General features: G+C 40.6%; 2 protein-coding genes across 2 annotated transcripts in view; one reads left to right on the top strand and one right to left on the bottom strand.

The window, feature by feature from the left end:
- The first annotated feature begins 19,876 nt into the window (after positions 1–19,876).
- TANC1 (tetratricopeptide repeat, ankyrin repeat and coiled-coil containing 1) lies at positions 19,877–58,742 on the top strand. Its single transcript, XM_010001069.1, has 24 exons — positions 19,877–19,976; positions 23,414–23,515; positions 26,837–26,958; positions 27,906–28,095; positions 32,933–33,190; positions 35,779–35,904; positions 37,270–37,551; positions 38,276–38,427; positions 39,669–39,900; positions 41,121–41,287; positions 41,763–42,370; positions 43,030–43,138; positions 43,350–43,472; positions 44,048–44,284; positions 44,778–44,963; positions 46,727–46,805; positions 50,103–50,236; positions 50,762–50,885; positions 51,006–51,181; positions 51,938–52,070; positions 53,319–53,410; positions 55,253–55,399; positions 56,416–56,516; positions 57,392–58,742. Exons 1-24 carry the CDS (start codon positions 19,877–19,879, stop codon positions 58,740–58,742), a joined length of 5,331 nt encoding a protein of 1,776 aa, XP_009999371.1.
- Positions 58,743–60,401: 1,659 nt separating this feature from the next.
- WDSUB1 (WD repeat, sterile alpha motif and U-box domain containing 1) overlaps positions 60,402–71,722 on the bottom strand; it is a 17,540-nt gene continuing 6,219 nt past the window's right edge. Inside the window, 7 exon segments of the mRNA XM_010001083.1 lie at positions 60,402–60,565; positions 61,568–61,708; positions 65,828–66,007; positions 66,870–66,976; positions 67,070–67,110; positions 68,395–68,428; positions 71,045–71,138. Of these exon segments, the coding sequence (XP_009999385.1) occupies positions 60,402–60,565; positions 61,568–61,708; positions 65,828–66,007; positions 66,870–66,976; positions 67,070–67,110; positions 68,395–68,428; positions 71,045–71,138 (761 nt within the window).

Here is a 71,722-nt window from a genome sequence, read left to right on the forward strand (position 1 = left end):
GTGCTGTAGCCCTTTTAAAATCCCACCCAAAATCATTACAGGCCAGTCAGTTTTTTGCAAAGTAGGTATCACTTCTGATTATTGCTTGTCTTTAGCACTAAAATATTTCTTATGCCTAGATTGAATTTTTTTCTGTTTCTTCTCCACTTAAATTTCTAGAACATGGTGATTCCTTATTAGTACGTGTAGTGTGACGAGCAGAAAAAGCTTGCTTAAGTATGAATTGCAAAGGCTAACCTGTACAGGTTGCCTGTTGAGTCTTTTTTTAGCAAACTAAACCACAACTCTTCTAGAGGATATACCAGAACCTGTGTGATGCTTGAGTAGCCCTGAGACCCAGGCTGTTGAAATGTTCGGGTCAAGCAACGTAGACAGCAATATGCTGTCTGTCCCCATTTTTTCTGTGCTAGATCCATCCTGCTTACAGTTTTGTGGGTCATGAAACGATGTCTGGAATTGCAGCATTGTGGAGGAAGCAGGTATAGGGGGGTGCAGAGTGATGGGCTGAAGGAAGATGGCTTTGCCCACTAAGCTGCTTGAGCTGCAGCCTGGATGGTGCAAGGTGGATGCATCCTGCATCGTGTTTCCCTTTGTCTGCTCGGAGTGAGCGGTTGTGTCGTGCTGCAAGCAGCTTGTTGGTGTTCATCTGGAAAGTAGGGCTGTATCTAGGACAGCTGAGAAACTGGAGGCATTTTATTTCTGTGCTGTCATAACCTCAGCATACAGTGATTTAGTAAAATAAGACTTGATTACGATGAGTTGGGTCCAAGGTTTGGTCAGCATGGTTTTTGTCTTCCTTTCATTTTCTGTATGCTAGTAAAGCTGAAATGGCAGTTTCTGACCTAGATTTCATCTAGTTTTAGGCTTTGATTTTCTGCTGACACAGTTTGTGCAGGTTGTCACTGCTGCCAGCTGGAAAGTGATGAGTTTTTTTGCCTAGTGTTTTGACCCTTTCATAATTGATTTTTAAGTAGGAGGTTTGTCAGTTTTTCTGTGTTTAACATGGGAGGATGGAGAGAGATGGGATGAAAATGGCCTTAATGACAAAGGCAAGAAAAATTCTGTGGTTATGTTTCATTTTAATTTGCTGACTCCTGCCTCAGTGCAAACGATGTCTGTGGCACCCATTGGTTCCCAGAGGTTGCTGTCTGGGATGCTCATAATGTTTCCACACAACTTTTTTAATCTGGTGACCTTACTTCATTCTAGAATGCCTCTCTAAATAGTGACCTTCCACTTAGAGGAGGGCCTGCTTTTTTTTCTAACCATTTCATGAGGTTAGGATTATTGCTGAAGACAAGTAGCAGTTTGTGCAGGTTGTCACTGCTGCCAGCTGGAAAGTGATGAGTTTTTTTGCCTAGTGTTTTGACCCTTTCATAATTGATTTTTAAGTAGGAGGTTTGTCAGTTTTTCTGTGTTTAACATGGGAGGATGGAGAGAGATGGGATGAAAATGGCCTTAATGACAAAGGCAAGAAAAATTCTGTGGTTATGTTTCATTTTAATTTGCTGACTCCTGCCTCAGTGCAAACGATGTCTGTGGCACCCATTGGTTCCCAGAGGTTGCTGTCTGGGATGCTCATAATGATGTCCTTACTTCATTCTAGAATGCCTCTCTAAATAGTGACCTTCCACTTAGAGGAGGGCCTGCTTTTTTTTCTAACCATTTCATGAGGTTAGGATTATTGCTGAAGACAAGTAGCAAGCAGTCTTCCTCTTACCCACCCTTCATTATTCTGTTCTCACCACAACCCACCCACCTGTTTGCCCCTGAAGCAAAAACTTATTTTGCAGCATAATCTATGTACACTGATCCCTGTCTTGAAAAGCTGGAGGAGAGGAAACACAATTCACTGAATTTAGAAATAGAAGGTAGTGGAAGGGTAGAGGGTAATTTTCCTCTGTGATAACTCAGTATGAAATTGAAGTGAGAAAACAGCCCTGGTGAGAATGGAGTTGGGCTAAGTGAAATGAAACTGGGAGAGCACAGTGGATCTTTTGATCCTTTGAAGAATTTGGTGGTATCTTGTAAATGACAAGAGCTAGAGGGCTGAGGTTTAGAAGGATGTCTAAATAAAAAGGATAAATTTGATTAATTCAGGAGGGATCAGAAGCAGAGTGTTTGCTTGGGTTGTTTTTGTTTTGTTTTTTTTTCTGTGGGGTTGGTTTGTTTCAGGTTTGGTTTTTTTGTAAGTCATAACTGAAAAAAAGAGAAATTCTGTAGAAGATGGTAGAAGGCTATGGTCTTGGTGTTTTCTTTGGCAGAGTGGGAAGAGAAAAGGAAAAATAAATTTGTCTGCGCCTCATCTGTGGTTAGATACTTTTCATATGTGGAGCAGCTGCAAATCCTTAAGATTTTATGGCTCCACTGTTGAGGACTACTGCTCCTTTTCCCTAATATAGACAGACAAATGACTCAGCTGATGATTCTTATCCATGTCATTCCTGAATCATTCAGGTTAGTTCAAACAGGTGCTTAGGACCTTTGAAGTTAATATTTCTGACTTGTGAGTGCTCTTCATCTGCTTCAGTGCAAGATCAGTTTCTTCAGTGCTTCAGGGCAGCAGCAAGTAGCTGGGGAACAGTAATCTTTAAAACTGATAAACAGTTATTTCTGCAGTATCTGGCACCTCACCAAGAATTTTTGGATAGCAGTCAAGTGAAGAGGCCGCCCGTCTTTTCCCCTGTCTTGGCAGCCCCCAGAGATACTGGCCAAAATGATCAGCAGTGGGGTTCAAGAGTAGCATGGCAGAAAGCTGGTGATTGCAGGATGGAGCAGGTTCATCAGTGACGTGTGAGGAGTCAAATCTAGAACCAGACTGGTGGGAAAAAAGGTACTGCAAAAACACATTCTAATAGCTAACGTGATAATGAGTTTTTTCTCACGCTTCCTCATCTTTCACCTCTTTCATTATATTTTAATAATGCTTCAGGGCATAGTTCCACCATTTAGAAGTGAGCAGAAAATTGGAAACCTCAATGTTCTTTTGCAGTCTCCTATTAAATTCATGCATAACTTTCAGGGGTGTCAGAGGGGCGGGTGTGGAGTATCTCATAGATAAGATTAATAATAATTAGGGAATTGAGGCAGAAACAAATTCAATATAGTTTGTCAGTTTTGTGTCCGTATTGATCCTCCTGCATAAGAAATTATATATGAAGAGTAAAGACCAGAATTGTTTAGAATGTTATAGAAAAATACTTCAATAACAGCGGTTTAACTTCAGTTAGTTTAGATTTGGCTAAATCTAGCCCATTGGAAACAGCATATATGCCATGTACTTTTTTATTGTTTAAAGTCAGAGACAGACATCTTCAGAGTATCTTTTTATAATTTTCATTCATGCATTTTAATAAAAATAAACCAAATATATCTCATTAGAAGTTGTACCTTAAAAGAAAAAGTAGAAAATGCTGTTGTCTTGTTTTCAAATGTTTTTGTTAATTGTTGAATTAGGAGCCTGTTAGATCTGGGAATATGCCTTCTGTTTGTTATAAAATGTTAGATATTAATGACTCAAAATGTAGTAAATTTAAAGGATATTTTACTTCCTATCTTGTTTTGATTTCTGTTACATCAGTAACACCTTGTTGCTTTAAGAATTTTGTTGTTGTTTTCCTCTTTTCTGAAAAATACAGTTCAGTTAAAGGAGTTTGATTTTGCCAGAAAAGGGAAACGTAGAAACTTTCCTGTGTATAAACAATAAACTGCTTTTAAAGGCAATGGAAGAATTTGTGACTAAATGAAGTCTTCTGCAAACCTGAGAACTGAATCTTGAGATATTTACAACATAGACATTTTCAAATACAGCTTACTTGAAGTATAGGTTTAATAAATCCTACACTGAAGGATAAGTCCTCATGTACTTCTGTACAGAATGTACAATGACTAAGCTGTTCCACCCTGTATTTCTTTGCAAACGTGTGCTGGTTTTCAGGATTTAAATATGGAGAAACTGAACAACACAACTTTGGGAAGCAGCATTGGCTCAGGTGTTTATATACTGTATAGGATTAGTTTATTTGGCCTCTCCAGAAGTGATGAGCTCTTGTGGATAGAGCTTTGAAAATAACCCACTCTGACAGGTGAGGGATATAAAATGTGCATGATGCAAACCTTCAAGGAAGGTAGAACCCAAGTCATGAATGTGAAAAAAAGCTGTGAATCATCCTGCTACTGAAGGTAGTGTCTGTCAGGCACAGCTACACGTGGAAAATACTGTCAGGCAAGCAAGTTACTGAGTTCTAAGGGAGACGCACAGGCAGAGTAAGAATGTGGAGAGGTATTTTTTTCTATTTTTCTGCTTCTCAGAAGAGATTCCCTAGGTAGTGGAATACTTAATTTGTAAAATATAAAAAACCTGTGTGTGTGTGTCCGTGCTCCCAACTCTTTCACAGAATTGTTTTGGTTGGAAAGGACCTCTGAGATCAGAGTCCAACCACCAACACAAAACTGAAAAGAAAAGAGAAGAAACAACAAAAAACCACCATAAAAACACACCCCACCAAAAAACACCCACAAAAACCTCCACCACCTTGGCCACTAGAACATGGCCTGAAGTGCCACATCTACACGTTTCTTGAACACCTCCAGGGATGGTGACTCCACCACCTCACTGAGCAGCTGTTCCAGTGCCTGACCACTCCTCCAGTGTAGAAATTCTTCCTACTATCCAGTCGGAACCTCCCCTGGGGCAACTAAACACCCCCAGCTCCCTCAGCCACTCCTCACAGGACTTGTCCTCCAGACCCTTCCCCACCTTGGTCACTCTCTGGACACACTCCAGCCCCTCTGTGTCCTTCTCAAAGTGAGGGGCCCAGAACTGCCCCCAGTGCTGGAGGTGCAGCCTTACCAGTGCCCAGCACAGGGGCAGGATCACCTCCCTGCTTCTGCTGGCCACACCATTCCTGATGCAGGCCAGGATGCTGGTGGCCTTCTTGGCCACCTGGGCACACAGTTGCTTGTGTTCAGCACCCTCTGCTCCTTTTCTGCTGGGCAGTTCTGCAGCCACTCTGCTCCAAGCCTGGAGTGTTGCCTGGGGTTGTTGTGATCAAAATACAGGACCTGGCACTTGGCCCTATTGATCCTCATGCAGCTGGCCTTGGCCTGTGGATCTAGCCTGTCCAGGTCCCTCTGCAGAGCATTCCAACTGTCAAACAGATCAACACTCCCACCCAACTTGGTGTTGCCTGCAAACTCACTGAGGGTGCACTGGATCCCTTTATCCAGATCATTGATAAAAGTATTGAACAAGATTCGCCCAAAACTGAGCCCAGAGGACACCACAGGTGACTGGCTGCCAACTAGATTTGACCTCGTTTAACACAACTCTCTTGGCTGTATTTTATAAACCTGATCATGTTGTGGAGTGCCTCATTTATAAAAAAAGCTGATCATACAGATTCTTAAATCGAGGGACTTTCCGCCTCGTCCCTCATGCTCTAAGCGTGAGGCAATTGTATGAGAAGCCTTGTGTGTCTGAAGATCAGCAGCTGGACTGGTGGGAGGGCAGCACCCATTTTAAAACAGATCCATCAGGAGCTGGGCCGGGGGATGCAGTTCTGCAAGCAGCTAAAGGGATCTTTGATTGAATAAACAAGAGTGTTGAGGTATTTTCCTTCTTATGTGACATTATTAATATCGACCCTTGGATAACAAGTCCATGTCTGGTATCTGTTTTAAAACCAGAAATGATAGTTAAAGTTTTTAAAGGGTGTTCAAATCTTTGTTTCTGTCCCCATCCACTGACAACTGTGTCATGCAAATGAAATAAGTTACCTTGTCTGGATCTTTCAGCACATCTTTTTCCAGCCAGATGTCTGTTTCAGAGATAAATATTCCACCCTTTCCTTTTGGGTCAGCAGTTTTCCTGTAGTTTGTTGTCCATACCTCTGGGAAGTTTTTTCTTAGTGTCTAAGCTAAATTGCATCTGCTGCAAAGCAGACTCATACTGTCGAGAGTTCATCTATAGGATGGGCTGTTCCCTTCTGTGCAGCAATCTTAAAATATGTAACAGGCTAATGGGGATAGGTCTCTCCTCAAGTCTTCTGCTCTTCAAAAATAAACAACCTTTTCAGTCTCTGGAGTTGCTGTGTCTAGATCTCTGGTCTCTGGCATTGTCTCCTCCATTCCCTCCGCCTGGTCCAGATCCTTGGTTCTGGTACCTACAAGGGAACATGAGCTCCAGAGGAGCTACCTGGGAGAGTGGCATGACAATGTGTGTTTTAAAGGCAGTTTTGCTCTTCATACAACTTAATAAGTGGCTTATTTTCTGATCAGATGGGCTGTTTCCAGCTGACCATGGCCAAGTCTCTCAGAAAAGTAGTTCTTCCTTTCTTTTCAAACAGTGCACCTGAGGATGTGTTGTTTTTCCTTGTTACTGCCTTTTGTGAGAGCTGTTGTGTAGGGGAGAAGTGCTTCTTTTTTCCTTGGCAAAGCTAGAAGGCAGAAGTACTGGGAAAGAGGAAACGACTGGGAAACACACATGAAGGTGCTTGGCTGTCTTGCTTGTCTCCCAGGAATTGGCTTCTGGGGAACGTGGAATATATGGTATTTTGAAGGAAGTGACCAGGGCTGCAGTGAAATTTTGGTGCAGGTTGTTCTGTTTAAAACTTCTTTTCAAGTTGTTAGTGCTGTTAATCTTGGAAAATGCCTTGCTGCTGTGGATTGTCTCTGTCCCTAGCTCATCCAGACAAGTGACGAAGAGGGGGGAGTCTTCCCTCATGTTGTGGTTAGTTTTTCCTTCTCATGATCTTGTGGTTGAATTTTAGGAAATATTTTCTTATTTTCAAAAATTTGAGCAGTGTTCAGAGCAGTGTTGTCAGTTGTGTTCTTTGAATCCAGCCTTTTCTACATTGCTGGACAGATGTTTCGAGAGCTGGCACAAAGCCTTTGCCTGCAGACCATGAGTGATACCAAGTCACTGTTATTATAAGCACATAAAGTATAGGTTTAAAAAAACAGCTTCACTTTTCCCAATCTGTATTAAACATTCTACTATAGCACAGGGATACTTATTTACAGACATTTATTTCTGCTTTGTATTAAAAAAATAATCATAATTTGCTTCCTTTTAGTTTCTTTAATTTTTCAGTTAGGTGGTCCAATTTTGGGGGTGTTTTTGTGGGCTTTTTCAGGTTTTTTTTAATACTGAAACTGGAGAGGGCTGCTTAGTTTGCATTGTTTGGGAAGCACCTGAAGACACTGCAGAACTAGTCTTGCTCCTGTGGTTTGCAGAGCCTCTTTTTCTGTGTGTGATCTTGAGCAGATGCTCAGCCTGAGATGCAGACCACAGGAGCTGGTGTGTTTGCTGCCTGCTTGCCCCATGGTGTGTGTTACCACAGTGTAACTCAGCAGCACAACTTGCTTGATGTTACCTGCCACCTGGGAAGCAGCCGTTGGTGTGCACAGCTGTACCTGTGTGGGGCCAACCCAGGGATCAGTGCCTTGGGTCTGATACAGGCTTAGGGAACCTTCCTGTTTCCTCATTAGCGTTAGCTGTATGTGCCTCAGGTTATTTGTGGAAGCCTGAGAACCCTCTTGTACTGATTTGTCTTTTCCTGCTTTATTTAATAGGGAGAAGTGAACTTTCTGAAGAATCCATATTTTTGGGTGTGAGGTTTTTGCTTTTCCTGTCGATTTCATGTGTGTTTTACTGCAATCCATTACATAAGGCAGCATACTCAGGTTACTTTTTGCCTTGTTGCCTGTTCTCTACTGGAAGTTTTCTAAAATGAGATTGTCTTTGGACATTTTCAATAGAAAAAAACAAATCAAATTAGAATTTATAGATGCTCCAGAAAGCTTTTTGAGAAAGAAGTGGTCTTCATCATTCCTTTTATTCCATTTTCCTTGTCTTGTAGCTGAAGATAGTTATCTGAAGCGAGTTAACTGTCTTCCAGGTTTACATCCCAGATATATTTTCTGTATAATTAAGAATCCTCTGAGATCTGCAACTGCTGCTCTCTCGGAGTTGGTTGTTCAGTCTGAGATGTGCATGACAGAGATGCTCAGGGGCAGGGATGTGTGGCCAGGTGTCTGTGGCAGTGCAGTTGTTTGGGGAATCATATCAGGTCTCTCTGGGCTGGCAGTGGTGGTGCTAGGTAACCAACAGGTGTGTGGTGACACCTGTCACATTGTCCCCATCTTCTGGACACTCCTCCAGTTGGAGGCTCCAGCTGGCAGCAGGTTTCAGTGTGTGGCCTGCTCCCCAGCCAGGAGTTAGACCTTCACTGGTTTATTTTCACCAGTGTCTTGCAGTAACTTACACGGGTTTAGCCTTATAACCTTAATTATATGTGGAATGTGGAGAATGCTGTATTATTTTTCTGTGTAAGAAGACAGTGAACTCTTAACTGCTTAGTTTAATTATTAAAACATTCCTTGTGCATCAGGACTTTGCTTAGCCAAAGAAATGTAACCACCAAAATGTTGCTTCAGATTACCTCACTGTTTTATTTGTTCTTAACTTTATTTTGTTTGGTTTTGTGTGAATGGACGTTATTAACAGTGCATTTATTTTTGTTTCTTTCTGTTATCCTTTAGGAACAACATTTAAAATGTTAAAGGCAGTTTTAAAAAAGAGCCGAGAGGGTGGAAAAGGGAACAAGAAAGACTCAGGTATGAATATTAATAAATGATTAACAATGTAGATGAGTTGTGCATTGCAAATCCAGCAGAGAAGTGGGCTCTGTTGCAGCAGTGCTGCCATCTCGGGGCTGGGGGTGACTCCTTGCTGGGGCCCTGCCCTACTCCCCTGCACAGCAGGCCTGGCAGCTCTGGAGCTTCCTGGGTTCTGTGTCCAGGGTTCTGCCTCCAGAGCTGCTACTGCATGTGTTTGAATATACTACAGAAAAAAAACCCAACAGTAAGTATTATGGGCGATAGAATTCATATTGCTCATGTATTTGGAAAAAAATCACTGGAAAAAGTTGGTTACCAAGATTCTGTCATGTTCTGCTTTTTTCTTTAACTACAGAGATTTTTGAAGGTAAAAATAATCTGCAATAAATTTTACTTCTAAAAAATAATAATTATTTTACTATTAATAATAAATTTAGTAGGCCACTTCTTACCTGTTTTGCCTTCCAGGAGGAAGGCTATCTAAGAACTTTAGTTGCCATTTTTGAGGGCAGAGAAGGACCAGCAATGGCCTTGAGAAGCAGTAGTTAGAGAGGTTGAGGTGTTGGTGGCTGTTAGACCTGCCTGTGCAGGGCATGCCAAGGTCTGTGCTGCAATGGGTAGGAAGCTGATGGACCTGAGTGACAGATACTGTTTCTTCACAGTTAAATTTTTAACTTCAGACTATTAATATAGACAAATAAATTTGATTTCCTGGTGGTTTAGATCTTAAATTATCTGTAGGAGTGAATTTATGCTCTTTGGCAAATTTATTACTTCCAGAATAAAATTTTAAAAAATCCTAAACGTAAACCCAAATATTCTTTTCTTGTATTAAGTGCAAAATGTAATATAGACTACTTCTGACATTTGTCAGAACCTTTAAACAATGCACTCATATTTTCTTTGACAATCTATCTATCTATCTATCTATCTATCTGTCTATCTATCTATCTATCTATCTATCTATCTATCTATCTATCTATCTATCTATCCTTGCATTGCCGCTTTTAAGACTTCACTGGGTCCTACAAGGGGAGCACATTTTAAGTGTTCTTTTGCAAAAAGCAATCCTGTGCTCATTCGGCAGGTTCTTCAGGAGATTCTTGTGGTTTTCTGAAGTTTACACTCTACCACAGTTTCTCTCTCAATGACTGAATGATGAGAGCTATCCTGGAAAGAAAAAACATTGACACTGGATCAAAGATGCACAGAAGTGATCACAGAACAAGAAGAAAGGCATCCTGTTAATTTTGTGTGTACTGCTGACTTGAAGTTACCAGCTGGAGTTGTTTAAACATAGTGAGCTAAAGATTCCTGTGGTGAGGCTTTCATTGGTACATTTTTCCTTAAAATACTAGATGGAAATTGGTTTAAGCTCAAAAGGAAAACCAGGCTGTTTGGAATGGAGCTTTGACCAGGCTTTGATTAAAATCTGAAGCTTGAAAAGCCTTTTTCCTTTAGGTCAGAAAACACATTTTTTTAGTTTGAGGATCTCATCACATCTGTCTGGATCAACGAGTGCGAAAGAGGATTTTTCCCTTTGTTTTTACAAATACAGTGCTGCTGTATCTGAACACCAAGGGGAGTGTTAAGAGTGTGGGATGGTTTTTTGTTTCATTTTTTGTTAGGATTTTTGTTGTTTGTTTGTTTTTTTAATCAAAGCTCTAGAGTTTCAAGTCTAATTGGATATTATGGCAACCAAGTATTGGGAGAAACTGGTGAATAATGCCTGGCTGGGGAAAGCAAGAGAAGGGAGTCCAGGAGCTGCTTTTTAGAAGGAAGTACTTGATTTATACAGAAGATTTCAGAGATTTTGATTTATTTTGTATTTGAAGATGTGAAAAGTTTGAAAAGAGACGTGTGTATTCTGTTCTGTGTTACATCTAAGGCTTCCTGTAAAGCTGTGTTAAGTTTAAGAGGTTTCTCTTTTGTTTCAAAGGACCTTCCAATTTTTTCAGCTTTGCAGTATTTCTCAGCTTTTAGAGAAGGTGCAAAGCAAGGCAAGGAACACTGGCCTTTGTAGAGCTTATTTTTTGCTTGCTCCTCTCCCTGGTCCTTAAACTCAAAATGAGAAATGGAAATCTTTTTAATTGTAGAGTTGTCCCATTTCATGGTCCTTTATATTAACAACAGCTTAAAATTTGCTACTCTGAAGAACTCTTCAGAGTGAAGATGTGTGCTAGTGATGGAGGCTGACCTGAGAGGCAGTTACTGTGGAAACATCCATTCTTCTAGTCACACAATAGTACAGTTAGATGCTTCTATCAGCTTTCTGGGTACGTAGATTTGATTTTTTTGCTGATGTTTTGCAAAAGTTGTCAGCTTTTTCAGAGCTTCAGAATGCAGCAGGATGTAGATGAGAGACAACAGCTGAGCGGCGCCGGCTGAACCCTGTTAGGAGGAGCTCTCATTTGTCAATACATGCCCAGTTTGGGAAGAGTACTGAACAGCTTCCGTAGCCATTTCAGAATGGACTGTAGGAGTGTGCTTGCAAAAAATCCTGCTGAGGTGCGTGGGTGAGTCCCAGTAGGCAGAGGAGAGACGCCGAGGTCTGGATCTGCAGCAGAGGAGCAGTGACTGCTGAACGCTCTGCCCTGACCACTGGTTTCACCCCAGCTGCAGCCACGCTGGAAGGAGCTTAGGATAAACTGCAGCTTGTTCTTAAACTGAAGTAACCCCTGTCGTCCCATGGGCTTTCATGTGCATTAAAGGAATGCCTGGAAGTCTGTGTAGTTCAGCGCTGAGTGGGATGGTTCCTGTTGGACTGCACAGAGCTTCCTGTTTGTGCATTAGCTGCATCCTACTGCCTCTCAGTCTGTCGGCCTTGCAGAAGCTGTGCACATGGCAAGGGCAGGTTTTCTCTGGATTGAAGGCACAGCTGTAGTATTAAGAAGTCCATAAAAGGGTTAACAGAAATAAATTAGGACTATTTAAAAAAAAAAATAGCCTGTATGGAATTTATTTGCCCTGACCTAAGGCCTTAAGAGCTGAAGGTGTGCATCACATTTTTGAATCCTGGCTGCTGAGTATGTTAATTACAGTTTTTAATAACTTAAAATTCAGGATTGTATTGAAAAATAGGATTGCAAGAATTAGTGCTAGTGCTTGCGGGGAAGAGACTGAAGTGCTATGCTAAAGACTGGTAGAGGGTCTTTTTTATACGCAACATCTGCCCTGACAAGGTGGAAGCCTGTCACGTGGGAATCTCTCTTTTGGGTGGAAAAATGGCATGTTGGGCTGCTCCAGTAGCAGTGTACTAGTGATACCTTCTTGGGCTCAGGGCCTGCAGTTGCTTCAGTAATAATTCTGTCTTCTACAATTGTTTTAGTAAAATGGGTTTACTTAGATGTGGCTGGGAGGCACTGATAGGTAGGTGGCTGTTGTAGGAGTAGCTGAAATCTAAATGAAGCACAACGTATGTGTTTAAACATACACATTCATAATTACCTACATGATTGTATATCAGGATGTGCAAACTTACCTGAACATAGGTGACAAGAGCAGCATTGACAGGATGTTGTTCATGCATGGAATGCTTTTTCAAAACAAAACCTACTAAATTTACTTCTGAAGGTGTATTTGAAGACAAGGGAGTTGATACTGTATTTGGGTAAAATGATGTTCCAAAGGAACAGAATTTCAAAGAAACCAATCTTTTGACCCAGACATCCAACTTTTCCTACATCCAGCTTTTTTCCAGGTTTTCTGCAGCATGAAGCAACCTATCTTCACAGCCCTTCAGACATAGTTATTTCTGATGTATGGAAATAAGTATCTGTAAGTTGATATTTGTTCTGTCACCCTTCCTTCCGTTAAAGCAGTATACGTACTTGGGAAGGGACAGAACTCAAGGGGAAACACCCACAATCTGCACCTTTTCCTTTAAAGTAACAGGAAACTATTATGTGAATATTTGAAACCAAGCAGAAAAAGGGCAAATAGAAACATTCATTTTTGTGTCCCAGAAAATAACCTGTGGTTTTATACTGTCTCGTGTTCTGAGCTGGAAATGTACTGCAGTTACTCTCTCAATTTCCCTTTGTTTCTCAAGGTTTTTGCTCAGTCTCAGAAAATTTGGTCTTTTCTCTTAGGTTATTATAATAAAATAAATTTTATCTCTTTAAACTCTGAAAGAGTTTCCAAGTGTTTTAGTTTCCTTAGAAGGTGTCTTTCTAGGAAGAAGTGGCAGACCTAGTTGTTTTGATTGGGAGTCTCACTATTCCTTATGACTTCTTCTTAGGGCACACATTTTCTTTCCTTATTTGTTGCCTTTTGCCTTTGTTAATTGACTTTATTTTCTAGCTTCTTTGTCTTTATTTCTATCCTGTGTTTTTCTTCTTTGTTGCTTTCATAGTTGATAGTATGTTTTCCATATTTCTTTTCTTGAGTTTTTAAACTCACCTGTGCAGCCACTGGGAGATTCTCTGTCTCTAGTCTCTTTTGGAAGGAGCTGGCCTTTGGTGTTTTAGTGTACCATGGGAATTTCCTATCCTAGTGTCAGCCTTCAAGAAACCAGAGCCAGAAGACTTATTCCAACTGAAGTTCTGCAGGGTTACCTGCAAATCTTGTTTTTGTCCTTGATGATACTATAAAAATATCATGCTTAGAATATAAACAAAAAAGACTTTAAAATTACGGTTGTTTTAGTAGAAAATCCACTCAGCTGCTCATTCTTAAATGCTTAAATGTGCTTCAGAGAGAGATTTGTGTTAGTATTTCCTGTTGGTTTTATATGCTGCCGGCTGCTTTGCACTGTGTGATGATCTTTGTTTTCTTTAACTGCCCTAAAGGCAGCAACTTCCCTCCATTCTGGGAATCTGCCTTTTAAAAATTTTACTTACTAAGCAAAAGACCATTCAATATAAAATACTTGTAATGTATTTCAACTTGAAAAGAAAAACCTGTATATTAAATTTCTACGGAACATGCTCAGTTATTTCAGATGGCTTTTTAGTAGCATGAGCATTGTTGTTCTGTTGACCTAATATCAGGCCTGAAGGAACACGAATAATGGAAGTATTGTGCTTAGTTTGCAGTGTGCTTCCTGCACCAAATCCCATCAGAAGTTTAGCATCAAATGTAGTGCACAGTATGCATGAAAACTTGGTTATTTCAGTAGAAATTATTGTGGTAAGTAGTTGGGATTTTTAGGTTTTCCAGCTTAAAGGCTTGTTAGACATTCATGTAGTGCTCAAATAACAGGGGAGAAATTATCATGTCAACAAAAAGGTGTTTAGGATTTAATTCTGCAGTGTTTTACAGGTAGCGAATCTGGATAAATGAGATCAGTGTTTATGATTTCTGGATGATGACATAAATGGTGTAGAATTGCTTCTGTATTCTCACGCATCGTGCTGTCGGTGATTGTCCTCACAATCAGGATTTTTTAATTTGGGCTACAAAGAAGTTCCGTATTAATGGCTCTTTGTTGAATCTTGTTTAATTTTCCTGTTGCTCAGACTTAATTTTTTTACAATACCCTTTTGCGACTTAAGTTTCCTCTGTTTTTCCTTCTTCTTGTATTCCAGTATCTTTTATATAAGTATCTTTGACCTAAATATGAGTGTACAAAGATTTTGTATGTTAGCATAGAATGGATGCCTTTATTTCTGCATTATGTTGTTGTAGATAGGCATACTCTTAGTTATTTTGTGTGCCTTGCTCTTCTATACTAAACCAGTTGGATGGAATCTGTGAAATGGAAATGTCTTCCTTTTATATATATAATCAGATAAAATTAAGAAATTGAGATTATACTTAGTCTTCTTTTTGAAAAATGAAATGGTTGTCAGAGGTATGAGCTGTGATCACTTGGATGATGTTCTGCAGTTCTGGTTTCTCTTGCTCCCTTTCCTGGTGCACAGCACTAGCCCAGCACTTTGAATGATAAACACAGATATGCTTAAATCCACAGACATCTTTTTTAAAATATTTTTTTTTGCTAATGGCAACTAGATTACTACTTAAAAATAAAAGTGCAGTTCCTGTACAAGAAGGCTTAACCTTTTATTAAGACCCACTACTGATCATGATTTTAAGATTAAGTTTTTTCAGAGTTACATCCCTGTAGCAATAAAGGTTTGACTCTCAGCTGCAATTATTTAGTTAGATGCTTGTTTCTGGCATTATATCTCATTAAACATTTCTATCTCACTACTATACCTGGACCCAAGCTGAGAACAGCAAGAGCTTCAGATACCCCCTGGCAAATGGTAAGGTTTGAAATCATTAAATAAAACAAGTTTGCGTTTTAAAACTAAATATGCAAATTTGATTGCCTTTTTCTGTCCAAACTTTCTATATTAGGCTTTGAATTTTAAGTGCAGACTGACTTTTTTGGTGCATAAAGTACACATCCACTAGCTGGAACATTGAACTTGTACTGGAATACTTTCAGGCTTCAGTTTGACTTTTTGTTGTTATGCTAAAAATATCTTGCAACAGAAGAAGCATTGTTTCATGCTCAAAATATGGAGCTGTTTTTGGTTATTCTGTGTTGCTTTGCCCACTTTCTGTGGCTGCTGACAGTTACTTAAGAGTTTAAACTCCTTTTTTCTGAGTTGTGAGTATTTAATGTGGTGAATGTCTTTTCCCAGAAGCTTATGCCAGTGATATATCCCGTGTACATACAAACAAACAAACAAACAAACAAAAGATCCTGCCCTTGAAACACATACATAGAAATTACTTCAATGGTCTTAATTGACCTCTATTTATCACTGTTTTCTTTTCAAAATGGTTGGGTTTTTTTAAGCAAGCACTACCAGAGAACAGTAGTATGTTTTGTACTGAAAAAGTAATGCAGAGTTCAGAAATAAATGCTAGAAAGTGATCTAATAATGTCAAGTACGAGCATAGTTGGCAAAGATTGTCCATTTGGACCTTTAATTCTAACCTTCACTTGGTTTGTTTCTCACTTGATGCACTTCACTGCTCCCGTTACTCAGGCTGTAATGAGGTTTTTTCCCATTCCAGGCTAATTTCTCCCATTTTCTGGTCGCTCTAGAGTCTCAAGAGCAAAACAGTTAAACGTTCATCTTCCCTAATTCGTGTGTTTGGCATGACAGGAGCCTGTTATCTATCCCCAGAAGGCTAGCTGATGAACTGCTTTGCTGACCATGAATTTTTCACCCGACTCCTGATCATGGTGGTGCCAGTGGTTACCTTCTCCTAACTGGAAGGACTGGGTTACTTGGCTCCTGCCCTCCTGGGTTGCCTTCTCACTAAGCTGGACTGGCTGTGTATGTGCAAGTACCTGCACATATTTAAGCATTTCAGTTTTGAAACACACAGATCCTTTAAAGAGCAGTTATCAGTGTTTTGCAATTGAAGTGCCATAAGCACAGTCACTGAGCTGTGCTGCTGAATTCTGTCTTCAATTGCCTGTCAATTCTGTTGAAAAACAGGATGGGGATGAAACTTAGAAGAAAACTTTTTTGAAATCTCAAAACCAGTTTTTGGTAATTCTGAAACAGTTTCTTATTACTCTGACATACTGATGCCTCCTTCTGGAATGTGCTTTCCAGCTGCAAGGCTTTCGTTGCCATACAGTCATAATTTCCTTCTCAATTTGTCTGTAAAGTTCATCTTTTCTCAGCATTTGTTAGGATGAAACATTCCCTGCAAAGCAGAAGAAAGTTGTAGTAAGGCTGTCAGTAGTGATGTGTAAGCACACGTGAGTGTTGGTTGTTTCTGTTTGGGGAGTCTTTCCTTACCTGGTGACGCCTGTGCGTGTGGGTTGGTACAGTTGCTACTTGTGCTGTTCCTCAGAACTCAGCAGTTATCACAGAGGTATTCTGGGGTGCTTGGTGTGAAGAGTCATGTAAAGCAGCTAACAAAGTTACCCAGCAGTAGTTACTGTCTTGGCAACCTTCTGCATGCTCCTCCTGTCAAAGTGATTGGATTCTATCTCAACTCAGACCATTATGCTTGCTCTAAAATAGCAAAGGAATTGTACCTCTTAAGCTCACCTTTTCAGCTTTTGCTGGTGAAGATTCTCCAGAGGGTTTTACAGGAGTTTCCATGATCACAGAATCACAGAATTGTCATGGTGGGAAAGGACCTCTAAGATCACAGAGTCCAAACATCAACCTCAAAAAAAAGAACCCCCAAAATAAAACAAAAAAACTAACACCACAGCCAGTGCCTTCCCACCCTTTCCTCTTGCAGCATGTGGGGCCAGCTGCTCCTGGGCCCTTTGGATTTCCTTCTTGAAGAGTGTTACATGGCAAAGTTTGGCTGCTGCTGCTTTTCTTTCCAGTTTGTGCCAGAGTAATCTGGTCCGAGCTGGGCTGTGAAGTTCTTGCTTGTTTGGGAGGTGCTGTTGGTGCATTTACTCCCACGGTGCTTGCAGGGAACTTTTTTCAGTATCCTGTGGTGTTAACACTTAAAAAAAATGAAATCATAAGCAGGTCTGCAGAATTGATGATTGCTTCTGCTATAGCACATTTTATATCAGATGTTTTTTAAGTGGGTTGAGAGTCTTTGTTTCATTGTAGTAGATAATTTAAGGGATAAAAAAAATCCATGGGCTCAGAAATGGAGAGATTCTGATTATTGAGAGAAGCGTGTGGAACATTGTTCTGTAGTTGCTGGCAGTGTCCAGACTTGAGGAGGCTGCATTTCCAGTGTTTTCAGCTTACTGTTTTGAAGGTTGCAGTGCTGTTTCTTCATTTTAAAATAATCTGAGTTACAACATTTGCACCAAACTCCAATTTACTCATGTTTTGGTAAGATTCAACTGAAGCCATTCTATGACTCCTCTGGTTTCTGAGCAACTTACAATATATTAATAATTTTATGTGTTTCATTATGTTTAACACTGACATGTACACTGTAAAGGTTTTCATTTTACTTATCCTCTTTGTTCAGTAGAAGGATTAGTTTAATCTTAAAGTCCAAGTTATCTTTTAGGGTACCAGTCTCTACAAAATTGTTGCTTTAGTCAGCCATCCTTGTCCCTTTTTGTATCTTAAGGGAAAAAAAAAAAGTAGTTTCTTAATCAGATTGTGCCTTCCAGTTGCATCCCTAGGAGCAACAAAAGTAGGATTTGATTTCCATTCTCAGAGCTTCTTGTGTGTGGTTTTTAAAGCTATTAAGTTGTTTCCATGGTAACTTTGACCACTGAATAAGAGCCGTGGTGTTGATTGATGCTTATGAAACTTTTTGTCCAGAAGCTATGTGGTAGTGGAAAATGTACAACTCTGAGGTTTTGAAAACAAGAAGGCAGGATTCCACAGAATCTTTCCTTATGTTTTAGCTTGACATCATTAAAAAATTGCTGAGAGGTCATCTTCCTCCTGTTCCAGAACTGATGATTGTCTTGTTTTACATTGGGTAGATAACAAGAATTGTAATGCATATTTAAAGTGTTGTTCTGGTAGCTAAAATACTTGAAGTTATTAACCTTTTAAGTTAATATCAAATAATTTGGGCCTTCTGTGTGCATCAGTGTGGCATCTGGTTATATTGGGGCATCATAACAAATTGTATTTTAACAGCTATTACTCATGAATTTTTCTAATACTGTTTCCCGAGTACTGGGTTGTTGTGTGGAAAGCATGAAGCATTTCCTTGTAGATCCCACAAGCTTCTTAAATCTGGGTCTTCTTTGTCATATGTGTAGATCCAAGTATCTTAGGGGTATTTTGCTTTAAGATGATTGAAAGGTCTAGGTTTGGCCATCAGCCCAATTTATACAAAATAGAAAATGCAGGATTAGGGTGAATGAAATATACAGGATAGATTCAGAGGCTTAGGTGGTTGTGAGGAAAAAAGTATGGCTAGGAAAAAAGCCCAAATAATCTTTTAAATACATGCAGCTTTGGAAAATAGAATTAGGGAATTAGACATTAACATCCAGGCATGTTTGGTTTTCTTATCTTCTCAGCATACTTCTGAAAAAAAGAGAGCAAGAGTCAAACTGAGACAAGTACTTTTACTTTTCTCAAGGGTTAGGTTTGTTGTTTTCTTTCTGACACAGGGTGGAAGTTCATTGTATGCAGTGAAGGCTGTCTGTAGTGGAATGTGGTAGGAGAACAGCTGTGAGAGACTGAAGGCAGCAGTTGAATGACAACAGAATGAACAAGAAATGGAGACCTTGTAGAGAGAGCCACATTTATCTGAAGTGTGTCCTTACTGTAAGAAAATAAACTTGGCATGAGGAACTCACATTTGAAGAGATATTCCTTCTCCTTTGTTTGTCTTTTCTTCTACTTGTGCCTTGGGTTTCAGTATTTTAACCATGCCATGTGTTGCTCATGGACTTGTCTAAAAAATGTTCTTACATCAATTTTGTTTAGCTATTTTTTATCTTTGGTCCTACCAATTCAGTTTCAAGAGTAGTTAATGTAAATTATTGAGCAATACCCTAATTTGGGAATTAAAAAAAGCTGTGGGTAGTTTTTCAGCACTGTGTCATCTGAAGAGAAAAAACCTGGACCCTTCAACATGTATTTCTGCTGTCTTTGGATAATTTCTCTGAGCACTGTATTTTTCTATTGGTTTGAAACATTTTTGATTCAGCTAAAATTGCATTTCCTTCAACCACCCAGACATTTCTCTGTGCTGAGTGTACTTCACTGTTTTGTTGTACCACTAGTGTGCTGTGAACCAATAGCTTGAGTTTTCCTTACATAAAGAAATCACTGTTGCTGTCAAATTGCACATACTGGACCTCCCTGTTTTAAAACAAGAATAAAGCTTAGCCTGCCTGCCTGTAAGTAAACCCTTTAGTGAGCTACCTTTTAATTGAGAGTACACAACTAAATTCCTCCTTTAACTAGTTCCCTAAACAATATTTTCAGAGTGATCCTAAAATACCTTTTCAGCTGTAAAAATACTTTTATCTTCATAGGAAGCTGGGTTTTGCCTCTAAGAATGAAATCTGAAAAGTACTTACTTTGTTGAAAGTGGGGTCTTTCTTCCTGTCTCTACTACACTAAAATAAAATCTCAATTATATGTTGATCTTTTTCTAGTGGTTACCTGGATTCTGCAGTGGGGGGTGCACATAAGATGAGTCATGCTGAATGCTTGCAGGGAAATGTTTGTTTGTTTTTTTTTTCCTGTGGTAAATGCTTGTATTTCAATAAAACTCTGTGCTTTTTATGTTGGCATATCACAAAATGGATGACAACATTTTATTTTTAGCAGGTGACTCCTGCCCAGAGAATGCCTTTCAGGTCGTAGCAACATCTGGCCACAATGCAGATTTTCCCATTGGCACCCAGCCAGGCTCTGGGGACAATTACAGAATGAACTTGGCTAAAGGAGTCTCAATGTCGCTGCCATCCTCACCTCTGCTGCCACGCCAGTCCTGTTTGGTGCAGTCAAGAGCAAACAAAAAGTCTCCAGGTAAAAACGAAACTGATTAGCAACTAAAATCTTCATAGTGCTTTACCTCAGTATTTAATACACTTCATATAAAGTGACAAAGTAGAATTATGTTCATCTTTTGCAGTAAGAGCAAGATGAGTGAAGGCTTTTTGCATGTTCCCAGGGAGAAGAGGTTGTTGAGTAGGTAGAATATCTTATTTAATATGGCAAATAATTACTCTGTTGGTATTGCAGAATGTCCGAGTGTGCTTAAAACTGGTTATTTATGGTTGGTGTGTCAGGTAGAACACAGTTGCAGAAACCTCTGTTTGTTTATGCGTTACTGGCTGTGTAAGAGTGAATGTTGTTTGTGGCTTTTCCTGTTCATTTTTTTTACTAGTATCTACTTACGTAAGTGTATTAATAGATAAAGTGCCACTGAAGTTGTGACAATTAGTTGATTTTCAGTGGTTGTGTCCTTAGTAATGGCTGCATTCTTATGTGTGAGCCTTGCTAAATAAGGTACTCTATCTGGTCCCCTTTTTATCAGCATTCTGTACATATAAATCATTCCAACACGCTACCATCACTTGGGCTCAGTAGGGTCAAAGCTTGAGTGTCAAGTGAAATGGTCCATATACCCATGACTTGTGGCGACACTCAGCAGTCTTGAGGTTCTTTGTTGTAAAGTTAATAAGATCTAGCAACAGAGAGTGTCAAAAGTAGTGTTTTGTCAGCACTGAGAAATGTCTTGGTTAACAGCCCATTTTACATAAAGAAAAAATGTGGCTCAAAGAGTTGCCACAAGATAGTGGCATACACACAGTTTGTAACAGGTATTCTTGGTGTAAAGTGGCTATCAAGATTTATCTTTTCCTTTCAGAATTAAGCAATAATAATCTCACTTGGTTTTAAATAGCTCTGGCTTGTTTTTGTCAGTTCACAGAAAAATTTCAAAAAGCCACTTAACAGAAGTCCAGAAAAGTATACCAGGGGAGTGTGTTTTCCTTAACTTAGATTCTTCTCTGCTGTTTGCTGCTGTTAAAATAGTCCCAGATGACCCTTTTGTCAGACCTGACAGGACTTCCATGGTGCAGACACAGTTCACACATAAATGGCTCCTTTTTCATCCATGGATTAATTCTTTTGTCCTGTTCTAAATTGGTGCATGAAAATAAACTTACCATGATTTCTCTTAGTTATTGTCACGTTGTGTATCAGATCTGCAAGCACTGTAAGTCACCTCACATTAGTTTGTGAGGAGGAAAATTCAATATGGGGTCTATGTCACAGCTTAAACTGCGTGTGTTAAAAATACATCCTGAAGGTATTTCCATTCTGATCAGTTTTAAACGACTGCTACATTTTCTGGTTCTTTTTGAATCTTTGCTTTTTGTTGCTCAACTTCCATACATCTAATTAGATAAATCTAATTATACTTATGCTTATAAATGACTGACTTGGACTACTGTCTTCTTAAGGAATGTGATTTTGTTTCAAAGGAATGTATTTTTAGCAGCTTTCACCAGGGCTAGTGCCCCTCATTTTTTTTAAGCAGTAGTGTTGAAAGAGCACCCTCTGGTGATAGTTGGTAACCAAGCTGTGTCTTTTAGTTTAAAAAACGTAATGGTCTCATAGTCTCTAGTTAGAGATACTGTAGTGGGGTCTGTGAGGCCCTGGGGAGGTGTGTGAGGCTCATGGGAGGTGTGGGAGGCCCTGGGGAGAAGTGTGAGGTGTGTGAGGCTCATGGGAGGTGTGTGAGGTCTGTGAGGCTGCTGGGGATGTGTGTGAGGTGTGTGAGGCCCTGGGGATGTGTGTGAGGTGTGGGAGGCCCTGGGGATGTGTGTGAGGCGTGTGAGGCCCTGGGGAGGTGTGTGAGGGCCCTGGGGAGGCGTGTGAGGTGTGTGAGGCCCTGGGGAGGTCTTTTAGGCCCCGGTGAGGTGTGTGAGCCCCCCGGGGAGGCGTATGACGCCTCATGTGAGGTCTGTAAGGCCTGTGATTTAGCAGGCCATGTGCTGTCTGGTCAGTCGCAGTGTGGTCTGGCCTTGTGCTACTGGGGCCAAAATGGAGAGTGTTGCAACTTGTCTTTGAAAGGTGTCATGAGCCTTAGAGTACTCATGAAAATGAGCAAGAAATTGGTGTATTTTTTAATGTAGCACCTGAGGCTGCTGCCAGAAAGAAGGATGGGACACTTTCTATGGCTGCAAGATAGCCTAAATATACTGTGTTTTTTAAAATGAACTCTTGGATGTCTTAGAGAACTTGGACGTGCCCTTAAATTTTGAAACAAGGATGAAGGAAGAAGGATGTTATTTGAAGACCCCAGTTGAAGACAAGAAACCCACCTTATCAAGGGCAAGGTGGTGCAGTTAGCATCAGTCCAGCAGTCTCTCTCCAGGGCTTTCTGGTTGCCGTTTACTGTTAGTGAGGGAGATTGCAGACCAGAAAAGTAGGGACAGCTGGAACCTGAAGCGCAGTCCCGAGTTACATACAGGCAATGAGGAGAGGAGGAGGGAAGGCAGGAGGTGTTTGCAGTGTGCAGTTTACACACTACGTACTCAGAACAGCCGGCAAGCCCTGTTCATAGCATAAGCAGATGTTTGTTCATCAGTAGTACCTATGTGTATGTTTTCTGGCAAACCTTCGGAGGGCAGCATCGTTCCCCTTCTGCTAGATGAGCTGTGTGATTCACGTTTCTTCTGGCTGTTTCTAATACGTATTTAGAGGAGAACAGGATCATAAACAGCCTGAAAGCAGAGCATGAAGGTAAAAGTGATAGTAGACTGAATCAGTTTAATTTTTGCAAAGTGTGTGTGAACACACAGTTCTTGGTACTGAAGCTGAACTTAGTCTGTACATGAAGTGGGAATGCTGCTGTTTCATGAAACCAGAAACACTAGTAGCCACTAATGTTTTCTTTTGGTTGTTGTTGTTGTTGTTTTTTGTTTTTTTTTTCACCATTCCTTACGATCAGGGCCTGTGTCAGTATTTGGAGAAAGTGCAGTGTAATATAAAGCTTCTTGGGTTTGAATTATTTAGTGTGTTGATGTTGCAGGCTGTCTGCCTGTACTCTTTTTTCCTAGCTTCAAACATGCAGATAACAAAATTGTCTTCCTGTTATAATGGAAAATAAAAGCTCTAAACCAAGGAGGCCTATTGAAAGTTGCCTGAGCTGGAAGATTAAAAAGTCAGCCACTTTACATACACAGGAAGCCTCTTCAGGTTTGTCAGAGCAAGCACATGGGTTTTGTTTTCCACAGGCTGTGCATTCCTAAAAGCCCAGGGAGAGTGTTTGTTTCTCACAGGAGTGGAAGTGCAGCAGCTTGCTGATCTTTATGGTAGCAGCTGTGCATGTAAGAAATAAATCCTCTGGTGGTTGTTTTTTTTTCTTTATCGTGGAGGACAGACACTGCACATAAGGAACTTTCATTCCATCTGGAAAAAATTAGGATACACTCAGCTCTTTCCCATTGCAGGTCTGGTCAGGAAGCCCAAGTATGTGGAAAGTCCTCGGGTGCCAGGTGAGGCAGCTCTGCCGCTGAGAAAGGGATCAGAGGAAAGAGAACCCAGCCAGAATGGTAAGTCTGCTCAGTGATACTCTGTGGGTAGAACAGCTGTTCATTTCAGGCAGAATGATACAAGCAGCCTGCACAGTGAGGAAATCTGACTCTTTCTTTGTAAGAATGTTTTGCAGATTTGTCATGTTTGTGCTCAAGAGATGGTCTCTGTTACACTTATGTGATCTTGGTAACTCTCAGGTCTTGGAGCTGTGCATGTACTGCAGACAAAGTGGTGTGTGAGTGGTGTTGGTTGCTACACATGCCAAAGGCCAACTAGAATTTTTCTGAGCTTGTTTTTAATGTAAATTGGTTCCAAGTGTGTAGCTCTGCACTGGGTACAATGCTTCATTTTAAGACATTTTGTAAAAGCTTGCTAAATAAGAAGGCAGTAACAGTAGACTCCTGTGTTGGCAAAGCTGGGAAAAGCTACCTCCCTGGAGTTAATGAGTATTCTTGGAAAGTTTCATGTTCATTAAATTTGACTAGTGCATAACAGACTGTGGCTTTGACAGGGTATGTCATGGTCAAAGCAAAATGACCCATATGTTGGTATATGACTATACACACTGTAATGCTTTCCTGTGCATTGTTTTTGAGATTAATATGTCAGCTTAAGTGACCTCATTAAAGTAATTTCATGTAACTAATGAGGTTCCAGCTGAACAGGTTTTTTGTTTTCCTTTTGCTTCAATTTTAAAGGAAAATACAGTTTTAAAAGCTGACATTTTATTATTTTTTAAGTCCCTTATGTTTGATACTAGAGAAAACAGAAATAATTGTAACTGTTTTCACCATCTTCTTCTGCATGCCTTATTTTATATGTTATAGTTGTGTCTCCATCTTCACAGCCATCTTGGTGCTGGCATTAAAGTTTTATGTCTGACTGGGAGAGCGTGTAGTCCTCCCCTCCCTAGTCTGAAGGTGACCATCTCATGAGGATCCTCCTCTTCACAGAGTTGTACTCCCAGACAGGGAAACTGCTGAAGGTCAAACTCTGGTGTTTAAGGATTAAACAGTTGTTGCTGGGTTGGACACCCTAGATTCTTGGCTTTTATTAGACTGTTGCTTTTGTCTCTGAATTTGATATTATGCCTAACATTTACTCAGAGTTGTCAAAGATTTGAAGTTAAGTACAATGATAACAGGGTTTTGTAAATTTGATAGAAGAATGAAGACGTTGATTCCACAAAGTCTGTAATTTCCAGGATTGTAATTTTAAAGATTAATTATAATCCTCAAAATTACAATTTTACAGAGAAAATTTATTGTCTTTGTAAAATATTCTAAGACCTGTCCATTTGCAAAGTATTCTGAGATACCAAAACTTCTGCTATCTACTGTCAAAAAGGCACCATTTCAGAAACTTACTAATTTTGGGATCAAGGGAGAACCAGACAATTCAGTTTTACAGAGCAAAACCTTAAGCTGTTCACAGAGTTAAGAAATATGTGCTTTTGAGCAGGCATAGAGCTGGAATGAAATATGGGATGATTAAATAGTAAACTACTTGTGTTTGCAAACCCTGGCTATCACAGGTATCATAGATCGTCATGGTGGGAAAGGACCTCTGGGATCACCAAGTCCAACCATCAACACAAACCAAAAATAACCAAAAACACACCCCACCAAAAAACACTCACAAAAACCCCACAACCTCAGCCACTAGAACATGCACTGAAGAAGAAGCCACATCTACATGTTTCTTGAACACCTGCAGGGATGGTGCCTCCACCACTTCCCTGGGCAGCTGTTCCAGTGCCCGACCACTCCTCCAGTGTAGAAATTCTTCCTGCTATCCCATCTGAACTCCCCTGGGGTAACTTCAGGCCATTTCCTCTGTTGTTACTTGCTTGGGAGAAGAGCCCAACACCCACCTCACCACAGCCTCCTTTCAGGTAGTTGTAGAGGGCAACGAGGTCTGCCCTCAGCCCCCTCTTCTTCAGACTAAACATCCCCAGCTCCCTCAGCTGCTCCTCGTATGACTTGTTCTCCAGACCCTTCCCCAGTAATGCTTACTGGAGAACTGGGGGCAAAATGTGCTCTTTCTTGCAAATACCACTGAATGTCAGCAGTGTCTGATGTGGTTAGATACCGTGCTCTTCAGGAAGAGTAAACCCTGCCCTGACACTCTCTTGGCTCAGCAAAGTCATGAAGGAAAGACCAAAGGAAAAGGGGCAGTTCAGGCTCCCCCTCTCTGCCTGTTGGTGATGCAGAAGGCAGATTTGCAGCCAAGAGCCTTGTCTGTCCTCTTTTAAACTTCGCCAGTAAGCCTGTGTATGTAGCTTGCTGCATGAAGTCTCCACATTTTAAACTGATAGAGCTGTGGGGATGTCCCTGCTGTCTCCCAGCTGCGTGGGGATGACATCCAGAAGCTCAGTGCCTGCCCAGACAGCACTGGTTGGGAAGCAGCAGTTTTTCCCTCCTTGCAGAGTCAGGTGGCAGCTACAGAATTTCTGTAGCTGAGAATTCTGCTGTGAGCTGGTTCTCAGAGTAGTTGTTAGATGATGCTCCTTGATTAGTTGACTGCCTCTGCTGGAGGCCTACATATTACTTTTTATTTAATGGACAAATGAAATAAGTACTGAATAAATGTTTCTGCTAGGAAGAGCATTATAGGTTGGTAGGTGATGCCAAACTGCTGGCATGAAAGAAAGAAAACAGCAGAAGGTACTGGTTTATATTTAGCTGTGGCTGTTTTCCCTCAGCAGGTCCCTGATAGCTGATTATGTTGCAGGTTGCCTCATGTTTAACTTTGTCTTATTATATCTGTTGGACACCACAAGATATTTTAAAGTACTGTACTGATAAAATTAAATATTTTTTCAACCAGAAAAGCTAGGACATTTAGAACTGGTGTCACATCCTTTGCATAGCAAGCACAATAAAAAGATATCAGTTGTAGAGTTAGCGATGAGATTACAAAACATCTGTATTATTAACCTCTACTTTTAGTGTTTTTAACACTGCAGAATACTTCATAAAGAATTAGTGGTGCAGAATTTCAGTCTGCCACTGAGCTTGGGTAGTGTTGAGTTTGATGTTTCTGTTGGGAGAACAATCCCATCACTCAACAGTCCAGTGACGACCTGGTTGCACTTAACTACTTCTGTTTTGACTGGCAGGTTAGGTTTCTTTACTGCCCTAGATGTGTGCAGATATGCAGAAGATCCAAGACCCACTAGTGTTTTAAAGCCTAATGGACAGAGTTTAAATGGCAGTAGCTTCTCTGTTAGGTGTATTGCCGACAGAAGAGCTGGTGTTTGTAATTTTGTTCCTCTTGTGATGGTCTCCAAACACAGGACTCTAATCTTCACCAACTTTTTTCCCCCCACTCCAAAGCAAAGCCTGGTAAAGACTCGAGCTGTTCTCCTGCAGCACAAGAACTGATGACAAGATTGGGTTTTTTACTGGGAGAAGGGATCCCAACTTCTGCTCATATGGAAGAGAAAAATGAAGTCATGGTAGGATAATGGAAAATCATATACTTTACATTCATCCTATTTCTGAGAGAACTAATGTTATTTCCCCTATTTGCTTGTTGCAACTACTTGATACGTACTAGAAAAAAATCCATTTTAATAGACATATGGCTTTAGAATTGTAAATTAATTATAATAAGTGTTTGTTTGAAATGGTGTGTTCATCTTGCATTCTAAAAAAAACCAGAAAGAACAGAGTCCTCATAATTTCTGGAAGTTTAATCTAATCTACTGTGACTGTGAATAGCTTCTAGGGTTCACTGAGCCTTATTTTAGTATTTAGGAGGAACTTTTTTTCCTTCCATTCTTAGTGATTTATGAGAATGGAAAATGTCAGTGGTTTATTACAATAGTAACTTGCTTTTGGGGCGTACATGTTTGTTTTTTCCTGAGAAGTTCACTTCCACTTGATCATCTTTCTGTCATTTAGGGTAGAGGAACTGGGGAGAAGCAAACAGCAACTATCCATTAGAAATTCATCTGCTAACCGAAACTACTGTAGCTGCCACTTTCTCTCTTCCCTTTCCTCTCTCTGGGTTTTCAGTCCCAGGCCTCATAAATCTAAGTTCATCAGTTTAGGTTTCACTGATAGTGAAATGTGAATAAGACTGCAGTTCTGGTGGTTTTAACCCAAAGAATAAATGCTGGAGGGGAGGGGTATCCAGTAAAATGTTTAATAGAAGAAATATGCCTCACTGCAACTCTTTCACTGAAGTGTGAAACTCCCTTTTTTTCTTCAGAAGTCACATTTTAAGAGTAATCTGAAAACACATCATTATGGTTCGCAATCCAGATAAATCTTCTGCTCCTTGAAGTTTTTGCTTGCAGAAAAGGCTCTTTGCTTTGTTATTACTCTGCTTCACTTGGATGTTCCGAGTTTTCAGTGCTGCCTCCAGTGCAGTGACCGTTAGCTTTTCTTCTCCCTGCAGTGTGCAGTGGCCAGTCAAGGAGTGAGTCCATGTTCCACCCTGACAAGCAGCACCACATCACCCAGCACCGACAGTCCCTGCTCCACTCTCAATAGTGGCGTGGGCAGGGCAGCAGCTCACAAAGGCAGCCCCTGTGGAACCATCAGCAGCCCTAGCTCCACCCTGGAGAGCAAGGACAGTGGAATTATAGGTAAGCTTTAATTTGTGATGCAATTAATAGAAATTAATCTTCTCTTAATAGTACAAGTCTGAATAGCAGTTTCATGTCATTGTGTTCTATTTTATGCTGTCTGTGGGTCCTGTTTCAAGTCCTCTCTACTTGAAAAATTGAAATTGTGTTTGTAGGCTTCAACAGTTGCTCTAGTTAGGTGTGCATTTCTCTCCTTTTGTTTTTGTGATGCAGCTCTGATTTCTCCATGCTTTCCTTTAAGATAATTAATTTCCTCTGTTGAGCTCTGTTTCTTATTTTCTTCTACCTTTTCCCTTTTCTGTTGCATTTCCACAATGCATTTTGTAGTGGTGAAACGCAGCATAGCTTGAAGCTGATTTGATTTCCAGCCAAGGAAAAAGCGATTGGTGCTACTTCTCAGGAGAATAACCTAAATCTAACTGTTAAAAACAGGGCAAACTTTTGGGTTTTTGACACTAAGATGAAGCTAAAATAGGGCATCATGGAAGAGGTGGAAATGGTGGGATCCTCTGCTGAATAGATGTCTGAACTGAGGCCATGCATGCATCTCCGGTGGGGAGCCCATTGTCTTGAGAGATGCAGCTACCATCACAGCCCCAGTTGTTTCATAGCTCCTTTTTCCAACTAGCTGAATATTTCAGTAAGTCTGTTCAGATCTAAAGAAACAGGCTTAAATGGTTGTACAGTTATATTGGTGTCAATGTAGTGTATGACTAGAAGAAGCAGTAACACCTCTTGTTGCAAAAATATTTATCTGTCAATATACTGTAGCCATTTCCTTGTTTAAGATGTGTCATAGGGGTTATACATTTTCTAAATAGTCATTTAAATCAGTTCTCTGATTGACACAAGGGTCTATGAGAGTTGGGCTGTCAAAACAGGCCTCGCAGGCAGGAGGACGTGATTACACAGACACCTCCACCTTCATCACTGCCCCTGCTGAAGCTTTTCTTAGCTCTGCAAGTGAAGTGTACACTCACTGTTAGGCACTGCTGCTTAGGCATATTTCTTAAAAATCTGAGGCCTGTGTTAAGGCTTCTCTGTGGTGTTTGTCTTTTATAAACAGAGAAGTCATGCTGGCTTGGAATTAGTTGTGTGGAGATCTAACCCAATGTGTATGTTGACTTGCTGAAAAGCTTAATGGGCTTTGCAAAAATATTTAAGGACTGCACACTGGTTTGCATGCAACTTTTGTTTATATTGATGAGGTGGCACCAATGTGTATGTAAAAACTGGCATTACCGATACACTAAACTGTTCTCTGGTACGTGGTGCAGAAGGCAAAGAGGGATCTTGTTTCTCAGTTAGTCTCGTACTTGGGGCCTTGCTGAACTCTCCTGTGCAGCACTGCAGCCTGGAGGAGTGATGCCTGCATGTTTTGTATGCCCAGTTTAATGTCACAGAATCTTACAAGATACTTGATGAAGTCTTGGAAAGTGTCAGTAACATATAATGCATTCAAAAGTATAGAAGCAGCTGCTGGTTTTGAAGTGGAATGTGTTCCTTCTTTTCTTCCAGAAAGGCAGGACAATAGGCTAGAGCTCTGTTCTTTAACTTTTAAAGCCTGTTCTTGAGTGAGAGCTATTTCCTTCTCTCAAGTGGACAAATGCGGATACTGTTATGAACCTACTACCCATGGTTTTCAAGCCTGATATGTTCTGTTAGTATGTCCATGTTCTAAATGGCATTTTGTTGTGTTTACTTCTGCCCACGACTGTCAAGTCACCCCATGATTCCCATCATGCTGGGAAGGATCCTGGCGTGGCAGCCACGTCAGCATAAGAAAGCTCTTTGTTGTTTGCAGGACATCTTAAAAGAGGTGGCCTTTTTGGAACAATCAGATTATGTTATTCCGTATTTACATCCAAATTCAATTAATTCTGTGGCCAGGTCAGCCCAAGTGTAATTTCTAACCAGAGCATTCTCAATTCTTCTTTTATTCTTCTAAATGACATTCTAAATTTTTTAGCTCCAGGCAAAAAAATCCAATCTCTCTCAGCTTTTCCTCAGAAGGGTCCATGAACTTCTGGACATCCAGTTTGGCCAAGTGGTCTCTAACCCAGTCGTCCTCTACTGAGGGAAAGTCTTCCTCTCTCCAGACCTTTCCTCTTGCCTCCAGGGTCTGGGATTCACCAGGAGTAGCTTTAGCAGTGAAGACTGAAGGAAAGAAGGCACCAGTGACTGCCTTCTCTGTGTCTTCCACCACTAGGGTGCCCACCTCATTCAGCAGTGGGCTTGCATTCCCCCTGGTCTTCTTTTCCTATTTGTATACTGAGAAATCCTCTTCCTTCGAGTGTGTATGGGTCATGATCATGGGACTGTATGAAAATTGTCTCCTGCAGTTTTGCTGTGCCTGCTGTCATTCGTGTCTGGAATTCCTTGAGTCTGAACACCCCCTTGGCAAGCCCATGGCAGCACCCCTTACATCCACAGAGGCCAGAAACTAGGACAGGAAAGACAAGGCACCTCTGATCAATTCTTGTTTCTGTTTTTTAAATGCAAACATGTCTGTGCATTCAAATGTGTTATTAATAATAGATCTGCATTTTAAATTATGTTTAGCAAGTACATGTTTTCTAATGTCTTTGACAGAGTTCATCCAACCAGGGAATAGCTTGCATTTTCATGCTACTTATGTGGGCTTCCACTGTATTTCTACTCCCACTGTGTTTTCTGGGCCAGCAAACTCTGGGAAATTTATCTTTTATCCCTTTCCCTCTTTTTTTTCTTCAGCTTTCTTCTAGTTTTCTAAGGTTTTACTGCTGTAGTTGAATTCTTCTCTGCGTCTAGTGAGTTTGACATAGTAGTGGAGGCAGGTTTTAATCTTCAGCAATGAGCTAAGTAGGAGAAAAGACTGGGCTACTGGCCAAAACATGAGCTTTTCTGGATGTTTGCCACTGTTTCAGTATGGAAATCTTGAGTAGCAAGGTTTCCTGATGCTACACTTCACACCAGGAAGAATCATCGTTTTAAATATTTCATACTTCAGGAGGAAAGACTTTTTTTTTGCATGACTGTAAGAATGAAATTAACTTGTCATACAGAAGAACAATCTAAACTGTGTGCAAAGGCAATGGAATGACTGAAAGGATTTTTCTTCTGTTTCCTCTACGATGTATGTAGTATTCTTGATTTCTTAGAATATGAGCTCTTGAGTTTTAAGCATCAGATGTTAAATTTCGGGTGATTGTGAGGCCTGTTTATCCTGGGGGAGACCCATATTTCACATAGATACTATTATTTGAACTGGCTTTTAAAAAATATTTTAAATCCTTATGCCCTCTCATCCAATGTTGTATTTTCCTTTGGGTGTTTCAAGCATTAAAAATGCATTGAGTGTGTTAAGCTTTAATAAATGTTGTTCAGTTGTTTTGTGAGGATTTAGTCTATGTAATGAAAATATTTTAAATGAAACAGACCAATTTCACTGTGAAACATACAAAACCCAGTATATATTTGCAAAGTGTTTTTATGTGAGCACATTAGCATAGTGTTACCAAATGTTACTCCAGTTGGTCTTCAGGACTATAAATTCTTCATGCCTTCAGTTATTGCAGGAGGCCCTGATTAACTACAATCTTGAGGAACTAAAGGTGCCCTCTAGCCTTCAGCCAGCAATCTGGAGTATTTGTATCACTGGAGCTAATGCAGTTAGTTTGTCTCAGCATTCATGGAGTGAGTCACTACAGCAGTGCAAGGCTGCTGTTCCCTAGTGCAGCATCTCAGACACCCATGTGGGCTCTGTCTTGTAGCAGAGCATCTGCCTGGCTCTCTTTTGCTTGTTTTGCAACATCTGAAATGTTCAGAGCAAAAAAGCACTTCTTATTTTCACCTCTCCAGCTCTTCTCTCTGCTCAGGTCTTAGATCAGTTCTTTCATCTGTTAATTGCAGAAGCACATCCATTGTCTCACTAGTGGCTCAACCTTAGCCTGGTTTGGAGCTGGGGGAGGTTTTCAGCTTCTTATAGGAGCCACCCCTGGGGCCCCTCTCCTGCTGCCAAAACCCCCACCAAACCAAACCAGCACAGTACTTCAGAAAGGAGTGCTGGATGGCTCAGCTGCTGGAAGTTTTCTAGCAGAATCGGTTTGCCAGGTATGCGATTGCAGGGTCATTGCCATCCAACTGTAGCTCAGTTTTCTATTTTAGGAGACCTAGATCTATAAACAACATTGAATATTTATAATTTATGCTTCATAAAATGCAAGATGTTTGGTCACAGGTATGCTTGTGAAAAGCCTTCCAACTTTGGGGCAGCTGTGCAAGTTTTTCCAAATAATTGAATTTTGAATTCTTTTTGTAAAATACTAGTCTTAAATAATGTGAATTATCAAAAAGATGCTTTAATTTTTTTTCTTGACCTAGATGCTATTTTTACTTCTTACAGAGCTTCCGTTGTCACCATGTTTACAGAATGGTTTGAAAATTTGCAAGATACGTTACAGAATTTTAATTTTTAAAAGAAGTAGAGGTGTGTTTTAGTGAAGCAGTAGATTCTTCATATGAAGTCATAATGTTTTGATGGTTGTGGATTTTTTATTGATTTGTTGTCTTTTTTTCCCACTAAGCCTGAACTATGTTGATCTAAAGATACATCTGGATTCTTCAGAACATTTTCCTTCCTTTCTCAGGTGTTTTTGCCAATCTGAGAAGCTGTGTTTTGTGTCTCTTTTAGATAAATAATATTCCTTGAATTTAACAAAATGTCCAGTGAATAAATAGTCTAATATCTGCTGGCCAAAAATGCCATTTGAGTATGAAGATAATAACACGTATTAACACGAGTGTGCCATCTCCCTCTGATGTGTACTTTAGTTGGGTTTTTTCCTCTCTTTCTCAGCAACTATAACAAGTTCATCAGAAAATGATGATCGTAGTGGATCCAGTTTGGAATGGAGCAAGGATGGCAGTCTCAGAGCTGGAAAACATCAAGGGATTAGTCATGAGCGAAGAACAGATAATTGTTCACCAGTTGCAGAAGAGGAAGCCGTGGGATCTGCTGAGAACTTGCCAAAAGAAGTACCAAGAGGAGAGGGCCCTGTTCCTTATGCTCAAAGTTCTGGCTCTTTAATAATGCCTCGTCCAAACTCTGTTGCAGGTAAAGTCCTGAGGTAGAAAAATGATGTTCTTAATCATAGGGCATTTCTCTTCAAGTTATGTTGTTAGTATAAAAGTATTTTTATAGGACAGAAAGATAAAAGCATAGATCCTAAACTGAATAGATGAGCATTGCTTGAATTGTTTAAAATTGTCATGGAGAGGGATTTTATCCTGCTTTTTAGTAGGTATGGTTGAGTCAGGACTTCTGGAACACTTCAGAAGTCCATCAGTCATTCTAGGACTTTGTCTTGTGTGAACTAATCCTTGAAATTTTTGCTGGTTTGTGTGCTCCCATTAGCTAGGTCTGTAAATCTGATTAAGATCAAAGTAATACTTTGATATCCATAGAACAAGTAACATTTTTATTTTTTTTTTTAAGAACTGTGTGAAATTCTGCCTTGTAGTTGAACAATTTGTTCAGAAAATGTGAGTCTGTTCAGTTGTGACTGATACATCTGTGGCCTTACCCTTACATTTCTGTGTGTTGTGAAATAGACAAATCTGGCAAAGCACTTTGACTTGAAATCTATTAGTAGAGCCCATCAAATTGACAGTAAAGGGCAATTCACTTGCATAAATAGAACTCTGCAAGAAGAATGTTCTGATAGTGTTCAGGAGCATGTGTGCTTGCGTGGGTATCCTCAGTGGTTTTTTTCCCTTTAAATTTAGTGAGAATTTCCCATGTTCCACCCTGTGTTCCTTGCCTTTCATCCTCTTTGTGGTGTCCCTCCAGGAAGGGTCTGATCATGGCCTCCTGTTGGGTACAGACTGACAGGAAGCTGCTGCTGTAGCCATCTCTGTTCAGAGCTGAACAATCTCAGTTTAAACCCTAGACCTCCTTCCCAGTTGGATGGAAAGGAATTCTACCCACCCTATCATGTTTTTAAAGTGGCATCCACAGGAGCCTTGGCTTTTTTTGTCTCTGGCTCTTTTTCTAGTCTTTACATTCTTTTCATTCCATGCTTTAGTCTTCATCCATTGCATTCAGGATTTCTGTAAATTGCTGTGAATTTGGACTAGACTTTAATTTTCAGGCTGGACTTGTGCTACCTCAGTACTGAATGCCTTTGACTCTGAATATGCCACTGCAAACCCTGTTCACATCTTACAGCTTGGACCTGTAGTTTTGACTTCCCAGCTTCACCCTAGGAAGAGATGAAACTCAGTTACTGCTCAGTAAGCCTGTATCTTTCCCATACTGGTCAGTCCAGAATGGACACAGTGCCTCGAGGTGGTCTCTGCAGTCTGAGCAGAGGAGCAGGACTGCCTACCTGAACTTGCTGGCAGCTCTTGCTGATGAGCCTGGCACTGTTGGCTGCCTTGTCAGGAGGATGCACTGAGGTCTGACAGTCTGGCCCTGGCAATGTTATGGCAGACAGTGTCAGAAGCCTCACTGAAGTTGAGGTAGATAACATCCACAGCTCTCCTCCATTCACCAAGCCAGTCATCATCTTGTAGTATCATCATGGGATGGTCTAGGTTGGAAAGGGACCTTTAAAGATCACCTAGATCCAACCCCCCTGCCGTGGGCAGGGGCATCTTGTCGTAAACCAGGTTGCTCAAAGCCCCATCCAGCTTTTGTTCAGTTAACAGCTCCTTGCTTATCCATGCAGGCCTCCTGCCATATTTGCTTTATGCAAATATCCTGCCTGTCAGGATGGCCCCTTCTTGAGCTGCAGGAGGTTATCCTTGAGCTTTTTTGGATCCCTCATGTCTCCAGCACTATACACCATGGGATTCTTCCTAGCAGAACTCTGAAGAGGTTAAAGTCTGTGCTCCTGAAACCTGATGTTGTGCTCCTTTTTGCTCTGATCTCTCATATCAGGATCCTGAGCTCCACCATCACTGCAGCCAAGACTGCCCTCAGCTGTCACATCTATGAGGAGTTGTTCTTTGTATTAGGTCCAGCAGAGCATCTTTTCTTTTTGGCTTCTCAGCTGCCTATGTCAGGAAGTTGTTGTCATTCCACTGCAGAAATCTGAGTAGCTTATGACCTGCTGTGTTGTCCTTCCAACAGATGGAATTTATTTGTTATAAACTTCAAAACTTATTTTTAAAAATGAGAATATAAATTTGGTTTCTTTCTGGTGAAAATATATGTGTCCCTGGTATAACTTGATAAGTATCTTCTATGGATTTTCAGGTCATCTTTTGTATAGCTATCACTGTAGTTTAAAAATTGAATACAATTTAAAATGTTATACAAAATTCTGTAGCATTCAATACAAAAATAATATAAGTGTTTCCTCACAGACTATGTATTCACAGCTAATACCTGGCCTTGTTCCTTGCTCTTCTGAGCACTCCGATAGGGTTGTTCTCGTAATAAAAAGGGAGACTGTACTAACATGAGAGCTGTTTACCACATGGGGAGGTTAAGGCAGATGTGAGGGCCATCTGAAAGGGGAAAAATGAGACTAAATCTTGAGCATTTTTAATTGTTGTAACATTAACTACTTGAACCACTTCCTGTTATCTAGAAAAACAGAACATCTGTAAGTACTTGTTGAGGAAAGAACTAAAATAATAATGTTCTTTGCTGCTTATGCTGAGAGAATAATAAGCTTCAATCCTTTAACCCTCTAGCAACAAGTTCAACCAAACTGGAAGATCTGAGCTACTTGGATGGACACAGAAACGCTCCTTTGCGCACCTCAATCCGCCTGCCCTGGCACGGCACTGCTGGTGGGAGAGCACAGCCGGATGGTAAAGGTCAGTCTGTGTGCACCAGCCTGGGCACAGCCCTGCAGCTATTCACTCCTCTGGGAACAGGGATGTTCTGTGAGCTTCGGACACTCTCCCACCCCGCAGTGATAGTTTGGAGTGCTCCTGACAGAGCACTCAATATGTCTGAGAATAAGACCCTTCCTTACACTTCATCCTGCATCAGGCTGCGGTTTAGAACTTAAACGTATGGGCTCCTAATAAATCAGAATGTTGTCTAACTGTGCATGGCAGGGTTGGTCATGCCAGTCTGCAGACTGAAGGTGTGTGACACCAGTGTTCAGGAACAGAACTGTCTGCAGGCTCTGTTAACTTACTAGTGTCACAAGTGGGTGATGCAGACCACATTAAGAACTACTGTCAAAGCTATGAGGAAAAGTGGTTTTATTGAAATACGATGATGTAGAAGTGCAACTTAACAACATTGTGATGGCAGAGTTCACTCTGTCACTCACTGCACAAAGGCTATAGCCAATACCAACCAATAGCAATTAAAAGCAGGGGAAAAACCAAGCAAATTCCTTATAAAACTGGTCTTGAGTTTCTATATAGATGCAGTGCTCTTCTCTTTCATTTGTGTGTGTCGATTAATGCTGAAGCAGCATTTGTGTAACATTATATTAGGTCAATGAATCCTCAGAGAGTTGTATTAGTGAACATTATTATTTCTGTAAATGTTAATGTATTTTATGTAACCAAACACAAATTAGTCCTTTTTCTTTAAGTCTTGTTAGATATTTTGCAAAATACATAAACTAATAATACATAATAATGCATAAACTAACCCTAACCCTAAACATGACTGCACTTCTGGCTGTGCTGTGTAATTTCTGTTGTTGTGGCTTAAAAAGCACAGAAAAACAGGGTAGCAGTAGTTTTTTACATTACTTTAAAAATATTTTTAGAAAGCCCAAACACTTATTTAGTCTATGTACTTTTTTCTGTTTCTCTGTAAATGTCTTTCTGGATCTAAAGACCTGACATTGAGATACTCAGCAGTGTAGTTCTCTCTAAATTGAAAAATGTTTGGCACTTCCCCCTTTGCAGAATTATTAATGCTTTTTTAGAAAACTTTTGGATTCTACAACTTATTAACTGAAGTTCAATTGTAAAAAAAACAAACCTCAAATTATAGTTGCAGCTTCTCTCCTCTAGAATTTCATTTACATAGGAACTATGGAGGTGAACTGAACTGAGCAAATCGATCTGTTGTTTTCATGATGAAAGCTTTGAGAAGTCTGATTGTGAATGCTGTTAACAAGGTCACTGAATGGAATGATCTGCTGAAAACAGTGCTGTTCTATTGTATGTGGAGTTTCTTCTAATAAACTTTTTTCCCTGCCACCTCTTCAGCTCGTTTCATCCCCTATAAGCCTCAAGACATCTTACTGAAGCCACTGTTGTTTGAAGTGCCAAGTATAACAACAGACTCGGTGTTTGTGGGAAGAGAATGGCTGTTTCAAGCCATTGAAGAAAAACTGAAGAACACTGATCCAGCAGAGAACAGGGGAGCAGTCATCACAGGAAACGTGGGATTTGGGAAGACTGCAATTATTTCACGGCTGGTGGCACTGAGCTGCCATGGGAGTCGCATGAGGCAAATAGCTTCAAATAGCCCTAATTCATCCCCCAAAAGTATGTTTCTTTTCTGTGTAATTGTTTGGGTTATTGTTCTGATAAGAGAGTCTAATGTTTGATTTTTCTGCTGAAGGTAGCTGGGCATCGTCAGCCCCTCAGGAAATGCCTGTTGCCTCCAGTGAGGAGAGGAAACTGTTAAAATAGTGTGCTGTGACAAACACCTTCCACAGAACATAGCATGGGCTCAGCCCAGCAAAGGAGACAGTAAAATGGGGCAGAATGTAGAATCTCTTCCTTCTGTAAGGCAGTGTGTACCCTAAGCTCTCCTGGCAGTGGGACTGTGGTAGCTTGTTCTCCCATTAGTTTAGGAAGAGGGAAGTGCCATGTTCATTTCCCACCGTGTACCTCATGCTTTTCAGTACCATGCATTGTCCACGGAATTTCAGTAGAGGCAGGAGTAAAGCTATGGAGAAACCCATTCTCCTTCTGGGATCTGCAGGTTTCTGTCACCTGACCAATATATAATTTTCATAAGGAACTCTTCACATCAGCATGGTTTTTCTTTCCATAATTGTGTAGTTTTGATCTAAAAGTCTGTTGAATTGCTTTAAAATTGTAAATTTCTAAATTTGTGCCTACTTTTATTGGACTAGTTGTAGGCTTCTTGTAACTCTATTGTTCAGTTTTAGTTTTTACTCGAGCAGTAAAGATATTGCATGATGTTTTCCTATAAATCAATTGCTATCAGCAAACTTTTGTATTTGTTGTCTTTTAAAAATAGGTGGTGACTCTGGTCAGGAGATTCCCTTAAGTCAGTTATCCCCTTCTGCTCCTCAAACAAGTGGCACCAATACAATGAAGACTCTCAGTTGTCCTGATGCTCCAGAATACCAAAATCTAACAGGTGATTCTGTGAGACGCCTTGCTTCAAAGGTGAATTTTCACTTGTTACTAGACTTTCAGTATGTTAGAAAACCTCTAACCTGGAGAGAGTTTGCTTTGCTGGCTGTACCAGTAGTCAGTGGTGGGAGAACAGGCAGTGATCTTGGATATGTACAAAGTGTGTGCCTTTCATGATTGGTGAAACCAGCTATCTGCCTTGGCTATCTTTCCAGTTGTTACTTGAATTCTGCTTGTCTTAGAAAGAGTTATGTTAAAAATTCCACACCTGTTTTATGTGCATATGGGAGGTTGGGATCATTTACTTGCAAAAGGAGTCGTGTGTTTTCTGCAGGTATATGCTCAGTGTACCTTCCAAAAGCAAAATTCTGGGGGGAAAAATAAAAAGATGTTTTGTCTGAGAGAATCCATCTGTATTCTGTGACACAGGTTGGGTCTGTGTGTAGTCTGTTTTACATACTTTGAGAGGCTGAAGTAGGCAATTAAAAGTTATTTTTTTATTAGATTATTATGATAAGTGTTATTATTTTTTTTTCCTAAGTAGTAAAAATAATTAATGTCTGAATTACATACTTCATGCAAATAGTTGTGAGGAAAACATGAGGGTATTGTTGCAGTCTCAGGTGAGTGTATTATTTGGAAACAATGTTATGGAAGCCACTGAAGTGCAGACTTTTTAATTGCACAAACACCATGCTTTTCTTGTGGATTGATATTTTTTAAAGAAAAATACCTATGTTATAACATATGTGTTACAAAAATGTCCTATGCTGTATTTTATTTTTAAGTAATATACACCCTCACAATAATCAGAACAAAGCCATCTGTCCTCTTCCTGTTTGCTGTATTGGGGGTGTCTTTGCTAGCTACCATTTCTTTTTGCCTGATGATGGTGGTCAGAGTCAGTCCTCAGGTTGTTGCAGCGTGTGACACGGTGCTGTTAAAATACAGCTGGTAGTTGATTTTGTCAGAGCCTCGAGTTATTCTTCTTGTACTACTTACCTTCTACTCAAATTACATGCTTCCCTGCCAGAATCTGACACTTGGATTTCTTTTCCTCCTTTCATGCCCTACAAGGTCAGAATCCATTTCCCTGTCTCTTGACACCGATGGTCTGAGACCAGTTGCAGAGCTGGGTAGTTGCACTGACGCTGAAAAGTGTATTCTAGTTGAGAGAGAAATTCGGTAGCACTTATATCACAATAGGACTAATGAGTAACTAACTCAAATATTGAAGGGGTAACATTTTTTCCAATTGTTTTTCAATTCTCCAGGTGGTTGCTTATCACTACTGTCAAGCTGACAACACATACACGTGTCTGGTCCCGGAGTTCGTGCACAGTGTCGCGGCGTTGCTGTGCCGCTCGCCTGCGCTGGCCGCCTACAGAGACCTCCTGGTGAAGGAGCCTCACCTACAGAGCATGCTCAGCCTGAGATCTTGTGTGCAGGATCCTGCTGCAGCTTTTAAAAGGGGTGTGTTGGAACCACTTTCAAATCTCAGGAAAGGTAGGTTAAGCAGGAAGTGATTTGTAAACTGGATCTAAACTTCGTAAAAAGAAAAAATCTAAGAATATGTATTTTAATGCTCTAAAAAGAAATCAAGCACAACACTCCTGCAGAGAGGGATTCCTTAATTGTGGTGGTTGTTTGAAACAATAATAGGTAGGTTTTGGACAGTTGTTGTATGTTTTAAAATTAAATTATATGAAGCTTATTAAAGATGGAAACGTTATATTTATTTGTTTGCCAGAAACCTCAGAGGTAACTTTGTACCTTGAAGTTAGAGCTGGTACATTTGCATCTAAGGGTTTTATTTTCAGATTATTTTGAGTTTTGTTACACTTTTTTGTTTTGTAATTTTCTGTGCCTAAACACCTGCAAAGCAGAGGATTTTTTTGCTTGCTTTTAAAACTGATATGGCAGTTTTCAAGGAAAAGCATGTAACAACATGATTTTCATATTAAAAAAAAACCCTAGCAAGCTCCTCCTTGCAAAGAGATACTCAGAGTGCATGCCAGTCTGAGCAGGTACTTGATACATGGCAAGATGGGGGAGAAGATGCCCTGTGTGTGAACAGAATGTGTGCCATTCTTGTGGAAAAAGGTCTTGGATTTTGTTGACAGGCAGTCAGATGCTTGTGAAAGCCATCGACAGGTCTTATGTTTCCCTGGGGTTTCCATCCTTAGCAAGTGCTCAAAACAAGCATTGCTAGCTTCTCAGGCTGTTGGCAGAGTAACCTTTTCTCCCCAGAACTGAAAGTGTAAACCAACTGTTTATGATTTTTGCAAATGGTAAACTGATTTTTTTTCTGTTTGGTAAGTCCAATAAAGGGTAAGTTTTAAGGAAATAGCTAATAATTAAAAGCAGTGTTATCTAATTTCTTAACAACCACATATGCCTTCTTCCTGTGTCTGTGCATGTCTTGAGGTAACAGCTATGTTTAATCTCTTAACTATTTAAATCAGTAGTGAAATAGATCCATAATAATAGTGCAGTAAAAAACACTATGGTAAGTGATTGCTTCCAGTTTTTGTCATTTTATGGCAATATTGGTTTATGTCTTCTAGTGTTATTTTTAATCTCCTAAATAATGCTTAAATGCCATAAGGTGTATTATTATACATAAAGATACCTTTTTTTCTTGATGTTCAAAATTTGGGGATAAAAATTTATCACTTAATAGGAGAATTTGTATTCATCCTTTCCTTTTTATTTTCATATTTCAGAGCAGAAGATTCCTGAGGAGGACTACATAATTTTGATAGATGGTTTAAATGATGCTGAATTTCATAAACCTGATTATGGTGACACGATTTCTTCATTTATCACAAGCATAATCTGTAAGTTTCCTCCCTGGCTGAAGCTCATTGTGACTATAAGAACTAACCTCCAGGTAAAAACACCTTCTAAATTCTTTTTTTATCCTCAAAGACTGTACTTTTCTGGTTCATTGTTACTGGAAGATGTAAGGATAAGGAGATTCTTTTCTCTCTTGTAGTTTGTGATATTTATTACATGTGGCTTAATATAGATAATTTCTGCTACCTCCCCCACTTCCCCTGGCCCATCCTAAGGTCCAGTTCTGGTTACTGTTTTCTGTTCCTGTGGTTTTGAAGTGATAATTTCTGTAGCTCATTCTCTTCAGTTGCCTTGCTGAGCTTGGTCAGTAAAATATTTGAGACATTCCTATGAAAACCGATGGCAGGGGACAGCATTTGCAAAGCCATCACAGAGATACTGAATGTCTTTTTAATTTGTCTGATACTCATTACAGAAGAAAAATATAGCAAAGATACTGAGTTTTCAGTGCTGGAATACTGTAATGCCAATGTGTTTTTTCTTTGTTTTTTTCCCTCTTCTTCCCACAGGAAGTAGTACGTTCACTGCCCTTTTTTGCAATATCCCTGGACCATTTTCCAGACAACAAAGACATTCATGATGACTTGAATGCTTATATCCAGTACAGAATAAATGACAGCCAGGAAATTATAAACAACATATCTCTAAATGGAAAAGCTGATGCAGCTATTATTGGGAAAGTGAGTAACCACCTGATCATGAGAAGCCTGGGATCTTACCTCTATTTGAAACTCACTCTGGATCTTTTCCAAAAAGGTCACTTAGTAATCAAAAGTGCAAGCTACAAGGTTGTTCCAGTGTCCCTGTCAGAACTGTACTTACTTCAGTGCAATATGAAGTTCATGACAAACTCTGCTTTCGAGAGAGCCCTGCCTATATTAAATGTGGCACTGGCATCCCTACATCCCATGACAGATGACCAGATTTTCCAAGCTATTAATGCAGGCCAAATAAATGGTGAACAACAATGGGAAGACTTCAGCCAAAGGATGGAAGCCCTTTCATGTTTTCTGATAAAAAGACGTGACAAAACACGGATGTTCTGCCACCCCTCCTTCAGGGAATGGCTTGTTTGGAGAGCAGAGGGTGAGAATACTGACTTCTTATGTGAGCCAAGGTGAGTGGAACCTGGAGTAAATCATGTTCAAATAACAGCAATTATGGTTTATGTAATTGGTTGCAGTCATTGGTGAGAGGAAACAGTAATGTTAAGACACAAGCATGCCTGATTTTTTCCAAAATGAAAACTTCAGTACGTTTAGAGATAAACTTGAACAGAGGTACCAGAGGTTACAATGTGTAATTGACTTCATAGAATTTGCAGATTTGTATTTGACTTTGCTGCCTTCATGGGGAAATGAGAGTGCTGTGTTGCTAAATACACATTTTATTCCAAGTTTCAAAAGGATTCAGATCTATTTCCAAAAAGATGGGGTTTTATCTGAGTTTCTGACTCAGAGTTTTATCCGAGTTTTATCTGCAGTTTCTGATTGAGGGATGAAATAACAAGAGGAGCAGTTTGCAAGCTGGTGCCCAAAGCTGCCTTGGCTGTGCCATGGGCCTCTCGTGGGGTGACAGTTGAGAAGCATTAAGAGTGTGTTTCAGCTTGGAAATGTGCCTTTTTCCTCTTGGCATTGTTTTGTTATGCAAATAATCTTGTTTAGATGAAATGGAATGTTTCAGCAGTCTGACAAGCTATTGTGACAGGCGTGCAGGTGTGTCAGGACATTTACTGAAAGGACAGGTATAAAGGCACTTCTCAATCATTTCTACTAGGAATGGACATGCTCTACTGGCTTTCATGTTTTCTCGACAAGAGGGAAAGTTAAACCGCCAACAAACCATGGAACTTGGCCACCATATACTTAAAGCTCACATTTTTAAGGTAAAGCTTACAGCTTTGTAGGTTTTATGACCTATTTATAGGACTGCATCTTTGAGATTTTCCTCTGAGTTGCTTTAACAATTTGCTAGAAGCTTATGCAAAATATTCAGTAGTGCTAAGGAACAGATTTGTCACTTTGTGCTCATGAGACGTAAATATATCACAGTGTTGATGATCCTGAAGAGATTTCCTGTTGTTTCATTTCTGGTAGGGTCTCAGTAAAAGGACTGGAATTTCTTCCAGTCATCTTCAAGCCTTGTGGGTTGGTTACAGCACAGATGGACTGTCTGCAGCCCTGGCTTCTCTGAGAAACATCTACACACCCAATGTGAAGGTAAGGAGATAAGCATTCAGGTACAGCTAGTGCTTGACTGCTGCTGTAACTGTTGATAAATGTTGAAATTAATGTAACCCTTTAGAAGAAAGTAACTGGACTACTTTTTAGCAAGTCTTTGTGTACTTTTTAAAACTGTTGTTAAAGTCTAATTCAGTTTTCCATGGTAGTTTTGATGGAAAGAAGGGTTTCTCCCTGATTCTGATGAAGCCATGCTCTAGCATAGATCAGTGTGGATGCATTTTCATGGATCAGCAGTACCACCTGATTGACTGAGCAGACTTGTGACATGTTTTCTTGTATGGGGAAGTATCAAGGGAATTGCATGTACGTTCGCGCACACACACACACACAGATATTCTGACAATTTTTTGAGATTGCTTTTTATTAATCTGTTTGGTAGCAGATTCTTTTAAACTTTAATATTGCTATGTATGTGCTAAAGTCAATGTCTGCCAATAAAACCTGCATCAAAATTAGGGAGTAACATATGAGTACTTAAACCAGGATGTCAGAGTCTTAATGAAGTCAGACAAATCTGAGGAAAAAATTGTTTTGTTTAAATGAAATTCTAGGTGAGTCGGCTGCTGATCTTGGCAGGAGCAAATGTGAATTATAGGACTGAAGTACTAAATAATGCTCCAGTGCTGTGTGTGCAGTCACACCTTGGACATGAAGAAGTGGTCACTCTTCTCCTAGAATTTGGAGCTGCTGTTGATGGAACTTCAGAGAATGGGATGACAGCACTTAGTTATGCAGCTGCTGCAGGGCACATGAACATAGTTTCATTGCTGTGTAGAAGAGGTGCAAAGGTAAGGTGGTGCACACAGATCACATTTGCAGCCAGAAAATCATGTGAAGATCTAAAAAAGCAATTGTTGATTAAATAAGTGTATAATTAACACATGGGGCAATGGGGGAGTCCAGAACACTTACACAGACTTCCGTGAAGCATTTCCTGTGTGCTACTGATCACAGCCCTCTGGCCCATCCATGCAGACAGTTTTGGGTCCACATCACTGTTCTGTAACCTGTCCTTCATCAGCTGTGCCATCACAGCCTATGGCAGACAGTCTCAGAAGCCTCACTAAAGTTGAGGTAGACCTCATCCACAGCTCTCCCCCATCTACCAAGCCAGTCACCTCATTGCAGAAGGTTGTCAGGTTGGTTAAGTGTGACCTCCCCTTGATAAACCCATGCTGACTACTCTCCATCACCTTCTTGTACTTGCAGATGGTTTCCAGGATTAGTTTTCTATGGTCTTTCACTAGATTTCTCAGCTCTGACCATTTTTTCCCTATGCAGGCTGACTGCTTAGACAAGAAAGGCCAGTGTGCTTTAGTCCATAGTGCCCTGAGAGGCCATTGTGATATCCTTGAATACTTGCTCAACGCTGTTTGGGTGACTCCTTCCCAAGAACTAAATTCAATAAGTAAAAGCCAGGCACTGCAACAAGCCCTAACAGCAGCTTCCAGCATGGGACACTGTCAGGTAGGTTGAGAGTGCAAGTATTTCTAAATCTGTTTGAATTCATCAAGATTGTACAACAGTGCTTGCACCAATTTTTAAGAGGTATGGAAAGCAGAACTTTTAAAACTCTTGATATTTAAAGTAGTATGCATTCCTAGTACCTGTTTTCAATGCTCTAGTTAATTATCCAATAATGTTTGCTTTAGGATTTGTTTATTTTAATTTTCCATTTACTTTTTCCTCTTTGTTCTTGGAAATTGTTCTGAATCTGTAGTGGTAATGATGATACTCTGTATCAGTGATCCACCCTTGTATGTTTCTACTTTAGGCTGAATTTTTTTTCCTAGTGTAACGAATTGTATATTGCACATACAGAACTTTTCTAACCTGATGCACATGTCAGGTTGTACACTTCAGCTCACCTCAGCTCAGTGTCACTGCAGACAGAAACTGGGGGCTGTGTGCATGTCTGTTACAGAAGTGTTTGCCAGCATTACAGTATTATTTAGCAAAGGGAACACTAAAAGGAAACATTAGAAATACACAAAATGCTTTGGATGTTTAGGTAATACAAGTATGACTTCCTTTCATTGGGAAGACAAATCTTTACCTTGGTAGAAAACAAACTCGTAAGGAAAGCTACCTGAGTGAAGATCACACCAGGCTGATGGATTTTCTGGTGTGTGTATTGTAAGTGATGTGCCAAAAGTAGAAACTTAAGATCTCTTCAGTAAAACCATTTCAAAATATCTAAAATATCTTCTAAATCTATTCTAAGTTGCTATAAGGTCAAGATTCTGATATTTAATCATATATATTTACTCTTACCTGAAAGTGTCCATCTTCTGCTATTTCTAGGGTAACAAGAACCTGAATTCTTCTTAGCTAGAAAAAAAGACCTTTGCGATTCATAAATTTTAGATAAATTGTATTCTCACATTTCAAATTTTAGGATTTTCCATGCCTTGTATACAACACTTCTCACACAGCCTGAAAATACCCAGATACTTCCTCCTTTCCTACCTTTGCTTTTTCCTGTAGCCTCCAAAACCTTCTGTTAGTGTCATTCTACTCCCTTACCTGCTGGCCGCTATTTCAGTGACCCTTCCCTCCATTTAGAAAATCTGCTTAAAATACCTATTAGAAGAAGTTTTAATTTAATAATCTTTTTCCTAGCAGGTGGTCACAAAACCCAGATTTCCCTAATACAATATAAAAAAATCAACAAAACTTAATTTATAACTCACCTCAAGTTGAAAAATTAGCATTCAACAATGTGTGCTTAAACCATTCTGTGAAGAAATGTAGAAACACAGCTAAGATATAAAGAATGTAAAAGCAAAACCATGAATTGCCACTGTACATGATGAATGCAAATATTCTCTTTTTTTACCTTTGTTCTAGAGAATATGGAATTTCCTTGCTGAACTGAGATGCTTTATTTTTATTTTTGCCATTGTTTGTCTTGATTATTCTGGGATATGTAGGTCACATAGGAGCTCATTAAATCATAATCATGTAAAACACCCTGAACCAATTAAGAGAAGGGCACTGGGCTTTTTTTTAAACTGCTTTCAATAACATTCAGTCATCACCAAGTCATACTAAAAATCATGCTGAACTTGCCTTGATGGATTATAACGAATATTAGCATCTTGTGATATGCATGCATGAAGAGGGAAGCACTCTCACTTGTTTTAAGTCTTTCATCTGCTGCTGTGTCTGGCAAGTGACAATTGGTGGGTTTGGTGACTCACTGCATCTCCACTGACTGTTTTTGACAGGTGGTTGGTTACATCTTGACAACTGAAAAGGACAATGAAATAGACATCAATGACACTGATGCATTGTGGGGAGAAACAGGTATTTCTTTTCTCCTAATTTTTGCCTAATTAGAGTTGCTCTTTTAAACAGTAAGAGTTCTTAAATTTGATTTTTAACAAATAATTATATGTGATGAAAGTACTGAAAAGTGCTAGTTTTAATAACAAAAGGGAGTTTTTAAGTACAGTGTTTTTAACTTTCTAAATCTACTCATGTATTGAAGAGTAATTTTATATTAAACTTACTGTAAATTGCTGACTTTCTAATTAAGTAAAAAATTGCCTGTGGAAATACAGTGATGTACAATCGTGTGGGATTATCTGTTTGAGAACCTTTGTTTTGATCCCATTTGTTTGCAGGAAGTGGTAGGCAGTTGCCTCATTTGTTCTAATTAGACAGTGGATGAAAAGAGGTGCCTTTGTATGTATGGGAAATGCCAAATATATTATTAAAGACAGAATGTACTCTGGGCAGCCTACAGCTGGGAGCTTTCCTGTTTTACCACGAGCAGCATCTCCCTTTCCTTTAAACGGCTGAGGTTGCACAGGAAGGTGGGAAAACAGTCTCTTCACAGTTGTCAGCAGCCTCTGCACCTTTTGGAGAAGCAAACATTCCTTAATCCTACACATACACAAAATCCTTGGTGCAAGTCCAAGTAATTCCAAAAATCATACATCTGTTTCTAAATTGGCTTTCCTTTAATATTTTCTAGTCAACATGTTGTGTATGAAAATCATTACTATTTGGAATCTTTACTCATTAAGTTAGCAAGTGCTGCCTTGTGCAGCCCCAGCTTGTGATGGGCTGATGGTCTGAGCCCAGGGGGCTCCCAGCCCTGTGGCCCTTCTGAGCTCTCTGAAGTACAAAGCAGGATGTCTGGGACAAGAAGAATGTAGAGTGAGTCAGGACCGCTACAGGTTTAGCATCACAGGAAATACTGCTCTTCAATTATTGAATGGAAAAAAAATATATAGGAAGGATGCTCATGTATAGGCTGCTGGCATCTTCAGTTTTGTGTGAGTGGGTGAGCTCAGGTTTTGTGGCTGGTAAATGGGATCACGCTACGGAACTGGGCAGCGATGGATAGAACAGGAGGGTGAAGCAGTGTGCTTTATGAGTGCCTGCTTGGGAAAGGGAAGATCCCTCACACTCTGGAGCAGCACAGAACAACCCTAAAACTCCTTCCTTTTCACACAGCAAGGTGTTCAGGACCAGCCTCTTTCTGTTCCTGTATTTGTACTGCAGATACCTGCTGGAATTTGGCCCTGCTCACTGTGGAGGCTGTTTCCTTGGCATTTAGTGTTGTGAGTCTTCTAGAGGGACAGAGAGCTGGAGGTGGTTGTTGCCATTCCTAGTGTTTTCTCACACCAGTGTAGCTGAGGGCCATGTGTGTGTGAAGTGCAGGCTCCAGGCAAGTTAAGTAGCAGTTTAAAGAGGAGTGGATAAAAAAGTCCTGTAACAACTGAAGTGAGAGGTTGTAAGGGCATGACTTGCTGCCTCATGAAAGGGATGGAAAACAGCGTAATTTTGGCTGCTCCTGACCTTCACAGGCAGCTCAGAGGTGATCTGATCATTTCCAGCAGAGTCGTTGGAATTCCTGAGCAGGCTTTAGTTCTGATGTTGTTGAAGCTGACTGGAGAAATTGTTGACTCTTAGACCTGGATGAGGTGTGTGGATTTACATTGTTGCTGTAATGTCAGTTACACCCTGAGTTGAAATGCTGGTTCTGACAGAATAAAAAATGTCACGCTTTTTAACAAGGTAGTTTGTTGTTATAGCAGTTACTTTCTAGCTGCTGAGGTCTAAATAGTTGATGTAGCTGTAACATAGTGAAGTATCAGTGGGTGAAGAGTGAGTGGGTTAGACGTTGTTAAAGAAGGAAGGTACTGCTTCCTGGAGTGTGTAATTCCACTTGCTTCAGTATTCAGTATCCACTGGAAATTTTACTAATTCTACCCTATCATACATGAAAAGACTAAAAGATTATGAACAAGAAATTCACAATTTGACCCACTTCTGATTGGAAAACACACAGTGATGTGCTTTGGAGTACTGAGGGGCGTGTCCTCGGCTGGTCCTGCGGCAGCTTGGGAGGCCATTTTCTGAATAGTGTGACCACGCTTCAACACAGCAAAAAAACCCATTTTAATTTCAAGCTCCATTTAAAACACACAATAAGTTGATGCAAGCAAAATGGAAGAGGGGAAGAAATCATGATGGGGAAAATATTTTATTATCAAGCTTCAGTGATTGTCACAGTGCAAAGGCAGGGGTATATTCAGCTGTAGGAGAAGGGGTGCTGGTGACGTGTGCTGCCTGACGGCAGCGCCGCAGTGTCACAGCAGGGAGAGCTGTCACAAATCACAGTGCCTGGTGTCTGGGGGTGACTTCGCTTTCCCAGGAGCCCTGCCTGTGACCACAGAGGTGCAGTGAATGCCCAAGGTAGTGATGGTGTCAGGGGTGTGTCAGGGTGCCCTTTGGACGTACAGCTGGGCTGTGTCACAACCAGTTGTGTCGGTGTGCACAGTTGCCACACGGGGCTGTTCCAGCTGGGGCTGGTCTCCTGGTGGGAGGATCTCTCTGTTGAAGAGCTGCCAGGTTACTGTGTTTTTAGATAGAGGGCAAGAGCACTTTCTCTTGGCAATGTACACTGCTCAGCTCAAAAAAGATTTTTAAGGTGTAGTGTTGATGTCTCCTGTGTGCTGGAGAGTGAACAGTAATCCCTGGAGGTCTAGAGCAAGGGTTGGCACAACAGTTGGAGCTGCTGGCTGGTGACTTACTGTGTTTTTCACCCTGAAAAACAGGGAAAGCAATTTTAACTGGTGCAGAATTGAAGCTAAATTGTCCAAGCTAGAGAGTTTGTGCAGAGACCTAAATATCTTGGTAATACATCACTGCTAGGGATGGAATAAACAGTTCTCCCTGGAACGTGGGTCAAAGCCCCTCTGTTGAACCCCAGAGCTGTTACTGTTTTCACCCGTGGGAAGGGTGAAGCTCTCTTGTCTTGAGAGGCATGATTAAGGAGAAAGGAACCAGCAGTGCCTCAGGCTGGTGGGCTTATTAAAAATGTTCATGAAGATTCCTTTTAACCTACAAGCTGTGCCCATGAGACAGTTGTTATCTTTGAGAATCATCTTTTTTTTTTAAAAAAAAAAAGAGAACATCTGTGGCATTTTGACTTAACCTGCTCCCGATTAATTCATCTGAGTCTGAAAACAGTTATTGAAAATCTTAGGGAGCAGCTGTAAAAAACGGGGGGTTCAGTAACACATCATGGGCATGGGTCAAAAGAGGAGGTGAAGGAGCTCAGAATGTTGATGACAGTGCTTTCTCTAGCCCTGACAGCTGCTGCAGGAAGAGGGAAGCTGGAAGTTTGCGAGCTGCTTCTAGCGCGTGGAGCCGCCGTGAGGAGAGTCAACAGGAGGGGGGTTCCTCCGCTGCTCTGTGCCGTCCGGCAGGGCCACTGGCAGGTCTGGCACCTCCAGCTTCATGGATTCCTTTGGGAAGTGGGCGCTGATTCCTTCCATCTCTAGTCCTGTAGGAAACAGGTGTAAAGTTTCTAATACACATCAGCATCTACTTCGAAGGGGTGTGTTCAGAAGCTTTGAAAGTTATTTGAGATGCAAAGGATCTGAAAGGACATGGGCTGCATGGCAACCTTACTTATAATAGCCCTGAAAAAATAATACATTAAAATATTTTATTTACTTACTAGACCAAGAGCTAAGGCAATTTCAGATCCTCTGTACTGCTTCTGCAGTAATGGAGAACCTGTAGACTCTGGAGCCCTCCTCATTCTGGTCACCCCTGTCAGAAGAAAGCCCTTGAGCTGCAAACAGCTAAGACTGAGAAGTCCTGCACAACTCAAACAGTTGCTATAAATAATATCTATATGCTATAAATAATATAATAGATCTCTTTTTTAAAAGTTCGTGCTATTACAGCTAAAATTTGCATCTGCCATTTTTTTTTTAAACTGCTACTTTCAATTCCAGATTGCTAAACTCCTAGTGGAGCACGGGTCTGATGTGAATTTGAGCGACAGGCAAGGCCGAACTCCACTTATGGTGGCTTCTTGTGAAGGACATTTGAGCACTGTGGAATTTCTGCTTTCTGAAGGTAGAAAATAAATGGTGGTTTAAGGCTGCACAGCTGTACCAAGCCTGCATCTGCCAGGGCTTGGTGATTTTGCTTATTAAACAGGACATCTTAATAAAAACGTTAATTTTCATTTTACAGGTGCAAATATTTCATCTCTGGACAAAGAAGGACTGACAGCTTTGAGCTGGGCATGTCTGAAAGGCCACAGGGAAGTGGTTCAGTACCTGGTTGAGAAAGGTGCAACGACTGACCAGACAGACAAGAATGGGCGAACACCCCTAGACCTGGCAGCTTTTTATGGAGATGCTGATATTGTAAGTGGAAGTGACAGGAGAGACACTGGGCATGTATTGAATGTTCATAATGCAAAGCAAAGCTTAGAAAAAATAGTGCCAACTAAAACAGAAATTAAATTTGTCCACAGACAAAGGTGGAATAATTCTGAGATCACTCAGCAGGCCATCAGCTTTGGGCCTTGGAGGTCTGTGAGTGGGAAGGACTGTTCATACCTGTTTCCATACTGGGCTACTGCCAGTTGGATTTGGGTGAGCAGTGGTCCTGGGGAAGAACTGGCTTACATCAGACCTGTCAGCACTGCCCTTTCCTAAGTATTGCACTTGTAGTTAGTGTTGCTGAGGGACAGTAACTGCCTGTGTTGTGCCTGTTGTCTTTGTGCAGCAGGAGGATCAGGTCCTGGAGCTGCCCTGCAGTGTCTGGGGGTCCCTGTGCCCAAACCACGGGGCTGGTGCTGCTCCCCTCTCAGCTAGGGCTGCAGTTCTGCTCACTGGCCTCCTCACAGGCAGAGGAGCAAACAAGCAGAACCCGTGGTCTTAGTGTTTTCCTGACAAAGGTACCTCCAGGAATTTGGGTGTTGGTTTTCCTAATTCCTGCAGATCTTTGGAGCAGTCTGACAGGGTTACTGTGCTGTGTTGTCTTCAAGGAGTTGTGCTCCATGGGTTTAACAGGGCTTTAGCATACTCTGGAGTGCAAGGAAGATTAGGTGGTAGCTTAAATTGTGGTGCCTCTCCTACCACAACTGAGGTTACAGGGCTGGTTGTTCCTCGTGCCAGGTGCAGTACTTGGTGGAGAAAGGAGCAATGATTGAGCACATGGACCTGAGCGGGATGCGGCCCCTGGACAGAGCCATCGGCTGCCGGAACGCGGCCGTGGTGGTGACGCTGCTGCGCCAGGGAGCCAAGCTGGGTGAGTCAGCCTGCCCCAGGAAAACTGAGTATCTGCTCTGCTAGAGTGCCTGTTGCTTCTCATACAGCTTGGAATGCACACCAGATTTCTGTAGGATGTATGGTTTGCAGATGCAGAAATCAGTTGCTTTCTTTTAAAGGCAGACAGTCAAGACTAACTTCAAAGTGAGGAAATGCAAGTAATTTTATTCTGTTCCTTTGATATACATTGATGAAGAGGTCTGGAGAAGTCACTCTTCATATGGTTACTCTATTGATAAACAACAAAGTTATGGTTACACTATTAGTGACACAATCATGACAATGAATTATGTAGATCGAGAAGTTTTCCATTTAAATAACATTATTAGAATAAATTACAGAATCGTACCTTTTTGCAAAGGGTGAGCAAATCATATATTATCATAGAATCATTCAATGGTTTGGGTTAGTATGGACCTTAAAGATCATCTAGATGAAACCCCTTCCATGGGCAGGGACACCTCCCACAGACCAGGTTGCTCCAAGCCCCATCCAACCTGCCCTTCAACGCTTCCAGGGATGGGGCAGCCACAGCTTCTCTGGGCAACCTGGGCCAGGGTCTCACCACCCTCACAGCAAATAATTTCTTCCTAATGTCCAATCTAAATCTCCCTTCTTCCAGTTTAAAGACATCCCCCCCACCCTTGTACCATCAGTCCCTGCCCTTGTCCCAAGCCCCTCTCCAGCTTTCCTGGAGCCCTTTCAGGCACTGGAAGGTGCTCTAAGGTCTCCCTGGAGCCTTTTCTTCTCCAGGCTGAACACCCCAACTCTCCTAGCCGGTCTGCAGAGCAGAGCTGCTCCAGCCCCTGATCATCTTGGTGGCCTCCTCTGGACTCCAAGAGCATGGCAAATTCATGGTGATGATGAGTACATGATAATTATTGAATCTGTAGTACCTTTAAATTATCATTTATTATTATTTGGGTACTAATGATAAAATGCAGATGCTTACTCAGGCCTGAGCTTTGCCATCACTGTCATACTGTCCTGTATTGGCTTTGCACCTGGGGCGAAATGAATTGGACCATTTAATATCCATTTGCTGTCTGTGTGGGGCAGCAGGGCCAGGTGTGGATATATATGTATTGTAAATATATGTGCAGATAACAGCAGTAGTTCCACACAAGTGGAATTTCTGCTGAAGTAGGATCAGGCTTTTTGGTGTGGATAGATACCAGAAACACACTTTCTTCCCTTTTGTCAGAGATCCTTAAAATTTAACTTGCAGGAAATGCGGCATGGGCGATGGCTACCTCAAAACCAGATATTCTCCTTATTCTACTGCAGAAACTGATGGAAGAAGGAAATATACTGTACAAAGTAGGTAGTTGTTTATTTTTTCTGATAGCAGAACATTATAGTGGCACTTCTGTCTGAAGGCAGACAAAAGTTCTTTATACCTTGCTTTCTGTTCAGACAAGATGTGTACTTGCACGTCTGTGTGGGGAATGAGACCAAGAAATCTTGAGAATCCAGGGAAAGAATAATTGAAAGCTCCCATGTAGAATACATACATTAAAAAAAAACAACCCAAAGATGGATAAGTACACTTTCTGCCTCTTTAGCAAGTTGCTCTGTGAAGATCTGTAGCAGCCATTTGTTTCTTAAAAGCAATTCCAAATGTAAGGTGCGTGTTGGAAAATGCCATGTTGAACTAAGGGGCATTTAGGCATATCCTTTTCTTCAGGGTCATGTTCTTTTGTGTGCTTTTTAAATATGTGATGAGGAAGGTGGCAGCTCTTTTGATCCATTGCTTTTACTAGTGGTGTTACATTGCTCAGATAGACTGGAATGCTATCTGTAACTGTGGGATTCACCTGCACTTCACTAGTGCAGCACAATGCTGGGTGCCTTGTACAGGCACTTGCTGAGTCTGTTTGAGCTACAAAGCTGGTAATTTGTGGGGATTTTTTATAAGGGCCCAAAAGTATCTGCCACCTTGTCTCTTGTACTTGTTTTGTATCAACTGGCTTTGCATAACGGAGACCCTTGAGACTTTGCTGTCACGAATCAAGATGGACCTGCTTGGATTCTCCCCATATTCTGTATAGGAGTCTTATGAATACACCTGGATAATTTATCAAGTTCATTGATCCTGAAATGGCTTTAGGGCTTTATATCAAACCTTTAGGCAGGGGACATCTTTCAGCCTAGAGGAAAACAGATTTTATGGTGCAGAGGCAGTTCTGTCACCTCTGGAAAGCCTCTTTCTGTCACACATCCCCAGCAGTGTGTTGAAGGTTGCACAGGGAGAAGGTGCTACCAAATCATGTTCTTCAGTTCCTCTTCCACCTGCTGCACAGGTTGGACCCTGCCTGGATGCTGAGATCACTGAGTAACAGGGCAGGACTGGGTAGTGGCATGTGTTAGAGTTTGTGACAAGAGATTGAACTCCCTGCTGGTACCTGGTTGTGAAGTGCTTAATTTTATAGTGATGGAGAGGACTTGCTGCAGCTGAGTCATTGTCATTGAACTTAGTTGTCTTCCAATGTACTTTATTTGCCCAAATGTTTTAAATAGATCCTTTGCAGAGTAACAGTGTTGGAGTGTGCTCAGTCTGCAGTAACTACCTGCCAGGTCTCCAGCAGAATGAAATAAGATAAAATATTTTCCTTGCCAGATTTAACAGTAAATTTGAGTGTTAAGGTGAATTAAATAATAATAATAACACCCAATATTTATGAAAAGAAATTAATTTGTAAATATCTGTAAAGAAAAAAAATACTTTACCTGTCAACTAAAAGATTTGCTTTTCTTATCTCTCTCCCATTGAGCCCCCTCATGGACACTTTCCTGATGAAGGGTGTGCTCCCTGGGAAGCATCTAGGCCTTAGACTTTCATTCAGCTACATCCTCAGATATTTGACTGCTTTGTTTAAAAAGTGAACAAATACATAAATAATCATACATGGGTTTTCTGGTACAAGTATGTATGAATGCAAATGTTATCCTGGTGAAATACCACTAAAGGTTTGAATTTAGAGACAAACACAAACTCCAGTTAAAGTGCAGGTTCTCTCATTCTGTCAACTTGTATGTAGTAATTTTTTAAAAATCTGGCTCTGTGGTTTTTACTTGCACACCTGCTGGTAGATGTCAAATATAAGTGTGCTTTTCTGCAGCAGTATTGCAATATTAAGAGTTTGTTCCCTAATTCTGTAGAAAGGCAAGATGAAGGAAGCAGCCCAGCGCTATCAATATGCCTTGAGGAAGTTTCCCAGGGAAGGCTTTGGGGAAGAAATGAAAGCTTTCAATGAGCTGAGAGTTTCATTGTACCTGAATTTATCACGATGCCGCCGAAAAACAAATGTAAGCCCTTGCTGTTCATCTGTTGCCTCTCTGGCACTGAGACTCCTACACTTTAGTCTGCTGCATGTTTCAGTTTGTACTTGGATGTTTATTTTTGCTATTTGAGAGTTCTTATCACTGTGTCCTGATTTTGGGCTTCATTGTGCCAGCAGATGGGGACTTCACAAGATGAGTGCCTGTTGCTGGGGAGGGAGGGTGTTTCTATTACAGCTGTCCTTATGTGATCCAGTTATTTTGGAATGAAGAGCTGCTGGATAGTTTTGGTACTCTTAAAAGACTAAATGGAAAATGCCACCACAACCCCCCCCCTTTTGTTACCACACAGCAAAATCTCCAGCTGTGTTGTGTGTTCTGGTTGGTTCTCAGTACCTTCAAAACTGCATCAGATGGCTGGGGAGAGCCTGAATGACTCGCAGAGCAAAAACTTCTCATTTTCTGCATATACCTTACACTGCTCCTTATTTTCAAATGGTAACTTCTTGATTCCCCAGTCATTCCAGTTGTTTGTGGCATCTGTTCCAATTGGAAGTTTCTAGACGTGCCTGGGACACATATTATGTCTAGTGCAGTTCTCTAAAAATTTCATGTACCTTATTGAAGAAAGCTCTAGACTAGTCCAACCTATCTCCTGATTTTTCTTGTTTCTCTAAAAATTCCTCAGTCTTTAACTGGCATTTTTTTCCAAAACGCATTCTGAAGCTTTGCTGTCTGAGGTGGTCATTTACTCTGTTAAACGTGTGGTCTTTTCTAGCATTTCAACATCTCTGGGTTGAAAAATAACCATATATTTATTATCATTGCTCTTTAGCTACATTGGAGTCAGTTTCCCTCAGCAGGTACCAGGCCAGATGAGGTCTGTGCTCAGTCTTTCAGAAAATACCTGCTCTTGCTGACTGATGCAGGTGACTTCCCATACTGCATCAGCTGTCTCTGCTTTGGAAGCAGTGCCATGAATTAAGAGCATCCAGCTGCTTCTACTGTCAGTGTGTAACCAGGGTGTATGTTTAAATTCCCAGGACTTTGGTATGGCTGAAGAGTTTGCTACCAAAGCACTGGATCTGAAACCCAAGTCTTATGAAGCCTATTATGCTCGAGCAAGAGCCAAGAGGAACAGCAGGTACTGGTTGATTCTGTGCATCTGTCTGCATGGGCTGGTTTAACTTCCTACACATCAGTAACTCTTTTCTGCCAATTGTATTTGGGATTTGTGAAGAAAAAATTATTTTCCTCGTGTATTTTCCATCTTTAATAGGTCTCTATATCAGCTAAAGGCAAGCAAACTCCAAAAGCAATATATAATACACATTTAGGTAATTATTAGGCAGTGCAGAAAGTAACAAATGGATGTGGAGAGGGCTTATTTTTAAGTATGAGTGCATGGGACTGCTCTTCCTCGTGACTCAGCAGGATATTGTCAATTGTGCCACCAACCTCCAGTACAGCATTGTTTATCAGCACGAATAATAACTGGATGCTTTTAGGACATGGTATGTTAAAAATCATTAGCACTTCCAGATAAATACAAGGGGAGAGAGGAGGAACCATTTCTTTAAGCTGATAAAAATACAAAACTACAGTGGCATAGTTGAAGTAGAGGGAGAAGTGCCTTTTTGGTTTACCATGTCTTGGCCAAGCAGAACAGCACATGGTCATGAGGCAGAGGTCAGCAGGGCGGCTGCTCTGAAGATGACAGGAAAGGGCTTAGAGACAAAGCCTTGGTTGTGCTGCTGCCCACAGACTTCTCTTGCCTTCCTGCAAAACCTGTTAGATACAAGGGGAAGGGTTCAGGGTTGGGTCTGTGCTTTCACAGCAGGAAGGAATTCCCTGGGTTGGAGAAGATCAGGTTTTTATAGTGTCACTCCCTGCAGCAGGACAGGACAAATCTGAATGGTTCTTTGGAAGTCGGGGAGGTGGATCAGTATTAGGCAATGCTGAGATTCAGATCTGCCTCCAGGTTAAGTTTACTTTTCTTTCCCCCCCACCCCCAATCAGAAAGCTGCTTGCTGCTCTTGCTGATTTACGTGAAGCCACACAGCTGTGTCCCAGCAATCAAGAGATAAAACGTCTCCTGGCTCGAGTAGAAGAGGAATGCAAACAGTTCCAGAAAACACAACAACAGAAGCATCCGTCTCCACAGCTACTGCAGCAAATTAACAACTCTGATAATGAGGAGGAGGTCATTACGCAAGGTGTGAATGAGAATTTTGTTCTTCAAGACAGGGTGGATGATCTGCCACAGCCCGATGAGTCCGTTTCCTCTCCACACAGACTGCAGCGTTCTGCAGCTGCTCCATCATACAGCAGGACCCTGCAGGAAGGTGTTCAGCAGAAAGCCAGGTCTGCGTCCCCTCAGAGCAGAACAGGCAGCAAATACCTGAGAGAGCCAGGCCTGGTCATGCAGCCAACAAAGCAGGCTCAGATTGTAAAAACTAATCAGCGCCTGAGCTCCAACCAGCCTGGCTCAAGAACAGGAAGCAGTCAGTGCAGTACAAAGACACAGTCATCTTTTCAGCATCTTCCCCACAGTCCCTTGCCTGTCAGGCACTCTAAAATGCAGCATTTGGATGGATCAACCACTTTGTCACCTGGAAACATTTCCACGGGTCCTGGTTCTGAACCATGCAATGAGTTCATGTCCAGCCCAAGTTTCCACTCACACAATGAGGACACCTCTGCTCACTCCTTTGCAAGCAAGGCCAAAGCTGCCGACAGGTTCCCAGCCCCTGCTCAGATGAGTTTCAGTGAAGCAAGGCAGCAAAGCCCTGGCACCAGTGGCTCCCCATCCAGCAGCATGATTCTTGCTGCCTCAGCCAGCAGCCTGCCATCAGCTAGTGGTTTTCCTGACAGCTTGAAGGGCCCAGGCCCAGACGTGCGACTCAAGGAGCCTGTTCCTCACCTTCAGGGCTCTGGAGCTGAGCACAGACCCCGCAACACCCCCTTCATGGGCATCATGGACAAGACTGCCAGGTTTCAGCAGCAGAACACTCACTCCAGCCGCACGTGGCACTCTCAGGCATCAGATGGATTGTCTACATCTGCTGCTTCTGGGGCCCTTCCAGCCCCAGATTTTGAGCAGTTCTCAGTCAAACACTACCCAACTAAAACTCCCTCTGCGAGTGCTGCCTCAGGAGACAGCAACCAGAACAGCATGCAGGGCAACGACCGCGAGGAGCCAAAGTGCCAAATACCCACCCACTGCCAAGACAGCAGAGCCCCTAAACAAGCCTCCCATTTATACCCAGATGCTGTCTCCAAGCAGCAGTCTAACATCAATAAGGAAGGCCAGCTAAGTCATGTCACAGCTACAAAACCAAAGCGATCATTCATTGAATCAAATGTATAAATATAATTTTGTATATTTACAGGGTTATAAAACTTGGCTCCTAACATCATAGGGTGTTGCTTCTATACAAATTACTGACTGGCTGGTCCCCTGTAAGTTTGAGTGAGCAGTCCGTGTTGGCCAGTACTTCATGGGATACAACCACTTTAAACTTCCATCACAGCACAGTTACAATAACTGGAACTGCAAATTTGCGTAGAATGAGTCTATTAGGATCAGCAATCCACCAAACCAGGACCTCAAGCAGAGATCCTTTCCACTATGTTTTACCATTAATACTTTCCTTATAGATAGGTATTTACTCTTGGCTTTTGGTTCTGTTACATCTTGCCACTCACATACTAATCGTGCCTCTCTAATGCTTAAGTGCTTACTTCTCAAAACAGTGTTAAGGAAGCTGCCTGCTTGGAACACTCAGACCTGTGTATGTATGCAGTTTTGTTTCGTTTTTTTAAAATCAAAGATAATATTTTATCACTTTTCTAGTGGGATCTAATTTGGGTTGCATGATGTACATTTAGGAAGTATAAATGATTTGTGTATGAGTAAACTATAAGCAGCCATGTTTTGACTTGTAAATATAACTATTTTTAGTAACTAGAGGAAATCAAGTAAAATAAACAGTGACATCTGCATGTGTATTGAAAGGCTTTGACCATATTGGTTATTGCACTGAAGAACACAATATTATGGCATATTAACAATAATCGCACTTTATATAGTTTATCTAATCACCTTTGGGTGCTATCTTAAAGCAAAATGATTTATTGTTTATTTGTGAAAAAGGTACAGTGGTGAAAAGTGTTTTTATGGAAAACTCAAGAAGCTGATGGAGTGAAGATGAAAGTTTGAGGAAACGTGTGTGTTTGGTTGCATGACAGGATGAATCTGTGAAGTGTTTTTTGGAGGAAATAAGATTTTATATTAGCAAGAATGTTCTGAAAGTGAGCAGATGTAGTGACATTCCCATGGTGCAGGTGGGCTGGGGGGGTAACCCTCACACCCTCACTTTCCCCACCCTGGTGCAGACGCTACTTCCCGCGCATTGTGAACAGCTGTACCCACCCCTACAGCTCCTCTTTAGCTTTAGCTTATTTATTGTTTACTGTTTCTTTGATATTTTGTACAAGTCCTATATTAGTCCTGTCCTGTAGTTCTATTTTTGCACAGCTACTGTATTTTTTCCATAAAAATAAAGATTATTAATATACCTCTGGGATGAGATGCAGTCACTGATGGTTACAGGAGAAACTCTCTTCCAGCTTTTCCAACTACATCTTCCAGAATGGAACAAAGACACATCATTGTTTTTTAAATCAGGAGAAGAAATACAGATTGCATACCTTGCTGTTTCTTTTCTGAAAGACTAACCTGGCAAAATCAAGACTCAAAACTCATAAATGTAGTGAAAATTTTTAGAAAACTGTGTTTGAAAACTTGTGAATCTGAATAGCTCATTTGTTAAACAGAGATACCAATAAGTAAAATTATCAACAACTGAAAAGATTTTCAGTGATTTTCTAGGAGCCTGCAACCATGAAGATTCTTCCTCTTAGCAAATATTTAAATGACAGCCACAGAGTAGAGCATTTGTTTCTGATACAGCTACATGAAGTTCGTTTGAATTGCACAGTAACAAACACCTGCAGAGCACGTGGTTCAGCTGCATTTCTGCTGTGTCTCCAGCCAGCGGCTGATGGCCATTTTTAGTGTCCTGTTTGGTGTCAGCATAAGGGAGGGGAGAGGAAGATTTGTCATGGGACTAGCTCGTCTTTTAGTGCTGATCCAGTTTTCCATTGCTTCCCGTTCATAGGAATAGCCATCTACAAAGAAACCATCACCAATAGTTTATGTTGCCAAAGCTTGTGCACTGTTGCACTGTACAGCTCTTCCCTCTTTAAAGCTAAAAGGGATTTAAGGGCATCAGTATTTTCAAACAGGAAAGCTATGTGGGCCATAAACACTTCATGATACACTCACACATATTTGCTTCAAACAATAAAACTTTATAGAGCAGTAAGAAGATTAATATTCTCCTGTATTCAGCAAGCTAACTTGTATGAGCTGCTTCAGAAGGCACTGCAGCTTAGTCAGTGACACATCACATCACTGGTGACTAGAAAGCAGCAGATTGAAAAAACTCTGCTGCTGTGGCTGGAGCCTCCCCCCCAAGGAGCCAGGAATGGCAGTAAGCAGGGGTGGGACAGCACGGGACACACCCTGTGGAGCTCGATATAAAAGGCTTCACTTGCAGACTGAGGTGCCAGCAATGGACATTTGCTAAATGAGCCCTTTGCCACCCAAGTGACTGATGAGGTCACTGGCCTCCTGATGATCATAAGCCCTCCAGGCCCCAGGATTAGCACTAAAAAACACTAGTTCTTCACAAAATGTTTTAACTATGAAACATCTTTTGCTCCTGGCAGCTGTATAAACTTTTTAAGAGCCATACACATGGTATGCTAAGAGCAGAAATGGGCCTGGGGTTTGGGACTTCTCCCCATCCATATGTGCACAGTATCAGTTTGCACTTAGTGCGCTAGCTCTGTAATTAGGGTCACAACTGCATCTGCAAAGGAGGGCCTGGTTGTTAAAAAAACAAATACACAGCTTCATCAGCAGAGCTGACACTGACTTGCTTGATACATTATTTTTTTCTGTATCAGATGTAATTTGGCAAATTAAACATTTACCACAGTTGTATTTTGTTGGAACACCTATTTCGACTGGATTATCTTTTGATAACTTAAAAGAGATGCCAATTTTTGTGTTCTCACATCTACCTTTAAAAAATTTATCTTAGTCAACAGCATTTAAAGACATACCTGCTGCAATGACAGGGTCCTTCATCAGCTCCCTTGTTATAGGACATAAGAACTCGTCAGGGATAGTAACAGGAACAGAGGTCATTTTCATCTTCAATTCTTCAATTTTCTGGAGGACTTTACTGCGCAGGCCTAGAGACTCTGACAGGAAGGGGACATCACAGACATGTAAGACAAACAGGTTAAGTTTTGCATTAATTAGCAGTTGTGTTACAGGAGACAGCTCCACAGCTCCATCTCCCTACCCCCCCACCTAACAGAGAAATCTGCAGCCAGCCCTGGCCACCACTAGGAACAGCTCAACTGCAGCAGGTCACTCCTGCAGGCCAGGAATAACTTCGTGGAGGAATGAAAACAAGCAGTAAAGGCAAGTGCAGCCTTGCTGCCAGAGTTGGCTCCTGTCAGAGCAGCAAGGTCACCTGCATCTCTGTCACCACACTGCTGCACAGTATTGGTGTTCTGTGGCCTGCAAAGGGATGACTGAAGAACCCCTGACCCTGTGCTTTTAAAAAAGATTAATGTCCTCCTGATATAAAATAAACCTACACACATCATTCCAGTTGTGCCAAGCTGCCTTGTTTCCTTTTAGACAGGCCAGCTCAGAGGCATTCAAGCTGATAAAATGAAGACCCATCAACAGCAACTTTCCTATCTTCAAACAAAGCATCAAACAACAAGGTGTGTTTGTGCCCTGCCTGCAAATTACACTGCACTGTTGTGTGTTCCAGTCTCATGGCAGTTATGGCTTAGACTTGCAGCACCTCAAAGCTCAGGCAAAGCTTGTGTAAGTAACCTGTATTGAAATGGAAATAACTTATTTTTACTGTTAAATTGTACAATAGCAGTCCTCTGCCCAGAAAAGTTGATCGCATTTATAATGAGATGCACTCATTCACACAAAAATCAATAAACCCATAAAACTTCAATTAGTCCCAACTCTCCATTCTTATAAAGAGATAAACCTCACTGTGGACAATGCCCTTAGCAAGATTATGCTAAACCTGAAAAAAAACTGGGTAAGACATGAAGCCCCCACAATACAGGCAGAGCTCTACATGTTGTTCCAGGTCTTGGTGACAAAGCTCCTTGCTCAGAGCAAGAGATTGTTCCCACGAGACCCCCCCACAGCACCATGCTGCTGCTGCTGCACAGGTTGCAGAAAATGTTCTCTTCTATCAGCTCTACAGAGCCAAGTAGGAGCATCTTGATGAGTTGCTCAACTCTGCATTTTTTTTTAAATGCTTGGCACACAATTAGATACCACAAAATAGCTCAAAAGCTGCTAAAAAATTTTGATTCATGGCAGGGATTTACATTTACAAATTATATTGAGATTAAGGTATGGGAACCTAGTATTTTTATAAATTCTCATCAAGATTGATTGTATTTTGTGAGACATATTTAATGAATACCTCCGCCAAAAGGATTGTTCATAATCTAGTTCAATACCTAATTCCAACTACTAGAGGTGCCAGGGGGAAGGGATGCAAAGTTATGTTCATTCCCACACACTGTACAGCATCAATCTATATTTCTCAATCACAGAACCCAAGACCTCACTGGTGTGAGGTTCAGGTTATACCTGAACATTGCAAGACATTAGTGCTTTGACTGTGCTACTCGAAGCACTGCATTAAAGGACTGACATCTAGAGCTTCAAATCCCCAGCAGAAAGCAGTGAAAGGAGCATCCTTTCTATTAAATACACATCAGAGCTGAAGAATCATCATGGTTGAAAAGGACCTCTGAGACCACAGTGTAGCCATCACATAAAACTAAAAAAACCCACAAAAACACATCCCAGGAAAAAATACCCACAAAAAAACCCCCACAACCTCGGCCACTAGAGCAGGCCCTGAAGTGCCACATCTACATGTTTCTTGAAAACCTTCAGGGATGGTAACTCCCATCACTCCCGTGGGCAGCTGTTCCAGGGCCTGACCACTCCTCCCGTGTAGAAATTCTTCCTAATATCCGATCTGAAACTCTCTTGCTGAACTTCAGGCCATTTCCTCTGGTTTCCTCTATGTTTATTAGCCACTCTGAAATAAGCGGCTAATAAAAACAACTGAAGGAAAAGCTCTTATTCTATTAATCATAAAGTAAAATGGTCTAAAAAACTCCCTTTGCAAAGACTGTAAAAAAACTTGGGAGTTCTTTGGCAAGATCTTATGAAACTGGTAAATGTTGCATTTTCAGAGCAAAGCAAACAGATTACTGAGGAAGGAAATGCTCATTCCAGTATTTTTGTAGTGAGACACTGCTAAAATTTAGTCAGACTGGAATTTGTGTAACTGAAAACCATGTACTTTTTAGGCAGATAATATTTTTCTAATTTGTAAATGCTTGAGCTATGACATATAGAGAGCAATTCTTCAAGTTAAATATATCAGGCCATGATTTATACTCTGTATGAATTATAGTTGTAGAATGACACGTAGAAGCAAAATCACAAGCATTTACCACTTCAGAACTGCTTGCTATGAATTATTTTACTTGGCAACTTTGAGTAGCATATTTAATTATTTTGTTTTTAAAACATCTTTCACATAAGCATTAAAGCAGAACTCAGTGCTTTACATTTTCCATATGCTGGTTCACATTTGTAGGGAAGGTTGTGTTTATTCAGACAGTGAGCGATTTCAGTTGGAGCTTTTTTAAAGATCCCTTGTAGCTCCCTGATACCTGTGAAAGTCTGACTCCTTATCCTGTTATGATGGGTGTTAAAGCGCCTACTGAAGAGAAAGCACAGCAAGAGACCAAAGTCTTGAGAACAGAGACTGAGCAATGAGCATTTTACCTGATGATGGGAAAGAACATACTGAGGCTACTTTAGCTCCTCAATCCTCACTGCATCCTGCACATGGAAGAGCCAGAACACAACAGCTTCCCAAAATCAGCTTGTGCTCTACATGTGCCCTGTCTAAAGCCACATCCATCCTTTACCTGCCTTGCAATGGGCTCTTACAGCACAATTTTTATACCCATATTTGAGTTCAAAGTTGTTCTTGACAGTGGCCTTACAAATCTATCAGGCAGCACACCCTCGCATTGAGTTTTGTGCCCATGGAGAAGGCCACACTCAGTGGGTCTCCTCACTGGTCACACTGCATTCAACTCTCTGGCCAGCAGTATTGGAGGGGATTCAGCTGGCAAATGCTACAACTGAGCTTTAGGCTACTCCAATGTTACAGGAAATGTGTGCAGAAACTGGTGAAGCCAAGTGTCTTTTGTGGATGACAATTCCTGTGGATTCCCAGCAGGGAATCCTGTTCATTTCTAGAGTTCAACAAAGCCAGCTGATACAGAGACCCTACCATCCAATACAGACTAAACCACACACAGAAAACAACAAAGAAGGGAACAGCCTTCCATGAAGAATACTAACTTTTAAAAATAAAATTGCACTTTTAAAAAGTATTCTTAACTCATACAAACTTCTCTTATACTCGATCTCACTTTGGCAAGCATTACAGCACCTGATATACACCTAAATCTAGCCATCAAAACTAACAGAGAACTTCTGCTCAGAAGTTTCCACTGTAGTTCACCGTCCTTCAATTTCTCATTTCAGAATTACCACCATGGAATCATGACTAGTATGGTACTTGCTTGTGATTCCTTCTAAAATGTAATCACAGTTTTGCAATGAATTGAGAGGACAACGTATTAACTAGGATACCTGATGAATTACAATGTGTCTGAGCCAGGCAAGCTTTGCTGGATCCTTACTAACTGTCAACATCAAATGCTTCATCTCCAAACTAAAACTAAAACATACCTTGTGTCATCCTATTATGATAACAGTACAATGAAGGATTTCACTGCTAAATTCAAAGTAGTTGACCACACAGTACTATAAACATGGCACTTTAGCAGACTGATCAGAAAAACTATAGACAACCCTGTTTACCAAAAGCAGGATCATTAAGTATCCACAAAATCTGAAATTCCTTTCCCACTGCTTAATGATACAAGATCTAAAAAGGAAAACAGAATCAAAAGCAGGAACAACCATTTAACATGGCATTGTTGGGGGAAGTGCATTTTATGTCTCTGGGTAGAAGTAAACACACATTGAAAAAAAGAGTATTGTGTATAAAATGACATCAGGGGGGTTTATCAGCCCTGGTAATGAAATAAAAATGCATTTCAGGTATAAAAAAAATAATCCATGAATGGAACTCCTAACTCACTTTCATTCCAACATTTCACAAATACTCTAAAGATTAAAATCTATTTGTATTTCTATACTCTTACCGATTTTTAATTCATCAGTCAGACTTTCTTTAGTAAGCTTGAGCAGTTCCTTGCCATCAATGTTGTTCTTTTTGAAAAGCCCAACAAAGTCTGCTAAGTCTTCTGCACAAAGCCAGGCTGAAACATCATCCTCTGACCAGTCCTCAACAGCCAATTTAGACTCATTTTCTACAGTATTTCCTTTGGAAAGGAAAGATAAAAGTTTAAAATACCCCAAACAACACTGCTCCATCCTTTCCCCCCCCTCCATAAAATAAACCAACGGTGCAAAAAACTCCAGTCCTGAGAACAATAGCAATAATGAATACTGATTTCCAGGTGCTGGCAGTACTACACATTCCCCACATCTCATAAAAGAAATGCTTATTAGACATGGCTTCAGTGGGTAGCAATAACTTGGGTTTGTCTTTTACCGATCAGTTTTCAAAGTTTAGAGGAATTTCATCTCTCACGTGTCTACAATTCTGTCAAATTTGAACTGAACTGACAGAAAAGCATCAGCAGACAGTGACATCAAGTCTCACCTCCTCAGCAAAGCAGACCAAAGTCCAGACTTACTCTGTGCTTTGAACAAAGATCTGTGCACCTTTGCTCCCCGTACTTGAGGTGCTGATGTATTTTCTAACATTAACTGCCCTGCTTTTTTTCACCTATGACAACTGGTAAGCAGTTATTTCTTGTTGACAAATACACTTGCAATTAGCATATTCTCTGTTTAACTCATTGCCGATGATACTTGTCCAAAAAGACTTTCAGCTGGGAATAATGCTGTCCAGAGTGTAAAAAATGGCAAATATCAGAAAAGAAGACTGATAAAACTAGAACACTTGTAGTATATCTTGTCTTCAAAAAAATAAAAGAGAGTGTTCCTGTAGGACATTGATAAGATCAATTCAGAGAAAGGATATATAACATGCACATCATTCTGAGGGTACAAACTAGCTGCATGTCAGAAAAGGTGAATTTTTTGCACCTTCAGAAGGTGTCAACAATATTGTGCTGTAAATTTACAGAACAGATTACAAATACTTCCCACACTAACCTGCACAGGGTTTCTTAAGGTCCAGCTGCCATATGTTCACAGTTTTATCCATTGAACCTGTGGCAAGTAAGGGCCTACATGGTGCAAAAGCACAAGTTGTAACATACCTACAAGTAAAAAATAAATGTGTGAAAATCCACAAGAGAAGGATTTATTTTATTTATCAACAGTGAAACAGAATAATCATACTGAATTCTTACCTGCTATGCTGAGACAAAGTGTGAAGGGTATTACCAGTACTCTGTAAAAGAATATTTGCAATTACAAAACTTAAAGAATAACAAGAGTGTTCAAATATTAGTATACTTAATAAAGCATAAGGAAAAAAATAAGGACTAATATTGTTTCTTGGAAGATGACAGAAGAAGTTACCTTCAAAGAAGCTATACAACCTTGCCAAACCTGATCAGCAGCAGAGTCAGAAATGGAAGTTGAATTTCCTGCTTGAAGCCCCTGTTCCATTCACTGGAACACTGATATCTCTCAACAACCAGCCAGCATGGAGTTTTCAGCACAGCAACGCCACAAATATCAACTGCATTTCTACATCCATATTGGCTGGTTGCTCATGTGGATAAGAACATTTCTCCTACCAGTCTAGGATTAGAAATGACCAAGTGAAGAGGTAACTGAAATAGAGGTAAATGAAATAGACTTCATGCTACACTCCAATTAGGCCATTCATCTCACCTGTGCTTCTCCCATTTAGCCACTAGATGCTACTAAAAACCAAACTGCTGAACTTCTGAACCGTTTTAACTTATAATTTGAAAGTTTTTCCTTCTTATGAAAGATACTGTTTCTTTGACAGGTACAGACAGATTGGGAAGCTGAAGAGCAAAGTTATTCTTAATCACGAACTGATGAGTCATCACTCCAGTTTTTTGAGCTGTCTGCCATGAGGGCTTAAAATTTGTTCATCCCCCTTCTTCAGCAAAATTATTTTTAATACTATAAAGTACAAAAAATAAATACCACATACAGGTGAACCATGAAGAATGTAGTAACAGCATTACACAAAATGCCGAAACAACACGTTTTAAAGAAAAGACATTATATTTAACATAAAAAAATTCTTGAATTCTTTATTATGCTTCATATTTTATGCTACTGTTTTATGTGCACTTTCTAAGAATTTCTATGATTACCACTCCTGATTTTGTGTCAAAAGCTACATTTCCTTCTTGCTTTGGAAGCTGAGGTAATTCAGAATAACAAGAAGTCCTTCTAATTCAATATGAGGATAACATGTAAGTAAGGAATTCAGTGAATAATACTCCAATGAGAAATCAAATAACAAAACCCTCAAAGAAATTTAAATAAATAATAAAAAATGTAAATACAAAGCAAGAAAGACATTTTAGCTCAAACTCATTCCCCCAGCTCACACCAAATGCACAGTAAGTGTTTTGGGTTTATGTGATTTCTATGATTCAATATTTCTTTACATGGATAAGACACTGCAGGAGCAGTGCTGGTATTTAATTACAATCCAGTGCATCATCTTGCACTGTGCTGTACTTACAGTTTCATGTATTATGACACGCTTGTCCACAGACCTTTAAAAAAAACCAACACATTGACATTAAAAGGATGCAAAGAGGAAAAAGGAAACTATTTTTAATTAAGGAGAGGAAGAAAAAAAAATCCTTTCCATGAATAATGTAAGGGCAAATGGATTTCTTAACACAATTTTATAGGAAGCTTAGATATCTAAATCCTCTCAATTTATGCCCACCTTAAAACAACAACACTGATTAGCTGTACAGTAAAGATCTGTAATTAAAATACAAAAGCTTCCTTGAGAATTTCTGATGTAGAGGACTGACACAGTGCTTATGCAAACTGTCCTCCCTGGTCTCCACTGTTTGTACCATATCTGCTCTCAAGTAGCACCAGTGAAGCAGATGCACACTCTGGATAACCATGATCTGCTGTCAGCACTTCTCTTTATTTTTGAAACCCTTTCATTTGTGGAGCAGGCTAGAGGAAGTAGGGCAATGCAATAAATACATAAAATACAGTGGTGCAATGCAAGCAACACATAAAGTACTTCATTAAATACAAATTGCATATTTATTTACCATGACAGCAGTGTTTCCTGCAAGACTTTATGGGATAGACATTTCACAACCACATAAGCAAAACAAAAATCCATACGTCTAACAGAAAATAAAATAACTCTAGATCATGAACATTCATAATGATCTCCAAATACTGAAAAAGACATTCTTAAAAAGAATGCTAAGTAAAATGTCAATGAGCTATTGTCTCCCAGGACTTTTACAGTTTTACAATTATTTTCTGGCTATTGTAGTATTTTTGTTTCCCTTTGCAAGATGTTGTTTTTTCTCTTTCAACTTAGAAAGTCTTTGTAAAAAAAGACAATTTAGAGTTCAATAATTTTATTTGTTACTTCAAGTCGCTACTTAGACAGCTTAGAAATGATTAAGCAGTTTTCCTGAGAAGTGCAGAATAAAAGCACAGTCACTAACATTAAAAAGAACACGAATTATTGTATCTACCTTATTTATAATTTCCTCTTTCAATAGCTTGATCCCCCAGCAAAGCCACTAGTAACCAGCTGGTGGTATATCTTTGTGCTGATCACCAACAACCATTTTAGCCTGACAGTCCCATCATTTTTCCTCACAACTTACCATCTACTTTGCAGATCTGTATCTCCCCAATTTAGGTCTAAGACCACATTGGGAGACCACATCAGAAGCCTTGCTGAAGTTGAGGTGCAAACCACATGCTGCTCTGCCCATGTTCCCACCACAGGAGGCAGACAGGTTGGTCAGGCTCCTCATCCTCATTCAGTTCCTGCTGTTTACCCCATATAATAGAATCACAGAATGATAAAACTATTCTGGTTGGAAAAGCCCCTTGGGATCACAGAGTCCAACCATCATCCCTACTCTACAAGTTCTCCCCATAACCATCTCCACCAACACCACACGCAAACGACCCTTAAACACCTCCAGGGATGGTGACTCCACCCCCTCCGTGGGCAGCCTGTTCCAGTGTCCAACCACTCTTTCTGTGAAAAAGTTTTTCCTAATGTCCAGTCTGAACCTGCCCTGTTGCAGCTTGAAGCCATTCCCTCTTGATCTGTCACTAATCACCTGTGAGAAGAGACCAGCACCAACCTCTCCACAATGACCTTTCAAGTAGTTGTAGAGACTGATAAGGTCTCCCCTCAGCCTCCTCGCCCTCAGATTAAACATTCTCAGCTCCTTCAAGCCTTCTTCATCAGATTTATTCTCTAGGCTCTTCACCAGGTTCATTGCCCTTCTCTGTCCTCGCTCCAGCACCTCGAGATCTCTCCTGAATTGAGGTGCCCACTGGAAGGATTTGCTCCATAACCTTCCCAGACTGGAGTTAAGCTGACTGGCCTGTAGTTCCCTAGATCCTCTCCTTTGCCCTTCTGGGAGGTACGTGTGACATTTGCACCTTTCCAGTCCTCAGTAATGTCCCATCACATCCTGGGTCTTTCAAACATTACAAAGTGACCTTGCAGTGACCCTGGCAACTCCTTCATCTCTCTCAAAGACTAATAATAATACTAGTCTCTGACAGTCCATGATTAATTTGGGTCTTAACCTTTTCTCTCTACAGCGCTGACATCAAAAGCACAGGTGTACCGTTATCTCAATCATGCACTTTTTAAGGAAAAAAAGATGTATGTTGCCATCCTCTAGATGTGGATCAGTGAAGACATTTTTAATTTCAACTAAATCTATCAAAGACAAAATCTCAAGATACTTAACTTTCTAAAAAGTTCCTGAAAGTGAGTGAGAAGGAAATCTTAAATGGTGTCCCAAAGAAATGCTAAGATGGCAATAAAGATTTGTAGTTTTTATATTCACAGAAATACCTGCAAACCAGGTAATCATGGATCTCATTACTATACTCAAGAGAATAGAGCCTGCAACATCCTAGATTTCAAACTCAATCACTCACAAGACACTGACTGACTGGAAAGACACTTCAATAGCTCTGGAGGTCACAGAACATTATTTCTTAATTCCTTATTTATTCCTTAATTCCTTAATTATTCAAAATCTATTTTGAAATCTTCAACTCTTCTGCACTTTGTGTTTTTCAGTACTGAAGTATGAACCTGGGCAGTCATCTGCATGAAATTCAAACAAGTAAAAGATACTGCTTACCCTGAAACTAACATTTGCCCATCATAAGAAAATGCACAAGCCAGAACTGGGGCAGAATGTCCATTCAGTGTGCACTTATATTTTAATTCCACACCTAAAAATACAAAAAGTAAATAATTACACAGTTACATTTGACAAGGTATAAGACAAGCTGCTTTTAGAAGTGTAAAGCTGCACCTAAGATCTGACTCTGTGACATACTATCTACAAAACAGGGGATAAAAGATCACAGAGACAATTTAATTTAACATCTCTGACTTCCTCACCTTGTAGTCTCAGCATGTCTAAGAGTGTTCAGATAATACAATGTGTATCTGTACACACAACATTAACTCTTACAGATTTCTATATATAAGACATAAACAAAAAATACCCACTGAGGATGTTTTTGGCCATTAGCCTGGTCTCTACATAGCAGTCACACCTCTGTGCTGCAGCTTTAGCAGGAGACCACACTGTTCTCATTTCTCCAGCTCTTTCTCAAGGGCCAAGAGGTGCTGACAGACAAAAAGGACCTCTCCCTGGCCTGGCAGACTGAGAGGTTTCAACCTATCAACCTGCTCAAAGGTCGCTGTAGAAATGTTACAGGTTACCAAAAGATAAAAATAGTAATTAAAACCAAATCTTTATCATAATATTCAGCTTGAGAGAACTGGAAGTTTTTTTCTAAATCTTAAC

The sequence above is a fragment of the Chaetura pelagica genome, unplaced genomic scaffold (assembly GCF_000747805.2).
Source record: "Chaetura pelagica isolate M959 unplaced genomic scaffold, ChaPel_1.0 scaffold26, whole genome shotgun sequence".
Classification (NCBI taxonomy): Eukaryota; Metazoa; Chordata; class Aves; order Apodiformes; family Apodidae; genus Chaetura; species Chaetura pelagica.

What these genes read in the sequence shown, in the direction of transcription:
- TANC1 (XM_010001069.1), top strand. Translation starts at nt 19,877, where the DNA reads ATGAACTTGGCTAAAGGAGTCTCAATGTCGCTGCCATCCTCACCTCTG. An exon ending in TGAGACGCCTTGCTTCAAAG is followed by an intron (nt 38,428 to 39,668) that starts GTGAATTTTCAC and finishes TCAATTCTCCAG; the next exon opens with GTGGTTGCTTATCACTACTG. An exon ending in CTATAAGAACTAACCTCCAG is followed by an intron (nt 41,288 to 41,762) that starts GTAAAAACACCT and finishes TTCTTCCCACAG; the next exon opens with GAAGTAGTACGTTCACTGCC.